Source organism: Lytechinus variegatus, chromosome 3, assembly GCF_018143015.1.
Source record: "Lytechinus variegatus isolate NC3 chromosome 3, Lvar_3.0, whole genome shotgun sequence".
Lineage (NCBI taxonomy): Eukaryota > Metazoa > Echinodermata > Echinoidea > Temnopleuroida > Toxopneustidae > Lytechinus > Lytechinus variegatus.
In genome coordinates, this window is record NC_054742.1 from 35,848,207 (window position 1) to 35,917,979 (window position 69,773).

The 69,773-nt window shown below is 34.8% G+C and overlaps 3 protein-coding genes across 6 annotated transcripts; all 3 read right to left on the minus strand.

Moving 5' to 3' along the window:
* Positions 1-5,086: 5,086 nt before the first annotated feature.
* Positions 5,087-22,254, minus strand: LOC121410887 (homeobox protein DLL homolog). The gene is made up of 3 exons (XM_041603245.1): positions 20,452-22,254; positions 13,584-13,783; positions 5,087-5,791 (listed from the first exon to the last, which is right to left on the minus strand). The coding sequence occupies exons 1-3, from the start codon at positions 20,804-20,806 to the stop codon at positions 5,111-5,113; spliced, it is 1,236 nt and encodes a 411-aa protein (XP_041459179.1). The 5' UTR covers positions 20,807-22,254; the 3' UTR covers positions 5,087-5,110.
* Positions 22,255-22,785: 531 nt separating this feature from the next.
* LOC121410888 lies at positions 22,786-34,152 on the minus strand. Of its 2 annotated transcripts, none has more exons than XM_041603246.1 (6): positions 34,086-34,152; positions 33,856-33,917; positions 27,808-27,892; positions 26,412-26,471; positions 24,813-24,890; positions 22,786-24,403 (listed from the first exon to the last, which is right to left on the minus strand). In XM_041603246.1, exons 1-6 carry the CDS (start codon positions 34,135-34,137, stop codon positions 23,337-23,339), a joined length of 1,404 nt encoding a protein of 467 aa, XP_041459180.1. In that variant the 5' UTR covers positions 34,138-34,152; the 3' UTR covers positions 22,786-23,336. The 2 variants fall into 2 exon arrangements, with proteins under 2 accessions (XP_041459180.1, XP_041459181.1); XM_041603247.1 differs by lacking the exon at positions 34,086-34,152 and having other exon boundaries at positions 22,786-23,730; positions 23,788-24,403; positions 33,856-34,063.
* Positions 34,153-43,048: 8,896 nt separating this feature from the next.
* LOC121410889 (low-density lipoprotein receptor-related protein 2-like) lies at positions 43,049-55,435 on the minus strand. 3 transcript variants are annotated; one of them, XM_041603250.1, is made up of 11 exons: positions 55,228-55,435; positions 53,401-53,452; positions 52,437-52,597; positions 50,475-50,636; positions 48,880-49,044; positions 47,937-48,138; positions 47,207-47,532; positions 45,394-46,240; positions 44,966-45,043; positions 44,670-44,758; positions 43,049-44,234 (listed from the first exon to the last, which is right to left on the minus strand). In XM_041603250.1, the coding sequence occupies exons 1-11, from the start codon at positions 55,339-55,341 to the stop codon at positions 43,566-43,568; spliced, it is 2,865 nt and encodes a 954-aa protein (XP_041459184.1). In that variant the 5' UTR covers positions 55,342-55,435; the 3' UTR covers positions 43,049-43,565. The 3 variants fall into 3 exon arrangements, with proteins under 3 accessions (XP_041459184.1, XP_041459183.1, XP_041459182.1); XM_041603249.1 differs by having other exon boundaries at positions 43,049-44,758; positions 45,394-46,219; XM_041603248.1 differs by having other exon boundaries at positions 43,049-44,758.
* Positions 55,436-69,773: the final 14,338 nt, after the last annotated feature.

The window sequence follows — 69,773 nt, forward strand, 5'->3', positions numbered from 1 at the left end:
TTTTATTTAATATCATCATTTAAGAACAAAGAACAAAAACTGCGCTTATTATTTTCATTACACAATATATATCTAATTTTCTGTTTTAAGTAAATTATCTTAATATTTGAGCGAGTTGATCACACTGTAATAACTATGTTATAATACATTTAACCAATTTTGTCTTTAAAGCTCACATTTGCATCTTTTGGCATTAATGATCCGATTTGTAATCAATATAGCTTTCGCATTCCCCTTAATGAAAACTTTCACTAAACATCATCGATGATTTATACACCCTTTTTGATGATATAGATTTTTAGCACCTCATTTAATGTCTTTATTGGCTATGGATCGAAACCTTGACTGAATCGAAAATGATAAACGGTGAAAAACCAACAAACTAATGCAGGGGTGTGAAATATGGCACTACTTCTCGTCCTACCATGGAGTGATCATCGCCTAAACCGTTTCATAGCATTGCATGGAGAGAACAACAATAAATATCGTTAATGTTTCAATAGATCGTCATTTCACGCTATTGTACCAGTTTGGCAAGAGCGCCTTCACTTCATTACACACTTTGAGCTGTGGTTATAATCTTATTATTCGAATACCGTCGATTGTACAGCTTCACTAATCCTGAGCGTGTTTTAGCGATTGGTGAAGACTATACCCATCATTGAAGAGTTTCTTTCCAATGCGGCTTTTGATTCGATCAAGAATGGGGCCAGAGTCACTTCAAAAGCGCCACACAAGTACTATTGGGCAGGTTAACAATGGCAAGAGTCCAGCTAATCAATGTAGTAATAGCCCCAGCGCGCCCCGTTACAAAGCACGCGAAACACTGCCTTTTTACAGTTCAGAGTATAGACCATCCAATGACGAATTCATAGATTCAATAACCTCCTTTTGAACGCACCATAGACATGATAGACGCCATGAATAAGAAAAAAAAGAACGAAGCATGAAAATAAAACTAGGAGTAGAATATCAACAACAACAGCAAAAAGGGGTAAGAGGGGGTGTGATTGGTCGGTTCTCCAAACAATATGATTGTTATGAGAAAAGTTTCTTTACTTAGTATGTATAGAATGAAGAGGGTTGAAGAAGCGCCTTGCTGTCTAGGACCTGTCGACCGCCATTGATATGATATCTCTTACATTCTGATACCGAGCCCAATCCTGCCGTTCGACCCGCAGTATAGGTGTCCCTGACTCTCTCTCTCCAATAATTCAACCTTTCACTTCCATCCACCAATCGTTCCATCAAATGGCGTCACCATCTTCAATTTACCTCACAAACATCTCACAAAATAATTCACCCAGACATTAAAAGCACCGTATCCACCGATTTACTTTCTTCACAAAACGTTTTCACTTTAAGCACACCCCTATTATGAGTAGACCTATATATTTTGGACGAGGCATGTTCTGAATTGAAATTCTGTCTGGTGTTCAGAAATAAATGTTTGGGAATCGGAAAACGTTTCATCAAAAAGGCAATAAATCGTGATTATTCGATTAAACCAAGTCCCTTTACTTTCATAATAGAGGAACATTTTATTTTGCAAAACGTATAAACTAAAAAGATGTATTGTAAAGGGACGTTTTATTTGGTAGACTGAGGCAATTATGTTCAAACTATTACGACGTTTTAGAATTTAAGAAACATCAACAAGAAAAGGCAACAACGGTGTGGCAGATTCTTGGTGCGTTATGGATTTTTCGGTATTATCTGAACGAAAATGAATATGACTCCATGCACATGACGAAGAAGAAAACTTTATTTTTCTTTTTAAAGACTGATTGATTATCAGTAACTTTTGGATATTTCATATTAAATACTTTTATACTTATTATTTATACCGACGAATATTTGTTGTGCTTATACTCTTGCTTTGATTGGGAGTGCGAAAATTTATTACAGTCACCAAAGAGAGAGAGGGGGGGGGGGGGAGAATAATCTGTATCAAAATAGTTAGCACTTGGAATTCATTTATTCTGCAGTTAGTTTGAATAAATTTAATACCAATTACAGTCATGAATGATAATATTTATACCCTCCCCAAAATTTCTCTAAGCGCTTAAGAAAATAGAAATTCAGCCACAAATTAATTTATACGTGGATAGTCGACAGTTGACTGTAGACAGATATAATCATCTCATAAAAATGAAACAATGAAAAAACATTATTCAAATTTCATTATTAATCTACAATTATAGACAGGGAATTCATTCCAAAAGACTTGTTTGTTACGAAAAGATGATTGAATTGATGTCTCTTTAATTGATGACAATAACATTCAATATCGTTTAGGGGAAAACAAATCTACTTTCATCGCTCCCTATATTCTCTTTCCGACCTCTTCTAATCTAAGCATTTTAGAGTGAATTTAGGAATATCCAAGATGCAATGAAACAAATAAGGCAATGCTAGAAAGGTGATGTTCATATATCGTCCAATTTTATTGTGCTCGTCATACCAAGTGGCACATTCTTGTCATTTAAGCTTACACAAAACAAACAAAACAAATAATAGTTACAATAATGTAACAAATATTTTTTCCCATAGTGTACACTCGAGTTTGTGAGGGGTGCACAAGTTCCACATGCTTCTCACATTATAACATCGGGCAGAACTCAAAATAAGGCAGTCAGTATATTTAGATAATTGACATGCTTTTCAACAAATGAATAAAGAATAATGAATAAAAAAAAATAAATGAATGAATGAATAAACAACATGTTTAATATATCTCACACTGTAGAAAATATTTGGCTTTTTTTACCACCACGAGGGCAATATGTGTCCAACCAATTTTGGGCAGTATTTTACCCGATGCTGGAAGCACATTAGGTTAAAGAATAAGCAGTAATTACTTTAGAATGGGCAAAATTTTCATCACAATGGATGAATGAAAATGCCCAAAAGAAATGCCCAATGTTGGTTGGACATGTATAAAAACCATCTTGGAGCACTTTTACCCAATATTTTCTAGAGTGTATTAAGAACTTGATAAATTAATGAAAAACAAATGAGTAAAACCAAATGTTAAAAAAAAATATCGAAATGAATGAACAAACAATCGATAAAATGATATAGGTAATAAATTGAGTTAAGTATTTACTTATAGTGTTAAACATCATATTTTATATATGACATATTTTGTTAAATCTTCATAATTTTTAGAAACATTTTAGACAGAGGATAGATGGTGATAACACCTACAACGACAGAGCTGAGTTTGCCATATGTATTGCATCCTGCACTTTTACAATATCAAATCTCAATCAAAGATTGCGTAGGGTGGTCATAGGTGTTCGTAATACTTGTGAAATAAGAATTGAAAAAGTATATCCGATAAAATAAAAAAGTATCCAATAACCTTTCGAATACAAAAGTGAGTAATGCAATGAATAGTAAAACACACCAATGAATCAAATTTATCTAGATTTGTTTTCGTATTTTATATTGGTTCTTTTTAAAAGAAATTAATAAAAAATAATTCTAGTTTGGTAATCAAATTTTCTCTCTGAATTTTCTCTTGATATTATGATCTACTCTTTTATTAGAATGTTCACATTGATGTAAGTATGTCCTATTGACAATGTCATTTAAAATATCGGTTTGAATGAATCTGATATTTTTACATTCTACATCATCATTTAAATAGTTGAACAATATTATTTTCATTAGTTTTGTGAACATTAATGATTTGAAATCATGTTTGTTTCCTATGTGTCGCATCTTCGACATATAAGTCTGTCTTCATCTTATTTTCGGGTAAATGTATCTTAAGACATTGGTGAAATTACGTAGGTACCTCTTATTAACATGTACTTTCATTGACTACTTTGGTTAACACCCTTATGATGTTGATCGTTGAGAATTGAAGATATCGCAATAACACCCCCTGGCACTAACTACCACGTGAGTCTTTTCTAAACTCTCATTGTTTTCATGATCTTCAATAACAAAGCAAGAGGTCTTCGAACCCTTTTTGGTTGTCTTAGTCGGTAGTTCGTCATAAATGATTAAACCATTCTGAAAAAAATATCCTTTTGCGGTGAATATTGAAAGATCCTTGGTATGAAAATGCGTGTAATTAAACTTCTACTCGATTGAATTATCATCAATATTAACATGATTAAAGATTGATGTCTTATGAAATGTGGCTATTTTTGTACTTCTTATCACCTGAAATAAGGCAATGCCATACTAAAACTTCAAGACTGTAAAATATAAGCCCATTTTCTGCAGAACTTTGTGTCAATAACGGGAGATATGTCAGAGAATCTGAGATAATTGTAACTTTATTTCGCTATTTATTGAATATATATATATTTTTAATTTTGATGAATGTTCTGTTTAACAGATTGTAAGTTATTATGGGACTTTACTGGATATTATTTCTTGTGACAAAAATAAAATGACTAAAGTTACATATTAGCATCTACTCTGGATGAATTGCAATAAATCAATGAACGGGTAAAATAAGATATTTGAACACATTTACAACAATATTTTTAGCGTGAAATGTAATAATTATTATACACAAGTCTGTAATGAAATCTTGATCATAAACATAATGAAGCACCTTTTTATTTGTTAAGTAACGAAATAACATTAAAACATAAGCATACAGTTATACATACAGGAACATCAGAGATATTTCTCTTTGAGAACAGTTCTATAAATCATAACAATAATTAAAAAAGTACAATACTTTCAGCCATTTCTAAAATATTCAGTACACAATAAAACAATGCATGTTTATCGCTATAATATAATAACGATATTTTGTTTTTATTCAAATTATGTTCACACATCCGTTATCAGCAATATTTTGCAACATTAAAACCAGGTTTTCAATCATGACATGTGCGTGCATATCGTTTCAAACACAAATTAATTTGTTGTCTGTCACGATGTGAGATAGCCTCTGTACAATACTTAGGTGATCGTGCGTCTCTTAGTATATCCAAATGTCCATTCTCAGTGTCAATACCGCATAAATTGCACAGCTTTAGATTTAAACTCGATTCCAAATGCTTATCATAACTGTGAAAAAGAATGTCTGAAACCACATATTTCCCTGATGGTTGTATATTATGTAGAGAAAATGGCGTTATATATGCGGCGCCATAGGGGCCACGCCCTGGTATTGCGAACGTGGATCCACGTCTTGACCATACCAGCTAGGGTATTGGGGGTGGGGATGGTGGTGGTGGTGGTGATGATGATGTGAATAAGGGTGGGGTGTAGACGAATGTTGCGATGCATGTGACGGATAATAATTATCTCTCGAATGGACAGACATGTCCATTCCCTGATGACCACTATTTCCGACGCTAATGGCATTTCCCGCGATGCTACCTCCGCTGCTGCGACCCGAGTCTGCGGCCTCCCACCGGACCGCTGAAGGCATGCTCGCCGACACACCGGGGGGACTGAGTGGATGATTCATGGTCATGTGATGCTGTTGATTGAGATGGTGCGTAGCATGCTGTGCCGCTTGGGCGAGCGGCGGGGAGGCTTTATGCATGTCAACATGCCCCATGGGTGTGGACGGTTGATGCTGGTGTGGTGGCGCATCTTGAGTCTGTTGAGGTGGCTGAGGTGGTAATTGTTGTTGTCTAGTATGTGGGGTTGTAGGTGGTGTCTGTATATCGTGTTGTGGCTGGCTTTGAGGAACCTGTTGGCTCATCTCGGGGTGCGACGTATTATTGTTATTGTTGTTGTTGGATTGGTTTTGCTGTTTCAATATCTTTTTATATTTCGAGCGTCGATTTTGAAACCATATCTTCACCTGAAATAAAAAAAAGAAAGAAAATGTATTAACGGAAAATATATTGAATTATGAAATCGAAAATACCATATTGGCCTTATTATGTGGAAAGTGACTGCCTAAAATAAGAACGAGAATTGAATCGAGTCATACAGGTAAAAAAAGAAAGAAAGATGATAAAGATTATTAATAAACTTCATTTACAATTATTTCAAAATGATTCCGGAAAATTGTTAAGAAAGTTTAGCCTGTCACCCTATCGTTGATAATATGATTAGGCACTCATTTGAAATACCCTAACAAAATTAATTATAGTATTTTATGAACATTACGAGATAATATAGTTTTTAAGAATTTTTTTCACTGGTACAAATTTTCATTAATTGAAATCTACTGTGAAACAAATATAATTGTTTAATGATACAAACTGTGCATCTCATCCAAACGGTAAAAATCTAGGTAGTTGTAAGTCATTTCTTAACGATTTGTATACAGGTCTACTAATTAAAATATAGTTAAGTTAATACAAACTATACCGAACTTCCCAAAACACCCTTTATCGGAAATTCGAACAAACTTTAAAATTAACATCGGAATTGATATTCAAAACTCGTGATGAGTCGAAATTAATTTTCCAATTAAAAGTAGTGACCTATTGCTAAACAAATATATCAAAAATACAGTGGTATGTAAACAAGAATATTATCTTGAATAAAATTGATTAACATTCCCATATAACATCATAGTAACTCAATATGTCAGCATATCACTTCATTGATAGAAAACACTAAAAAAAAATGTTGTTAAACGATGTCATAATGTTCATGCCGTTAAAAAAGGTTATATGGACTATGCTGTAAAACCATTCGTAGTATAAAAATACAATTTTAGGCATTAGTTAGACCAAACAACTGCTGAAGATTAATTTGCATGACCCATAACCAATATCTAAAGAAAATTATATATAAAATAACGTGTGTATACATATATATATATATATAATGCATGACATGATTTTTTTTTAATACATTTAATCAGAAAACAAATAACAGCAAAATGACCACTACATGACATATGACATAATTTATTTTGTGAACTGAAACAATGCACGTATACGGTATTACATGTATAGGAAATTTACACAATGGCCATGTGACTATTTGCAACATTTCTGATGGTGTGAAAAAAGTTGTATCCGTGGTAACCATTGAACTAATTTTCGCCATCGGTCGCATGCTTGATTGATAGGCCTACATATACTCTGCAGTTGTTAATTTTTAGATTCAATTGAATTTGATTAAATACCTCCCCTCCAAAAAATTAATATTGCCAAATAGGTCCTTTATGTATATATTATGAAAGTGCTGGATTACGGAAGCTCAAGCCGAACTGAGCATGAATATCCTTATACTACCAGAGTATGTGTTTATTTTGAACAGTTTTAGATTATTAACGATGAGTCTGCATGCCGGGAAAGATAGATCCACTCACCGTTTTACTAAAATTTGTACCAACATCAGATATTTCAGATTTAAAACAAAATCTACTCACAAACAATCAAAGGTAAAGATAACACCAACCTTCGACGATTATTGTATCGTGTTACAGAATTCAGATTTTGTGAAAACGGTCCCTGTTACTTTCAATCTTCATTAGCAAGGGTGGAGCAAACAAGAAGGATTAAGTTGGAAGAATTTGGGTGAAATGAGCAAATCTGCAGGAAACGATGAATAAGCTTTACAGATCTCAAAAGGCAACCATTTTCCAGAGAAATCCGACGTCTAATACTTTCTTTGATGTTAAACAGAGGAAACAAATAGAATGAGCCTCCTGAATCCCTATCAAACATTTTCGGTTAAGATATCTGGTTTTATGTCTCTTTGTGAACGCTTAACTGCAGTTTAAAGATACACGTAACCAACCATTAACCAAACTAAAAAAATGTCCAATATTAGCATTACTTTAAATCAATACTCCCAAAACATTATGGGAACTCAATGGGAATTATAAACTTGTTATTTTTGTCACGCTTTCGTCGAATCAAAGTAATATGAGTAGAATAATAAACATGATAAATAGGTGCACAAAGTACGTGTAGTCCATAAGTTGGCGCTCTCTCATGCATGATTTGCATCGTGATTTTTTTTAACCTACGTATTTCTAGCAGCATATTATGAAGTCGTTTAAGATAAATAAAGATAAATGATATTCTGTTTAAATATCTTAAATTTATATCTTGACTTAAACGATATTATGAAATAATACCTTTAATATACTGAACCCTGATGTCAAAGACCTCAGAAAGAAAAGAGCATGACGTATACTTTAAACACAACATCATGCAAGCACCCGTGCATGATTAATACGAAAATTAGCCTCATCACAAAACAAAAGAATGCTTCCTATCATTAACACTTGAATAGATCTATTGTCATTTGAACATTTCAAAAGAAGTTTGACTTTCTTGGGTTTTCTCTAGAAGTTAATTATAAGACTGCAACGATTAGGAACGAAGTCCGGTAAATGTACCCCAACTTTGGTCTGCAACCTTCTGATGAATCCCATAGTTGTAGGCCACATTATAACCTCATTACATGAACAAATCATCCGAGACTTTGATGGGCTTGATCAAAGCCTGATATGATCAAATCAATATTGTATTTGTGTAGGATCGTTGGTAAGTATGTAATGGCAGTAAGACAGAGACTAGAATGTTATTTATAAGAAGGTCCAAATTAAGTACAAACTCATTCTATTCTGCGATTAGTTATCTGGCTGAAGTAGACGCACATGCAACATGATGTTTTCTTACTACGGGAATATATTGTTCAAGGGAATATTTTTGGAACGCTTCTTTACAAGATTTGAATAATGGTAAGACTTTTAACAAAGTGTTAACAATTTATCAAATACACCAGTTTTTTTTATTAATAATACGCATGAAGAGTGCATATATAAAGCGTAACTCCATTCTTCGTAATGGTCGGAGAGGATATAAGACAGCAATGGTTGATCGAGCACAATGTTTTGAAATCTTGTTTTTCTTGCCCATTATGAAAACAATGATAATAGTTTCGCCGAATGAGTACACCTTAGTGGTAATGCGCTATTCAAATGAACTTAATGTTGCATAGCAACTATCAAACTATAGTTATTTCAATCTTCTCTAAAAAGCCAAAATAAATACATAGCAGTAACAAGTTAAACTTGCGTATTTAATTGTAATTTTTATTTGAAAATCTATCGATCAAAAGCGTTTCGAGTTAAAATGATATGAGGTTACATAGAATTTGACGAATCGTTGGGACAAGACAAAAAACAACAACAACAAACAAACACTAAGATGTTTGATGTGCTCCAAATATTGAATAAAATCCCTGGTGGTATCTAATCAAAGAAAATATACATACTTTGTTTTCATAGAAAAAAAATCGCCTATTTTGGTTTTGAGTATTGTTTTTATGTTTTGTAAATATTTTTGTTAGGTGCTGATTATCAGGAATATTTATAGTATGATAAAGCAAACCATTATTCTTGTAGTAAAGGGAAAGGAGCCTAAGGAGTTTAAATTGTGATGATTTAATCTTAACTGCTCTGTAATACATGTTAATTGCTTTATTAACAGAACTTTAACAATGGGTATAATATGGGAGTCAGTACCCTCTATCACCCTGCATACATTCGTAATTCCGAAGCTTCGTTATTCCGAAGGTTCGGATATTCCGAAGGTTGGTTATTCCGAAGGTTCGTAAGTCTGAAAACAAAGTGAGGTTCGTAATTCCGAAGGTTCGTTCATCCGAAATCGAAATGAGGTTCGTAATTCCGAAGGTTCGTTAGTCCGAAAACGTAATGATTAGCGAACCTTATTTTGTTTTCGGACAAACGAACCTTATTTCGTTTTGGACTAACGAACCTTCGGAACAACGAACCTTATTTCATTTTCGGAATATCGAACCTTCTGAATAACGCCACGAATGTTCGGATTAACGAACCCTTTTACGTTTTCGGATTAACGAACATCGAGGTACGGGCAATTTACGTGTTTCGGAATTACGAACCTTCGGAAATACGAAGTGTAACCCCTTTTTCATTCACAATCTCTTACAATCATTATCTATGACTGATACATTGCATTATACTATTCTAATTCTTGTTCTATCAATTACCTTAGCCTGGGGCGTGTTTGCTTTCAGAGTTGGAAGCGCAAACAGAAGTCAAGATGTCGACAAATAAAGGACTAACTTCTTGATGATAACGATTCGGAATATGCAACTTTTTAATTGGAGGCTAATTTCTTTCGACGATTAAGTAATGACAAAATATCACCATGGCAATTATTTTCAAAACTGTAACCAAGCTATCAATTGATAATCCAAATTTGTAAAGAAACTTGTATGTGTGGCAAATTCTAATTCTGGATTGCTGGAATGCATTAAGAAATAAAAGGAACGTCGGTTTGTGGATTATTCCCAACTCTTATAGGGGAGGGGGCATAAGGCCATTTATCATTCTATATTGGTGTAACTCATCTATCAAGTGCACCTTGCTATAAATGGGTGCATATTTTTCTACCGTCACCAAAGAAACCTTGATTCGTCGCAGCGTGAGGCTGGTGTCATCACTTTACAGAGGTCATCAGTTTGTTACCCCGTTCGTTGTCGAAAAAATGAGTAAATTAGCAGCACAAGAATATATTCCCTCAGGGCCCAACAACTCATAAGCCCGCGTTAAATACGATTAATTGGTCGGCAAGTGATTGTCAAATTGTAATGAGGATTGGTTTTATTAGCTTCCTTGTATTTATACACGGATGGATGAGGTTTGGATGCGGGTCATGAGGAACAACTATGGGACAATTTGGTGCAAGGTCAGGCTGCATTGTTGCCCACATAATAACCCAAAACCAATGTTGTTCCAAAGAGCGATTGCCAAAAGCAAGCTCTGCGCAAACAGGTCTATGGTTGTTTCTCTTGAAGGTAAAGAAACCATCGTTGAAGCAAAATGACTGCATTTGTCAATGCTGTAGCCACGAGGCATTGGTTTACCAGCGTCAAATTGGGAAAGTCTTGCGTGGCAATCCAAATCGAATACAAGTTCCATGTTTTAGTTTTGGGCAAGCTACAATATGAAGTGATAAGCCTTTTCCGTTGTAAAAACTAACTGGTAATAATGTATCAGCCTCTTTTCAGTTTGCAAATTGCCTGTAGTAATTCCCATCACAAAGGAGAAGGTCTAACAATTTGATAAGAATTTCATTTGCTGTTTTCAACACACAAAAACTGATTTCTTTTATATTCGTGTTGCCATTTGGAAGAAACCATTCACTTAACCAAATAAGAATACAGGTGAGAATAAAATAGAAAAGGATAAAAAAGTAAATGTTTTTAAAGTTTTTTCCGTGCCTATTCATATCTATTGCAGTTTCGACTCAGACACCTTTGCTATTCATGGCAATCTTTGGGTTCGCTAGGCTCCTTTCTTCGGCAACGGAGGATAATCGCTGCAGACTCTTCGAGCAAATCCTCGTTTAATTAATCCATCTGCAAATATATCAGATTTACAGGAATGAATAAAAGGTACAATTCATTCCCTTTGAAAACAAGATCAGTAATAACATGGTTTCCTCCCTCAAAATAAGAGGGGAATCATAATGGCGTCAAAATCTTGTAAGGTGTCGAAATAATGAAAAGGCAAATAAGGGCTAAGGACGTATTTTTTAGGGGTTGTTAGTATATTTACCCATCTAATTAGTTAAACATTGATAATGATCCTTTCTCCATTTTAGAAACTCACACAAGTCATGGATCAACTTCTAGAAATCGTTCAATGTGCGGCTTGACACAAAAATACTATCCTTTTGTAGAATCTTTTGAAAATTAAATCGTTAACTATGAAGTAATAATTTTTAATGGGCCTTTTAGAAATTCGGCGCAATTTAGGTGGCGTCTTGAAATTCATGTGTGAACTATGTTAATTCCATCAAAGGAGAAAACAAAATCGGTCGATAAGCTGCCTCGCTTAAGCAGGTGAGTCAGTATAAAACGTTAAGGTTGGCGAACATCACAGACCACTACCACGCTTAAGTTCCTTTCAAGCAGAACTGATATAAACTCCCTCTTAATAAACTTGCTATTCTCCTTGCTTGAAATAGCCATCAAGGATCAAGGGTATTGTAATTAACACCGAACTGGTGATATGGACTTAGTAAACTGGTATTATCTTCACCGGGACATCATGTCTCCTGCCATCCCAAACAACCTCCCCACCCACATGCATTCAATGTCAAATCGATGAATTTCTCCCTTCTTTTTTTTATTGTTATGTAGTATATACTCCACCATTATCATAGCAGGCTTGTATATAGGTATTGTCCGTGCAACTTGAATCTAAAACTTCCGCTCTAAAGACACATAAGGAAATCAATTACAAATGAGACCAGATCTTAATCTCGAAGGGTCAAAGTCAAACGAGGAGACTTTTAGATGTCGACACGAGTCAAGAGCAATAACTTAACGTGTCATTCATTGAAAAGGAAGCAAGTTTTACGTTGGCTGATTAACTATTCATTTGGTATCTAACAAGCTAAATAATGCGTTAAGATGATCCTTTTTTCACGGTGTAAGGTTTCGCCAATTTTTGTGTTTTCATTTACCCAATCAAGCCAGGTCGTTATATCCACTTGTTTGGATGCTTTATGGTCACACGCAAAGATAACTGAGAATATTTTATCGGATATTTCATGTATGGACATCCACTATTTAGCTATAGATATAACAGGTGAACGGTATAAATATATAAGGGAAACTGTGTGGGAATTATTTTACGGCATTGTATGTATATGGTAATACATATAGACGCATCAGGTGTTTTTCAAAATGTATCACAATGTATTGAAGGCTAGATTCTTAATTATACATGGACACGTTGTATGACCTGTGTAACCCACCGTATGGCAAGCCGTTTTATCATTTTAATCCCATTTCTTGATATCAAGAAATGAATTCTTGATATAAAAAATTCATTTCTTGATATCAAAAATAGGATTAAATGATAAAACGGCTTGCCATACCACCGTTATTTGTGCGCTTTATCTATAAACAACGTATATGATAATTATGAAAAGCTGTAAATCTGTTAGTACGAGAATATATTTTTAGGTAGAGAGCGCAATGCATAAATGGTCTCATTCTAGTTTTCAATTTCTTGAAACGATTTAAAAATGATTATAAAAAATGAAGTTTATAATTTGCAATATCAACATTTTCCATATCCATTTAATTTAAATATTAATAAAGTTGTATTATGATCATTATACTTGCTTTCCCTGAGTGATATGATTCCGATCTGTAGAATTTTCTTGAGATGAATCGATTTCTGGAATAGTTTTATCTTTCACGTTTTATTTCCTGAAGAATCTATGGTCAGAACTATCCGTTGCCATAATTATGTATTGGAATGGAATTCTATTTATATTTGATAGCTTAAAAACATTGTGTGCTTTGCATCAGCTTGCTATAGCCGTGTTAGCGGTATATCATCGTGGCTATATGTCGTTTAATGAATGGATAATTACCATTCAGTTCGATTTAGTTCAATTCAATATTGAATTTGGTAACAAAAAATTGCGATGAAGTGGTGCATAGGAGCAGCAGAAACATCTCTCCTCATACCATAGCAGATATACAGTGGGGTTAAAACTCAGGTGGTAATACAACATGATTTACTTCAGAAGGATTAGTTGATTAAAACTTTATTACACACTTGCTATAAATAATTAAGATAAAACATAAACATAATGTTTTTTAAAACTTACTTGAGTTTGAGTGAGACCAAGCGATGCAGCTAGCTCGGCTCGCTCCGGTAAGGCTAAGTATTGAGTCTGGTGGAACCTTTGATTGAGCTGTTGCAGTTGTAAGCTGGTATAGATCGTTCGAGGTTTTCTTAGTTTCTTTCCCCTTAAACTCAGTTTGGTCTCAATCGACGTTTCACTCTCATTCTTATGATCTAATAAACCTGGAATAAAATAAAAAGTACGAAAAAACCTTGATGTTGACAACTTCATGTTTACAAAAATCCATTTCTAGTCGTCAAATATGGATCTATGATTTTATAGGGAGCGCAAAAAGTGTGCCAATTTCTCTGAATATTCTACAAGATAAAAGAAGCAGAAAGAAATCATGATAAGAGATAATCTATTCTAAAATGTGGGCATATCTGAGAAGAAAGGCATGGGGGAGGGGATCATGTTCCTTGTGTCCCGTAGACAAGCCCCCCTGCCAAAAATTGTTTTGGGTACCGTATGTGTAGGTGCATGTGTTACCGGTATGACCAACAATATCCCTGTTACTATTTTCCACCTTTTGATTTAATCTCAATAAATCTGACTCACAACGGTATGATGTGCACTCAAAAATCAATATCTAGTTATGTAATGAATGTAAATTTCATACTTTATGTTCATTTTCTTCAAAATTAGCAATTTACTGTATAGTACTTCTTGAATACTATTATGAATAAAAAAAGAAAGAAGAAAAAAAATCACTGGTTCGATATATGATTTTTGTTTCAATGTGACGGCAAACATTTTATCTTGAAATATATTCGACCATCATGACCATTGGTATATATTAAAAAGAAATGAACGAAACAATTATGAAAATCATATCATACTATTTACCACAGACAAATCTTCTGTATTTGATTGGATATCTAAGAACTAATGTCCATATTATAATTCGCATACCATGACCAAAAACAACATAATTACCAACAACATCAACACCAGAAAATCATCGGTAAAGTTAGAAATCAAATTCACAGTAAAACTCGGCGACACATTCAAGGCAAGCATTCTCCTATTTCGATTCAAATCATTAAAAAGCATACAAAAACCCGTTAGCATCACTATTTTCTAAAGTCGAACAATATCTCAAAGATCCTGATCGATAAGATATTGGTTTGTTTTGTGAAAAATGACCGTGTTAGAAATATTGAATCAAGAACAACGGCGTAGCATCATTATAATTATGGCAGCAGAACGTTGCGGCAAACGAGACGAAATTGCTGACATAAAAGCAAAAAATAAAAAATAAAATAAAAGATACGGGAAATTAGAGATTGAAAATGATTGTCTTAGAGAGAGGGGGAGTGAGAGAGATCTTCGCTCGGGAAACAGACTAATTTGTATTGAAGAGGAGATAAGTGGGGAAGTAATTACTAAGCGAGTGCCATTTATTGTCTACCACAGCTCGTTTCTCGGTTCTTTTCGATCTTATCAGCTGTGTGACTTGATGCTATATAGCATGACACACAGGGTCAATAGCAATATTAAAACCATATCATATGTAATATTTTACTTTCTCACTTTTTACAGCATTTTCATGTTTGATTTGATGAACAATCGATATAGTTTCTTATCAGGGTTGTTGTAGGTGGTATGCACTTTGGATCGTCATCTGTAAAGCGTGTTAGGGTTATTGAAATACTTAACTGAGAGATACCATCGAGCTAGATTCTTAGTGAATCGAACAGAGGACAGACGATGGGTTGAGTATCCAGACAGGGTAATAATTGGAATGAAATAGCATGAAAAGGGTATCGGGTTACAAATAGAATCATAATTACTATTGAATCAATGCAATTATGCTATAGACACTGGTGCAACGACCTGGGATCTTGGCTCCTTACAAAAAAAACCCGATTGCAGGTTCGATAAGGCTGCGCGTCTCCAACATAAAACAGAGAAAACTGATCACAGGCTTTGTCTTGGCTGACGTCTGCCGGATGGAAGAGAAAGTTTCTTTTGAATAGATGACAACTGGTAAAGTTGGTCGAGGGACTCGATATCTTCATAAAGACGGAAAAGAAAGGTGGGAGACAGTAATCTCGTTAGAAGAGGATCAATGATTGTAGATGTATACCTAAGCTATTAGCAAGCCTATTTAACCCTCTATTTGCCAGATCTCTCTGTTTGTTCAATTTCAAAGACCAAGTTGCGCTCGAAGGAGATCAATGACGCTAATCTGGTTTTGTCGATACTTTTTCATGCGGTCGCCTCTTCCCTTTTTACCGATCACCACGGCATACGTAAAGTGAATTGCTAATGTAATTCAATTTATCTCTATTCCATTATATTGCTTATAGCTCTCCATTGAGATAAAATAAACACCATAGAATAGATCCATTGTACATTTAGTTTACAAGAATCTCGAAACTTCTTGTTTTTTTTTATCTGTGAATTGAATTACCCATACTCTATCATAAACATTGATTTCATTCTTTTTTAGATTTAATTGTCAAAAATAGATAAAATATAATCAAATACAACTTCAATCTCTTTCAGATATAGATATATTATAGTCGTCAATTGTGGTCATAATTTGAGTTTCTCGCCTTCTGTTGCAGACTGTATCATGAACATGATCAATGGTAGCATGATGATATTACATTTTTGTTTCCCTCTCTTTTATTTTGAATTTCTCATCTTTCCCTTTCTCATCATCATCATCATCATCATCATCATCATCATCATCATCATCATCATCATCATCATCATCTTCTTATTATTATTATTATTACTAATATTATTATCATTTAGATTATAATTATAATTTTATTGATATCAGTAATATTACTACTATCATTATTGTTGTCATCACCATCAGTGTTATTATCTTCTTCTTTCCTTCCTTCTCTTACCATTTCATCCCCGAAATTTTGTGGTTCGATTTCTAGGGATATAAGCACAAAGTTAGAATCAATATATAATATTATGTAACGCATGTTTTCTGGGAAAACGTATGTTTCAGCAACTTGACAAATTTATTAGGATCGATTCTAAAAATGATACCAACTATTTACGTCATTTCTTATAATGCAATTCATTTGTTTTGTCTGTTTAATTTTATTCTATGTGCGCATTAGTATTCTGTTAACATGGTTAATGAGGCATATTGTTCTGGAGGCAAAAATTGGAAATGCTGTGGAACTAATGATAATATTTTTCCCCTTGTCATTCATAAAAAAAATTAAGCTGTTGATTACGATGCGTACAGTACTAATTATAACCTGGGAGTTGGAAATATATCATGCGGATATTTGAGCTAATGAACACACGTCCTCGAATGGTAAACAAAGGTATTCTTACGAGTAATCAATTGATTAACGGTTACACGAGACAGTCAGATATATAGAGAGAAGGCGGGGGTGGTAGAGGGAGAGAGAGAGAGAGACGGGGGGGGGGGGGGGGGGGAGAGGGAATAGGTTTGATCAGCAAAAAACAAGTTGAGGGTGGGAGAGGGGTTCCATCGATGGAGGAATAAAACTGAGGTCGACACTGACAAAAAAAACATGTTTGAAACAAAATGTCAGTTAACGAGCTCAAAAAGTTCGAACCGAATCCTATCAAATTAACGCCATTCTTTGTACGTATGTGGATAATTATGATTCTGGTATAAATCGTGAAATTGCATATTTGCCGGGTACACTGGGCAATGAAGTCATATTCATTGAAAGGATGATGCTACCCCATGCCCCACCTATGCTTATTTGTGTTGTAGTTATTCAGTGTGATAATTTTCAGTTTAGATTTCATGATGTCGTTAAGTCAGTTTTATGGTACCAGATGTAGATCTACGATGAAATAGCGACGATTAATATTAAGAACTTTCTTAATTGCGTGTCATTATTTTAGTTTCTATACACTTAGAAAATTTCGTTACATTTCAATACAACGGTGCAACTTTACCGTTGTGAAAAGGAAAAAAATAATGATTGTTAAATTTGTAAAATTTAGAAAACATTTTAATGGTACATGTGAAATGATTATACTTCTATGAACTTGAAAAATGATATGAGTGAATGTGAATATTATATATGAACATTCATAATACATTCATGACAAACAAAGAATAGTTAAATTACATATAAAGTTGAAAAGGTGAACATGTCTCGAAAAAAAAGTATTTAATGACTAAGTATAATAAGTAAAAAAAAAAGTTTCTGTGAAAAACAATAGTGGTAGGAACTAAATTCAAAACAAAGCTTTTATTTCTTAGGTCCGTGAATACGTATGGTGTAATGAAAATGTTTTATTTTTCATGAAATAAAGTGCATTATTAGCCTAACACTGTTAAGACTGACTACATAAATAGACAATAATAAGGTAACGAATGTATTCATTAAAAACACGACCATAATGTGAACAGGGGAATAAAACTTCAGTTGAAGTTGTTATAGTCTACTACAGATTCTGTTTTTTATTCAAGTTCCCCGATTCGTCATCCATTCCTACAGTACATCTTCGAAGAAGTTAAAAGGTAAAATTTCATCAAACCCGGTTATGACAGTAAAACCATGACAAACACGACAAGGTATTCATCTCAACATCTGAATTTTTCAATTTTTACCTTTCTTGGTAATAATCTGTTATGGATGTAAAATCTTAAGGATTTCTTGTCAAAATATTATCGCACGTTACGTTTTTTGGTATCACTTAGGAAAAAATAGGACATTTACAATAAAATATTGATTCTTGAATTGTTAGTTTGCAGGCAGCCGGTTCATTTTTTCCGCTTTCAAACAATAAATATTGTATGTTTTCAAAATATTTGATGAAAAACATACTGAACTGTACAAATTGCGTAAAATTTAATGATATGAAATACAAATTTACCAACATATATCACAGGGAGAATATGTTATTGATATTTTTTCTCTGTTAATAAAACGTATGAATTTTATAGTTCATTAGTTTTTTTCCATTGTTACAAAAGAGGCAGATGTAAATGAATAAGAAAATGAGAATACAATAAATGCAATGGGAAATTATGGATAATTAAAGAAAATAAATTTTAAAAAATGTAATGAAGGAATAAAAGTAACTGATGATTCGGAGGCTTGGTGATCAACAGAGAGCAATTCTTATGATAATGAAGCAAATATAAATAAATTACCGAAAGTATGAAAATCACCATTTATATTAACGCATCTAATTATGAAACTCATAATATTTTTTTATTTACAAGTCAATTTATTTCTGCTGCCACTGAAGGAACGATTTATTGTGACCACTTTCTTTCTTAACAAAATAAACTTATCAGTGTTTTGTTGATCATCATTATGATTTCATTAAATTTCTTGGCAGAAATTTGACAAGACTTTGCATCAACTTGTTCGGACAAAGCAATGCAACAAAAAATAAACAATTAATATTTAGAATATATTCCGCAAAGTGTAAAGATCATCAGATTTCATTTTCATTTCATTTATTAAATTCAACCATTTTAGAAAACAAGATAAGTCTAGAGTAATATTCAAAGAACAATACAATACAAAGTAAAAAGATCAGGTACTCGATTTTTGCACACTTGACACTAATATTCGTGTTGTTGTATACACAATGGATATGTATTAAGGATTATTTCTTGGAATATACTTATTTTGAAGGCATATAGGTAAAAGTATTTTCAAAACTGCATCAATTGAATGATCAAAACTATTTTTTCATGACAAAATGATTAGAATATCTAATAAAGAGTAGTTGTAAGCTCAATTAATGACCGATATTGCATGATTCAACTTGTCACAACCATTACAATGGTTTTGACATTTACTTCATAAAAGGTTAAAAACAGAGAAAGAATGGTACACTCTTAAAAAGTTGGACAAAAAGGGCACAATTTTTAACCATCACTGGTAACTATTGGTTAAAATCTGTCCAAATTGGGTAATAAAAATAATAAATGGGTAAATTTGCTCAACTGGATAATATTTGCCCAGAAATATATATAAATATATATATACATGTATTACCAACATACACTATCCAAACACAATAGACAATTTTTTACCCAACATTTTAACTGTGTAATGATGTAAAATATTACTTAAGAATTTCATTTCTTAAACCCATATGCGCGTATTCTGAACCCGGGTCTAAATTAAACCCTTGTTTAAAGTTTTGGTTTAACTATGGATAGCTAATTGTTGCACAAATCTCTATTAGTACAATTTCAACTTATTAATTCACATGACACTCAAAAAATAATAAATGCTGGGAATGATAACTAAAGTATTTTTCTTCATTGTGCAAACAAATGGAAATGAAAATAACAAACATACGAAATATACAATGTAACCAGAATTTTTTAGTTTTCGGCTCCCCAAAATTTTAGCACAGAGTTAGACCGGAGTCTTAAGTTAAACCTGACTTCAGAATACGGGCCATAGGTTTTGGAATATATTTTTCTCATGTTGAGCACTAGAAGATAGTGACGTTCAAATTAAAGAGGATGGTGTTTTATTGGAATTGAATACTAATAGGAATATATTCATGTGAAAAGGGGTATTATTTAGACAGGGGAAATTAATGCTTAATGGAGAGATATTCGGTTGGATGAAGTCCTAACTTCGTAGTAAATTTACTCATGAGTATAGGGTTTAATTCAGGAAGAAAAAGGAACACATTTTGAGCAAAATAGAAATTGATGGTAGTTAACATTAGTTAAAATTACCTCTTATCTAGCTGAATGTATAGAATCGCCTGTTAATATTTTTGTAGAAGATATTTTAAAGGCTATATCGTTCGCCATAAAAATGGATATATTAATTTCACAGGATGACATTTACATAGGACGTGATCAAGACAGGTGGGGATAACTAGTGTAACATATATATCTCACCTTCTTTTGATGATAATGATGTGATTTGATCAGGATGATCGTATATTGGAGGATGTCCGGCGATAGGAGAGTTCATGAAATGATAGCCGTAATGCCTTGTCTGACCCATCGGACCCATCCCGCTCAGAGACGGATGAGTATCGGCAGCGCTAGAGTTCGTCATTGGTCTTCTTGTCGCTGCACCGTAAGGCATTGGACGGGGGTAGTGGGACGGCGCCCCCGTCCCGGTAGCGTGATGATAAGGCATTGCTGCCTGGTGCTGGATCTCTGTAAAGGCAGACCGAGATGATATATGCTGGTAGTCGCCATATCCATCTAGCATAGAATTCATCTTTCCAACGTCAAACGAATACATCAATGTAGGATAGAAAAACCGACTGGTTTTGTCAGGGAAAATACACTCACAACTTCCAAGAGTTATCAAAACAAACGTAGCATGACAAAGAAATATTAGAGTTTTATCAGCGATTTTTGAAGATCTAGAAGAAAAGTCTCCACATACTGTTCATCCTTGTTCTTCCAAACAATCCGATGTAATCAACTGTGCGAACGAACTGCTGTTGAGTCTAGTTCAAGACCAAACTTTGTGTGTGGTAGATTAATATTGACAATTCATATACAGTAACAAAAAAAAATCAAAATAGATTTGATGAAAAATAATTCAATTTCATAATAAAGGAGCGATTTAAAGTCAGTGTAACAGCGGGGCAAGAAATGAAAAAAGGCCCCGATATCGGAAAAATAATGTTAAGCTTCACACTTAATTCATCCAATCAGGTTATAATATCGAAAAAAAGTCATTCGGTTTTTTATCTACGTAAAGCAAACATTAATGGAATAAAATTATTCGCAGGTTTTCAGAGACATGAATTTTCTCGAAATGCTACACTTCGTCATGTTTCGATAGCTTTTGTCCAAAATGCTGCTGGTTACGTCATGGCGTTAGTTTACGTCCGTCGGGCGGAAAATGTGTTTTTTGTTTCTCAGACGAGAGAGGCTTCGTAGCCGTCGTTTGCAATGGTTTCAAACCAACGTGAGGCTTTGAAATACTGGTCGGCCACCCTCATCGCGTCACCCAACCCTCTCCACTATACAACCCAGTGACAAAAGATTGGTAGCAAGGGACTAAGCTGAGAATAGAAGTGGTCGAGGCCAGAGACAAAGCCGCGTGGACAACACTGACCACTGCAAGAAAATACCAGAGGCGCCAAAGATGGTCATTCGCCACCCTCGCAGTCTTTCATCACCCTTCTCCCAGACTATAGATGATATACACACGCTCTTCACAAAAATAACTTTTAACAACAACACAGTGATAAAAGCTACAGTTGAACTGACTTTCACTTTAGTTTGCCTTTTATTAAGTTAAAATAAAATCTACCACCATCATACATCAACCCTTGAGCGATAAAGCTCGTTTACTTTGTAAAGCGTTTAGCATGGATGCTTTTCAATCGTGTTATTGTGACCAGAATTTGAATTATTTGGTTGAATGACTACTATTATGTGTAAAATTAACGTTAAACGTAGATGAACAAAAGACCAAAGCCTTTGGATGTTTTCCCCAGCTTTTAGTAACTGTTTTTTTTTTATAATATAGTGAGTTTAACACAATCTTTAAACAGTTCACCTCGTTTAATCGTCCTATTATAATGAAGGGTATTGCAGTTTTTTTTTATCATTGTCATTACCATGTCATCATTATCATCCCCACGAGTTCTCAATTTTATACTTCCGATACGATAGTGATCCCAGTATCTCAATCCTTTAATGAAGCATAATATACATGTAGATAAAGGAGCCATCTTCTTTAATGATATATATATATATATATATATATATATATATGAGGAATGGGAGTGGGGAGATTGATATGTTAAACATAAAATTGTGAGAATCTGCAATAATCATCAGACTGACAATAGTTTTTAAAACTTTCTAGTGTGCAACTGCCTCTCTGCCCCTGCTGCGTCCTGTCATCATGGTCATGACCAAAACTGAACTTCCAAATAGATATGTTATGTAATGGGAGTCAGTCACCTACCAACCAACAGTCAGTCAGTCAGTCGACCGACCGACCAACCAACCAACCAGTCACTCACTCACTCAATCCATCAATCAATCCACCATCCATCCATCAGCCAATCAGCCAGCCAACCAACCAACCAACCAGCCAACCAGCCAGCCAGCCAACCAGCCAGCCAACCAACCAGCCAGCCAACCAACCAGCCAACCAACCAACCAACCAATTCAACCATCCACCGAGAACAGACCAATCGACCAATCAATCATTCAACCTAACCAATACGCACAATATGCAACTGAAAAGTTACATTAAGGTAAGTTATTTTTATTGTGCACTTCCTTTCACGACATGCAAGAAAAAAATACAATGAATTTACTTGGATGAGGCTCACAAACCAAGAATAAAGTTTTTATAAAGAATATGAGACATTGATAAAGTAGATGGGGTAAATGGAAGTGAAAGAGCATGATCGTCACTTTTTGTTAATAAAATGCTTTCTAGAAATCAAACAGTGCATCTTTTTGATCAAACCAAAAGTCTGCATACGCAGTGCATTATATGCATTGATTATAATCATATTTCATAAACATGATAAAAGACATAATTATGATTAACTTTTTAAGGTATTGCATTAGATGCTAAACACTCGTTTGAAATCATTTTTAAATGACTTTTTCAATTTCATTGTTAACACCTCAAAAATTGTAATTTTTGCAGTTGGTTTTATTTTGTATTTTTAAATTGTATTTTTATGTAATTATAACTTATAAACTAAATTAGGCCTGCTGATTGAGCTGTTGGGGAAATGATTTATGGTTGCAGAAGAGTTTAAAATCCATAATAGTAATAGGTTGGTGGGTTAATTCCTGTGTTGAAACTCCTTCGGGTACCATGTTTGATCCAGTCTTGCCCCTTTACGGAGTTTGACCGGTACTTGGTAGGACACTTGTCTGAGAGGAAGACCATTACGAAGCCTGCTGAGAACGCTACTACGACGATCACCAATAAAAGGATTATAGCCACGAAAAGAATACCGACGATGGTCACCGAGGTAGTTCCGTTTTTCATCGAGGACTTCTACTCCGTTAGCGTGGGTAGTAGTAGACTGCTGCGAGTCACCATTGCTTTGTGGTGGCAATGCACTGGTTTCTTGTTCTGTGTTAGCATGCGATTGTGCTGTGGTTGTGACCACGTTGGCATGTGGTGGCATTGCAGTTGGTTGTTGCCGTTGATCGCCATTGACATTTGTTGATGTATGCGATGGCATTGTAGTTACGTGTTGCTGTTGATCAGTACTGGCATTTGTTGATGTATGTGGTGGCATTGCAGTTGCATCTTGCTTTTGATCGCCTTTGACACTTGTGTTGTGTTGTGGCAATGTACTTGTCTCTTGCTGATGATCGCTGTTGGCACTTGTTGTTGTATGTGGTTGCACTGTACTTGCCTCTTGCTGATGATCGCCGTTGACATTTCTTGATGTATGTGGTTGTATTGTAGATGTTAGTTGCTGTTGATCGCCATTGACATTTCTTGATGTATGTGGTTGTATTGTAGATGTTAGTTGCTGTTGATCGCCGTTGACACTTGTTGATGTATGTGGTTGCACTGTACTTGCCTGTTGCTGATGATCGCCGTTGACACTTGTTGTTGTATGTGGTGGCATTGAAGTTGCTTGTGGACTCTCGTCGTGAGATTCCCCTGATTCTGCTACAATATATTGAGCGTCTTCAATTCTATCTACTGCAACATCAACGAGTTCATTAATGAGGCTAAGGTTTCCCTCCATATCATTCCCGTTTCTGTCGTCACCATGTTGATTGCCTTGGTCTGTTTGTTGGTGATGGTTGTGGATGCCTTCCACTACTGGAACAATGGCAATTTCATTTGCATCCTCTATGGCAGATAACCTCGCGTTAAACAAGAGTTCTGGTGAAAAAAAAAATAATGTCAAATAAAAATATTTTGTACTACATCTATATTTCTAAAGCTATTTCGAAGATCTAACAATTATCCTCTTAATGAATCTTTGAATGACGTGGTAGATCGCAAGAGACGAAGTTCGACTAATTGCCGATTCAACAAATTAAGACCTTATTTTAACATTAAAAATCGTATAAGGTGCATTGCTCCAAATAATTTATGACCTATTTTACCTGAAACTAGGCCGGATTTTGGTGTACAGGGGTTTGAAAACCTATTTTTTTTTACCAAAAATCATTTTGAACTGGATATGAAATACGTGAGCCATAGGCGATTTTTTTTTTAAACAGTTAATACAGTTTGAGTCTGACAAATTAATTTAAAAGTAAAGAAACTGTAGTAAAATAGTTCTTACGGTTTTGTGATAGCACTTTGATATTTTCGGCTAAGCTATATAGGCGATCATTGATGTCTTCGATGGTTTTTGCCAGAACTGCAGAGGAAAATATGATACAGAAATTTCAACATTAATTAAATCAAGAAAAAAAATCTTACACATAATAAAATTCGATATTACAGGTATTGATTCATACAAACTACACATGGCAGACCAAAGGCTTGATTACATGGAGCTGATAAAAATCCAAATTGCAATTTGATAATTTTGTGGAATAAGGATAGTTGAAAGGGATACAATTCAGCACATATTGTATATTTATAAGGATTATGTTCACCTTAAAACTAAATTAAGAGGCAGAAAGGAAGGAGCAAAGGAGAAAGGAAAATAAAGAAAGGGGGAAACAAAATCATGAAAATAGCTGAGAAGAAAAATGCAAATAAGGCAAGGGAAAGGAAATAAAGAAGTAATATACATTAGACTTAGCTGATCACTGAAAAGACAAAGTGTATGAAATTAAAGAAAGGGGATAAAGAAAGTATATTGCAGAAAAGGGAGGAAAACCTGAGATTAACGAAACGGTCATTGATTGCATTCTATATTTTGAAGAGAGATTATCATGATGCTGACAAGTTAAAAGTCATCTTAGAATCATTTATATAGTTTCGACTAAAATTCAAGCTGGTCATAAGCGTTTTAAAGGGGAAGTTCACCCTGACAAAAATAGAAGAAAAAAAGAAATATTGGCGAAGGTTAGAGGAAAATCCATCAAAGGATAACAAAGTTATTAGAATTTTAATTATTTGATTTTTGACGTCATATATATGCTAGCAGCTTTTTTACATGTCGTACGGTAAAAAAAATCAATGAAATGTAAATTTCTCAGAAAATTGATAATCGGTTTTATTGTACCTTTAGTATATCAATGCACAAATGCCATCCCACCCACTCCTAAAAAGAAAATAAAACAAGTCATCACGAAATATTAAAACTGAAATTTATGCATTTTATATTACATAACATATGGGGTAGCTGCTCATTTATGACGTCACAAATAAACAAAACTGAAATTCTAATAACTTTCTTATGGGGTGTTGCAAGGAACTTGCGATCAATTGCAAGTCAATTTTTGGTCCCTAAATCAATCATGTCACGCAGTTAATCGCAAATTAGTGCATGATTGATTGCTAATTTGCTCCTTGAAACAAGAAGTTCAATCTGATTTGCTACAGCTAACGTTGATCTATCAGTTGTAAAATTGCAAGAGAATATTTGCAATTGAACGCAAATATTTTCTTGCAACACCCCCTTAATCTTTAATGGATTTTCCTCAAACATTCACCAATTTTTTGTTCTGCTAGTTTTACAACAAATTCAGAGGAGCTCCAAGAGTTTCGTGAAATGCAATTTTTGTCAGCGCTGATAGTTGTCGCGCGACAATATTGATGAAACACCCCCAGTTCAATCCTAAGCATAGAGACCCCCCCCCCGCCTGCGATAACTTTCAATACGTTTTTGAATAAACATATATTTCTAGTCAACGCATGTATGTCTACATAATTATATTGTACACTCGTTTCCATAAAAACGGCATACATTTTAAACAATATTACTTACTTTCAGAGACTTCCAACCTGACCTGTGGATCTATCGGAGGAATCCGAGGGTAGTCCTGACCTGAAATAAAAAAGATACATTTTAAAACAATTGATTTTGGTGATTACAGTGACTACATGGGAGCGTTTCATCAATATTTTTATCCGACAAGTTGTCAGATCTGACATCTTTCTCTGATGTTGATTGGCTGAGAGGTACTGTTACTATGGTAACTGTCGGTTAAAATGGGACTTGTCGGATAAAACGTCCGACAAGTCCTTTCATGAAACGCCCCCTGGTGTCGCGTTCATTTCAATAACAAAGTGAATTATCGTAGCATTATTGAATTACAATACATTTCAGAAAACTATCAATTATTTCTTTCTTCAAAAACACAAGTAGACAAAATAGCATAGCTTCTGTCAGAATATAAATATATATGGTTTTGTTTCTCTATAGCCTTTGTCACTGAGATATACGATAGTAATATAATGTAAAAAAAAAACTTGTGAAAAGGAAACAATATATTGTGAATTTATGTTCTAAAACTAGTAACAGGAATAATAATTCTAGGACTATATCGCATTTCTTTGGTTTTCCAAAAATACATATTCAACCATCATGTATATCATACGTATATCAGTCAATTTGTTTATATGAAGTTATTAATTCAAAACGTCCATCCATGATGTAATAATAATGATAATGACAATGATAATAATGATAATAATAATCATGATAATATTAATAAATAATAATAAATATGAAATAAATAATAAGTAAATAATGATAATAATAACAATAATAATGATAATGATACTAATCATAATCATAATAATAATCATAATAATATTAATATTAATAAATAAATATGAATAGTAATAATAATGATAATAATAATAATGATGATAATGTAAAGCGCATAACACAATATAAATAACGTGTCTATGCGCTTCCAAAGGACTTGATCACCCCGGCTGTACCTCAAGCAGCTAGCTTCCTGCGCTCGGCATTTCATGGAATAAATTCCTGCCTGCAGGTACCCATTCACCTCACCTGGGTTGAGTGCAGCAGTGTGGATAATTTTCTTGCTGAAATAAACTACGCCATAGCTGGGATTTGAACCGACGACCTTCTGCTTCAAAGTCCGGAGACTAATCCACTGGGCCACAAATGTCCACATGATATTCATATTGAGCACCCTTTTACAAATTGGAGTAATCCAAATGTCTTTGGAATTTCAAAATCTGAATGTGAAAATTTGAAGAACGTCTACCCCCCACCCGAAGAAACATCACGCTCTAATACAATTATAGTTATCTGTCTCCCTCTCCCGTTTCCAAATATTCCAGTGTAATTTTGTCTTTACGTTACTAAAAGAATTCAGGCGTGCTTCATTTTCAGATCAATATCTTACCTTCGTTCGTATTGTCAGACCTTGTTTTTATTTCGTTTGCTTTCATCAAAATGTTGTAAGCGTTCTTGTAAGAAGACGGGACGGTCTGGCAAGTAAAATAATAAACATAATGAATCAGTAACAATTTTCTTTAAGATATTCAACAGCTACTCTCCTTAAAAATCATCTCGATTAGACAGGTAATATAAGAAAAAAAAATATCTGAACCTTTTGTCTGCGTTCAGGATAGGCATTGTAAAACATTCTAAAATAAGTCTTTAAACAATTAACATTGTTACAAAAAATACTTCGTTACTTTGTTGATCTGTCTTGTATAATTATCTTCTTTTTTTTACTAGATCGGTCATTATAGGTAGGCCTATATTCATGTCAGGCTCATAAGCCCTTTTTTTAATGAAAAGTAATGTAAAGATATTAAGTCAGTTTAGGACCATGGCATGCAATTAAATCCCTTTGTGCTGAATTATGTTTTGAGTTTTGGGGGGCTCATGCTTTTTCAATTCAAATAAACATTTATTTTCCTCCATTTCACACATTTCTTCACGTCTCTGATCTAATGGTCAACTGCATAATGATTTCATTAGACAATCGATTTGTAATAATTTCATCCATCATAGGCCTTGGCCCAAAACCTAATTGACTTCAATTATATTTTTCCAATAAAAAAAACGTATGTAGGCTGCATTTTGAATTACCACCAATACCACCTCACGAGAATAAGCTCTAAATTATAGTTTTTGAGCGCTCCAGTTAAATAAAAAAAAAATCACCAGGATTATAATGATATAGGACCATCAAAGATATCGTGTATTATTGCAGTTGAATATTTTTTTCTAAACAATAGTTTTAATTATCTTTTTTTCAATAATGTGTTGTATGTTGCATTGACTCAGCACAGACAGGATGGTTGCAAACTTAGTGGACAATGTTACGTTTATATCACTGGTTCACTGCTAAAGGCCAGGGGCGGTATTCTGAAAACGTTCTTATCTTAATTTTGTTCTTATCTACGTCACTTTCTTAAATTGGTATTCTGAAAACGTTCTTATCTTTTTCTTATCTTTTGTTCTTATCTTTGTTCTTATCTTGCTCTCCACCCAATGCTGAGCGCGTAAAGTTACAACTCGCGCATATAATACCAAAGCGCGCTAAAAGATAAGAACAGAATGTAGATAAGTGGTATTCTGAAAACGTTCTTATCTTTTTTCTTTCTTATCTTTCACGATATTTAAGATAATATTTAAGATAGCTAGAGGGTTATCACATCTCACGATGTCCGCGTTTTTTCTTGCTCAAAATCGATGGCCTCTAGTAGTAACAAGTACCCACAAGTATTCCTCCCACCATTTATTTCATTCACCCTTTATGTTGCCCGTCTCTTTTTTTATCCCTTCTTTCTTTTCCATTTTTTATTCCTTTCTATCTGTCTGTCTTTCTTCTATTAACTTTTTCTTTATTCTTTCCATTGATTTTTTTTCGTTTTTTTTCCCAACTTTTTATTTTCCCTTTCGTTTTCTTTCTTTCTTTCTTTTTTTTCTTTCTTTCCTTATTTCTTTTTTCTATGAATTTACCTTTCTTTCTTTATCTTTTTTGTAGTCTTCATATTTGCGTCAAATTTCCTTTCATTTTTTTCTCTCATCTTTATTTCTTTGTTTAATTTTCTTTTTTCTCTCTTCCTTCACTTTTTACATTTTTATTCCCTTTTTTCTCTTTCTTTTTATTTCTTTCTAACTTTCTTTCATTCGTTTTTTTTTAGACTTTTTTTCTTTTTCGGTTCCTTGTTTATTTATTTTATCTTATATTAGTTTGACCTTTTTCTATTTTTGTGTGTATTCCTTTTAGTTAATTTCTTTTTTTTTCTTCATTTTTGTTCCTTCACTTTATCATGGATAATTGTTCTATTTTTTTTCTTCCTTTTCCTTCTTTTATTCATTCTATTTTCTTTCTTTTTTATTTTTGAATTCTTTTTGCTTGTTTTCTTTCGTTTACTCTTTATTTTTTCATTATTTTCTGCTTGTCACTTTCATCTTTTTTTCTGCTTCATTCTGACCCTTTTCTGTCTTCTTTCTTTCATACCTACTTACTTTCTTTCTTCATATTTTGTTCTTTATTCGTACCTGCTTTATTTACTTTTCTTACTTTTTTTTGCACGTGGACGTCTCGAAATAATAAAATCAGTCATTGCGTATAAAATGCCTATTTCGCGCAATGCGCCAGAAACGGTGAACGCGCAGCGCCCATGATATTCTCTTCACATAAGGAACGCTTCTATTGGTTAAACTGCCAATATAAAGCACATTTTGATTGGTAAAATCTTAAAAATGGGCGTGTTGGAGATAAGAAGGGGGCAGTCCTTACAGAGATAAGAACGCGTTAAGAAGATTTTCAGAATACCGATTTGCAATGATTTTAGCGTCTTCTTATCTCAGTGAGATAAGATAAAAGATAAGAACAAAGATAAGAACGTTTTCAGAATACCACCCCTGGTCACACCGCCCGAGCGTTGTTGGAGCGGTCGTGGAGCGGTAAGGAGAGAAGGTCGAATTTCGCTCACAAAATTTTGGAAAAAATCGAAAACGAAAAAAAAAACACAATCGAAATCGAAAATGGTGAACGGTAGCGAGCGGTGATGATTTTTTCTCTCCGCACCACGACCGCTCCAACAACGCTCGGGCGGTGTGATCATGCCTTTAAGGCCTGGTCAGACCGCTCCAACAACGCTCGGGCGGTGTGATCATGCCTTTAAGGCCTGGTCACACCGCCCGAGCGTTGTTGAAGCGGTTGTGGAGCGGTAGGGAAAGAGGGTCGAATTCGCTCTCAAAATTGGGGGAAAAAATCAAACACAAAAATCGAAAAAAAGAAAGAAAAACAATCGAAATAAAAAATGGTGAACGGTAGCGAGCGGTGATATTTTTTTCTTTCCGCTCCACGACCGCTCCAACAACGCTAGGGCGGTATGACCATGAACATTCTGCCGTGGGGAATCTAGGTGTCACGCGCGTAAAACATTCCCCGTAGATTTGTGTGTTAAATTGGCACTTTTGAAAAATTCATAAAAAATAAATGTGAAATTAGAGGGTGGAATGTTTACTACCATTGGATAGGATATATATCTGGCATTCCATATCTGACCAGGAAAGGGTACCGTAGCCAGCTCATTCTAAAAATAAATCGCCATTTATGAAGATAACTATGAATGGATCAAATTCATCGACTGAAACAGTAAAATAGCCCTAATGAGTCCGCCAGTCAAAAATAGTTCCAAGTCCCTTTTTTATCTTCCCAATTTATGCGAAGTTCAGTAGTTACCATTTCTAGAATCAGTGTTAGATTTTGAATCATATTCATACATTTTTGTCAATCAGCAACATCAAATTGAGAAAAATTCGAATGGGTTGGGTCGAACGAATATCTTGAGCCCTCCTGATGTAATTAGGCTCGTAGTACCTCTACGGGTAGGATTATGGTATGCCAATGCTGTATAGAGCCCACCCATGACAGAAGGAAGTATGGGACATTACAGTGATTTCATTTTATGAAGCAAAATGTGTTTTTTCAACAGCCCCAAGAAGTGTGTGAATTTGATCCAAAGCTGTTGTACCAGTTTGGTAGTCAGTCCGGTATACTATTTGACCACTTATGAATTTTGTGGTTGCCCGGCATATTTTACGAAAAAATGTCCCATACTTCCTTTTGTACTGGGTTTCCTGAAGTTACTCCCACTCTTTAACCATGACAAAAGGAAGCAAATATTCAAAATGGGTCTTCTTTTTGTGGGAAATGCTCAAACAGCAATATATCTTAACCCCAAAACAAAAGACAACAAAATTAACATGTTTTTAAAATATCAATGGTAACTGTTGGCTACCCTCAATCATAAATATGTAAATATGTATTTTGAGTCCATGTTCATGGACACATGTATATATCGTGTATTTGGTCTGCTGTATTTCTCACTCTTATTCAAGCAGAGAACTAAACAATAGTGTAATTATTGAAAACTCTTGATATAGAAATAGGGGGTTGGTAGTTTAATAATTGCCATGGAAACGAGAGACGCCAATTTCCAAATCATAATGTATGATGAAGTCGATTGGTACTGCATAGTGCAAGTACCACATAGAACCGTCTTCATAAAATCCAGTATGATAGAGATTTTAAAATTATATATTAATTGTATCAACCTATTATAATTAATATGCACTGCATACAAGTCATGGTATAGGAAAAAGCTAAATAATCAAGCAATGCATAAAGTAGCATTGAACTCAAGCTCTGCTTCCTTCTGTCATGGGTTTTTTCTTTGCAAACAAGACAACGAAGCTCTCCATTACAAGTATCTAAAGATGACATGGTATTGTGTCTGTGCATTCAGGCTTCCTACTCTTGTTTGTTCAGGGGATAAGCTGAGATTGTAAAGCCACTGTTAACTCGCTCTTGTCCCATACTCCCTTCTGTGGTGGGTTTCACTATGAAAACCCAAGATACTTCCTTTTTAATATCTTAATTACTCATTAATTATGGTATCAAGAGAGTTGCAATATGGTGCAGGTTGTGTAACATGACTATTACAACAGTTTGGGATGAAAAAGTGAATTTTGAAAAAATTGTCCCATACTCCCTTTTGTCACGGGCGGGCAGTATAGAGCACACACTTTAAAAAATCATTAAAATATTTTTGTGGCCAAAATTATTAATTTCTATACAGTTGTAATTCAATTTTCATTAGTAACTTAGAATAATTTTTGTATTGACCAGAGCGCTCAAAAACGAATTTTGGGCATATTTTTGTGTACGCCCTCTATTGGTGGAAAGTAATATGGCAATAAAATTTTCATTTTTCAAGCACTATTTTTCAGAAAGCAAAAAAAAAATAATTCAAAGAATCATATTTACTTAAGAGCCAAGTTATATAATGAAAAGCTGTAATGGAAACTGACACTGTTAAAAATTTAAGCATTTGTCCAAAAGAAAAAGAGGAAATAAGCCAACCATTGTCAACCTTATTTTGCCACACATGGAGATGTAACTGAGAACAAGGTTATATCATAACCTTGTTCATTGAATGAGTGGTTTATATCATAAACTTGTGCATTTTATATGAACAGCCAAGTGGATTGAGTAATAATTGAGAAAATAAATAGTTCATGATTAAAAAATACCATTGTGACAAGGTTAAAATAAGTTATGCTTTAATCTAATTTCAGATTCATTCCACAGGCTTACAGTAGCATATTTTGTATTTAGTTTAACTTAAAGGGCAAGTCCACCCCAACAAAAACTTGATTTGAATATAAAGACAAAATCCAGCAAGCAGAACACTGAGTATTTCATAAAAATCTGATTTAAAATAAGAGAGTAATGACATTTTAAAGTTTCGCTTTATTTCACAAAACAATATGCACAACCTGGTCGGTGTGCAAATGAGAGTAGTGATGACGTCATCTACTCACTATTTCTTTTATATTTTATTATGAAAAACAATCTATCGTTCTGTCAAGTTTGTCTATATAGTGAATTCTGTTAAAAAATGATTCAATCATTCATTTGAATGTCACTGAGTTGTGCATGTAACTGTTCTGTGAAAAAGTTTTATTTTACATCCGAGTTTGATAAAAATTTTCAGCGTTATGCTTGTTCAAATTTTCTCTATTGATTTACACCAACATTTTTCTGCGGTTGACTTGAACTTTAAAGAGAAATGAAAAAAATAACCCAAAACAATCTTAGTGACTATCACTTCTTAACTTAGCAAATATAGGTCCAACACCCAAGCTCATGCAAGAAAAGCTTCTACACCCGTGTCGACATGGTGATTATTGCAAAATTCTTGCCTATCACTCTTTTATCGAAGACAAGATACCGGTCACGTTAACTACTGTAAACAATTTGGACATGATTATCAAAGAAGATGTCAATTATTTATGTTTCAAGTTAAGCACATTACGACGAGTAAATGAATCCCAACCTTTCTTTGAAGATGTATGATAAACAGACATTCATGTTTTTTTTTTAGTTTGACGACCCCGAAATAGATTCTTAACTTACCTTTTCAACGATCCGGTGTAAGTCATTTTCATTCTCGTTGTCTACAGACACTGCAACTATTGCTGGAAGAAGACAAACGATCGTAATCAGTGCAACATATTTCATCATGAACATAGACAAAATTATCACGCCTCGTAAGAAAATGCCTTAGAGGTAACTAGAGCTCCCGCCCAACCTTTCACTAATTGATATGGAGTCACGCTGGCCCACAAAATGATGTGTAAAATTACCCAAAATGCAGCAATTCTGTATAATGCAGGACTCGACTGGATGCCCTGACATCGAAATGTGAGTGATCTGGTAATGGACATTTGAAATACCTGCATTTAAATTCACTTGCAACTCCTATTATAATGGTGCATAGTCAGGTGCTTAATTTGGCAAGAATGAATTGAGGAATGATAATGAAGGCTTTCCAATGACCTGTTCTGTTAGTTCAGGAATGTGTAAACAAAAGATATTTTTTGCACCGAAAATGCAACGAAGATTGCAAACAAATTTGATCACGCCTAATTCCTTTGTGAACCTTACAGGTGCCTGTCCAATCTGAGGCTATCGGTGACCTTATTCTGTAATTCATGCATCAACGACACTTTCTCAGTATAACAATGGGATGCGTGCTTGCAATGTGGCGAACCATTCTTCAACCATTTAAACAAATATCATGGGTACGTAATCCAGGTGTGAGTGTGTGAAGGAAATCGGGTTCCCTTTTCCCAGCAAAATTTGTGAGAAAATGTCATTTCATGATAAATTTATTGAATGTTATTGGACTGCCGGCTTTCGTGATTACAATCCAACAATTCGTGGCATAGGCGGATCCAGGAGAGCGAGGGCCCCCCTCCCTCTCATTGGCGGAGCAAAAAAAAAAACAAGGGGAAAGAAAGAAAAAAAGGGAAAAGAGAGGGGGAAAAAAGAAAGGGAAACATAAGAGGAAGAAGACAAGTGAACAAAATAAGATGAGAGAAAGACTTGGAAAACGATTTGAAAAACATTTTTAATGTCACTATATAAATTTTTGCTCGCGCTTCGCGCTCGCATTGCCTTTTTGGTGATTTACATAATCTTGCTCAATATGGGTTTAAAATATGAAGTCAATATACAAAACATATGTCAGCTCGGAAATCGAACTTTCATTATTTTGTTTGATTTACATTTTTTTAAGTGCTCTGTAAAAAAAACTTGTTTTATGGTCTGAATAATGCATTTTCTGCTCGCTCGCAAAATTTGATTTGTCAGGTAGGCGAAGGCGGTGTAAGTTGTACACTTTTTTGCATTATGCATGTTAGAATTGATATGACTAATAATATTGTACTAGTAAGATTCATTGCCTTTAAATTTGATTCTTGGGGAATAAGTTTCACCTTTATATAACTTTCTACCCCCACACTGAAAGTCAACGTGACCTTTGGAAAAAACGATGTCAAATGGATCAACTTGCCCCATCTGTGGGGTTAGTTGTGCCACCTTCTGGGGTAAGTTGAGCCACAAAAACTATGATGTACAAAATGTATGCGGGAAGAACCAGCATCATGTCAATTCTTTATTTAAAGTCTTTCACTTGCTAATTCTCTATAAATACTCACATCCTCTAAAAGTAAAAGATCTGTCTTGTGAATTTGCTCCTTTCTGCCTGCATATCGATGGCTTTTTAAGGTTTTTTTTCTTCTTTTTATTATACATTACCATCGGAATTACCATGGCTCAACTTGCCCCATGTTGGCTGGCTCAAATTACCCCAGTCCGAGCTTCATGCAGTATTTTCACATCCACACATTTCTTATGCATCCGTCATGTAAAAGACTATGACAAGAATGTGAATCCATACCTGGACTAATAATATTGTTCTTATTTCTTTATTATATTTAAAAAAGCACTGATCTTTTTCACACCCTTTTTTACTTTTTTGCTGAAATTTGTATTTTCCCTCTAAAGAAGTACTTTTTGTTTCAAAGTTGAAAACAATGTGGTGGGGTTAAGGGTTATGTAATGGGTCATCAATACATGACACCACCATAATGTCTGACTCATTCTTCATTGGCCTGGGGGTGGTGGCTCAACTTGCCCCTATGCTCAACTTACTCCCGCCTTTCCCTACCTATTATTTTCCTGTATTGCATAAAGTTCTCAAAAATATCCACATTCAGGTCAGATTATCAAAACGTATCATCTAGCACTGCACGCTCGTATTTTGATTGAATGAGTTATGTATATCTCAATATATATTATGTAACAAGCTACTTAAAATCCCCAATTCAGGACAGTTTATCAACCATTCTGGCTCGGGATTTGCGCTCGCATTGATTGTTGAAAATATATTAACTCATTCATTTTATTCATAATTACAAACTCGCTTCAAATGCCAGCTGGTGAGTTGGCTCAGTTGGTAGAGCGTTCGTCTAACAACCGCGAGGTCGGGGGTTCAAACCCCGGCCACGTCAGACCAAAAGACGTTAAAAGATGGGAGTTGCTGCTACCCTGTTTGGCGTTTAACGATTAAAGGGATAGGGCCTCGTCAATCTGGCGCTGCACAGCGGCTGCCGGGCCCACGATCAATTGGGCAAAGCAAATTTTCGGAGTATTTCATTTCATGTCTATTTCGAACAATGAGTTATGGATTTATCATTTATCATTTTTTTTACTAAGTTTTCATGCCATAATATTAACAGATTTCGCGCTCTCATTAGGCTTGTTAGATTAATAAGATACTGATTTAATAATAAAATTGTCGCTTTTTTCATAAAGCAATATCTACAATTTCATCTCGCGCTTAGGAAGAGAAAAATAGGGAGATTCTTGTTTTTCCTCATCAGAGGTATTCATTACTGTTAAAATCAATACACAAACACAATAAATACAATATACAATTAGTTTCACATTTCACAAGCCTTTGATTTCATTGTATTGTTTTTATGTTATTTTGATCTTATTACTTTTTTCAAGAAATCACAAATTAGTGACTAATTATCTTTTAAATTCCTGAAAACAAAGAAAAATAACTGAATTTCTTTTAGGTAAAATGAACCAGCATGTAAACTCTATAAATCGTATATCGTGCGAAAACCAAAATTACGTTCAGAAAGGCCAAGTATTCATTTTCAAAGTCGTGGCCAATCAATGTTTTATCATTAGATTGAATGTTTTAATTAAACTAGATCTTAGTGAAATAGCTTTGTTTCTGCCAAAATAATTTCACTTGTGGACAATGCAACAAAACATGATCTCGAGTTTCAATTAGTTGACAATGGTTACATGCCGTGTCTGATGTGATCTTACATCGATCTAACTAAATTTTCTTTATACGGCAATTCCGATGCAGTAATTTCAAATTATATATCTTTACTCTGTTATTAAATAATTTACCAAACTGAAATTAAAAAAAATTGCTCCAATCATATTCTTCTGCAAGTGACAGCCTATCTTGCTAAAAATATAACATGGTTGGGTGTAATTTTTTTTAAATCTACAACATGTGTGTATAATTGTTTTGTTTTTGATATTGTAATGTCAATCAAGTCACCGGTTTTAATTTGAATAAATTTATCGTTTTGCATTCGTTGATCACCGTGATTTGCAAACTGAGCAATGTTTAGCTTATCGAACCAATATTTTGGAAAAGCGGTTTTAATTTTAGAAGGAGATATATAAAGATAATCATTTTCATGTGATAGCATAATGCTCTTAGGATGTCTGGTCCTATATGTCAAAACTCAAAGTAATAATAATGAAACATAACAGTTAAAAAAATCCTACAACGTGCTAGAAATACAGACCCTTTTTCAGATCGGAATAACAAATATTTTAAGCTCGCGCTTCGCACACATTATTGATTTTCGAGATAAAAAAGGAACTTAAAATGTCCAGATTCTAGGTCGAAATTTGAAACACACACGCGCATGTACATTTAAGATACGCAGCTTGTTCTTTATGTAAATCATTATCCAGTTTCAGATCACAATATCAAAAAATTTCTACTCGCATTATTAATGTAGAAAGATTTCCAATTTCTCATCCTTTTCAAGATTACAAGAAGTGCTTAGAATTTCCATTCTTCAGCTAGAAATGTCAAATTTACTGCTCGCGCTTCGCGCTCACATGATTTGATTGTTGATATATGTTACGTCTTCATGGCTAACTGCATGCAGCCGTTAATTGGTCCCATTTTATCAGATCAAAACGTATCTCGCAGTAATTGTTAAGTTGGATACTACATCTCATTTAGGATCACAAATATTGCCAAGAATGTTTACATTTTAGGAAAAAAATAATTGAAAAAAAAATACCTCGCGTTTTGCACTCGCATAATTTAAATAAGGGCTATGAGAGTATTATATATTAATGCTGATTTATGAGAATAAAGCTTAAAATTGACGATTAGATCTATCCCTTTAAAGAAACAAACGAAAATCAACTTCGAGCGGCCGATCGGGAAATATGAGGCTAAAAAAATTCCGCACGTCCCCCCTACTGGCGAAGGCTGGGTCCACCCCTGATAGAATTCGAGGTAGCAATTCTTAACCTTTCAGATCAGCTCCCATTTAATGATTTACCCAAGGCTTTTTGATTGGGGTGGGGAATTTTACAGAGTTTTTTTTATAGAGGTATATAGTTTGGAGACCTTTACTACCTCTTTTAGATATGATATTCTTCTATCTTCATTATTTCATTCCTTTCTTGATTTTTTTCGATGTATTACTTGAAATATAGAACGGAGGGCTGGTCCAAACTGTTCCATATGGCGTCATTCTTTAAGTTAGGATGATACATAGCGAGGATGTATACAATTGGGAAAAAAGTGAGAGAGAAGAAGATGGAGAGCGTGAAAGAGAGGAAATATAAGAGAGATTATGTAGGACTAGAGGGGGAGAGATGGAGGGGGAGGGGGGATAGAGGTTGTTAGTTCGAATCCCACTCTGTCGTCTCCACTTTGAAAAAGGCCCGAGAGTAATCTGTCGTCTATAAGGTCAGCCACTACGACTGCTTAAACTAGACGTAAAATGTTCATGTTAATTGATTATATACCAGCTTGGTGTTTACCAGAAAAAAACTGTCCTTCCGAGTTCCTACAGTAGTTATCATAAACAGAAACAAAAACGGATAAAGAGTATGTTAGAGAGAGGGAAAGCTAGAGGGGAGGGGAGGGGTAGGGAGAGAGAAGAAAATCTCAGAAGATTCATCGGATAGAAGGGAGGCAAACGTAACACTAATATTTAAATATGATGGATGGATGGGTAAGATTAGATCAGATTAGATTAATAGATAGATAGACAGATAGATCTAATTGGTTCATTGATTTAAAAAATAAAAATATTGCGGCACATAGCCGAATTGCGACGAGAGCGCCAAACACATCTTATAGATTATATACAAGAGTTATCTTTTGCAATGTATTCAGAAAATCAGGAAAATGATATAACATCTCCTTTTCTTTCTCTTTCTCTTTCTCCCCTTTTCTCCCTTTTTGTTCCTTGTCTTGAAACTTTTTGGGTGCCTTGGCTCCCAACCTCCCATCTATACTTTAAATTATTGGTTGAATTATCTTTACGTGATCGAGTGTAAGAATAAAAGTTCACCATAAGGGATAAGGCATTTTTCAATCTTCATCCAAACAACTGTTTACGAAATGACACCAGAGCCATCTTAAAAAAGAAAGATTAAGTCCATATGCATACAGAGTTATCAGAAATGCATGTAGCGTTTCTATTTATTTTAATGCAGGATAAAACAGCACCGTCGCTTAAATGCCTTGCTCATGGGCATAGGTACCGTGCCCGGGATCGAACCCTGGACTTTCAAATGTCTAGTGAGCGCCTTAGATCCCTCGGCCACGGTATCCTCCATATCCATCTCTATATGGAAACGATAACGCTAACGATAAAACAGATTCGGAAGGCTATAATTTTGTCAAATTTTTTATCTGGAATAGAAGGAATAAGCATAGCGCCATCTTTCGATGTCAAAGATTGCGTTATTACATATTAAAATAAGGTTAACAAAGAATGATTTCTCCAGCATGTAATGAATATTTTACCTTTTTAGTGGGCTGAGAAAAAAAAAACACTTCTGGAGTAGAGAGACTTTAAATTGACTGCCTTTATTAGGTTCGGATGTTTAAAAGGACTCTTTACTGAAAATAATATGTTATAAAAAGAGAGCTTTATCGCACTAACAAAAATCTTCAATAATAAAAAATAAATGACCTTTTAAATGTTCGCATTATTTGGTGAAACGGTTCCATGCATGTCAAATGGGAAGTTGGAATGATATCATCTTCCCATTTGTTCTTTCCTATTCCATGATACTTTGTTTCAAAAATTTTTCTCTCTCCAAGAATGGAACAGAAGGAATGAATTCTGATCATTGCTGAAACTGATTTTGTTACACCGGAGACATGTTTTACCATATTTTAAATCTGAGATAATCATGGTTTTGATTATGTTCATCTCAAAGGATAATTGGGACAGTATATCTTCATCCCACCGATTACATATTCATAAGGGCAATGCATTCAACCGTTTTAACAGAATATCGCTTATCTTTAAATTGTTTTCATTGCTGAAATCTTTGAAATTTGAGGTTAAATCATATAGGTAAGCTATAATTCGATCTACAGTGCGTATCAAAAAAAAGTTTACACTTAGAAAAAATCCTGTAAAATTATACATTTGTAATATCCTGAATATTTTTCCACATTTTAACATTGGTACAGGTCCATTTAAGCAAATGACGTTAAAACCGTCGAAAAATATTTCCGCTTGAGTGAGCACCACTTATGAAAAGTTAGTGAAAAATGATTTGCGCAGAACTTTGAAATAGTTATGCAAATAAAAGTAGACCTTAATCATGAATAATACGTGGAATTTAGCTAGTAAAATTGATTTGAAGATATCTTTTACCTATTTAACTTGTTTCTCTTCCCAAACCACTTCGAGGAGTGCAATGCGCCCCACCCCACTCCCCTACACACCGAGGCCATCGGGACGATATTATTTTGCTTTACACTGAGCTGTGATTTACATGAAATGGATTAGGCTTGATTTTCATTTTGTTAATCATTGTCAAGCTTGGAAAAAGTGTGGAGAAACAAGTATTAAATAAAAAATGAATTGCAAACCCACTTTAAATGATAAAAACTTAGTGAAAAAATGCTAGAGATGTCTGATATAAACTTTGGTTCAGAAATTCAGATTCAATTATGTCCTCAGATCCAGCAGGCACAAAAAGGGTAAAACTTGTGTATACTAAGTATTAAGATTTCAATTTGGGTGGCAAAATTGTTAGACAATGCTTGAATGTATCCGTTTTATTTCAATTGACTAAAAGTACAAGGGGAATGTATGAGAAATGTTTCGCAGGGTAAGTTTGATTTCACCCTTTCCCCTTGACACAACGTACAAACGGGCATTTCTGCGCAAACAGATTTCTGCGAGCTTTACAAAAATGGACAGTGCTCACTCAAGTGTAACATTCTGTCAAAACTTTCGCAAGAGCTATATATATATATATATATATATATATATATATATATATATATATATATTGTGTAAAGAAATGGATGAAGAGAACAATGGTAGGCGTATCTTAAAGCAAGGTTCCCCAGAGCTATCTACCCTTTGGAAAAATTGGTGATGCCGAAAAAATGCCTCTGCCGGGAATCGAACCCGGGCCCCCACCTTTGAACGCCGGTGCCTTAACCACTAGACCACAGAGACGGGTTAGTGGTTAGGCCGACCCTGATCCAATTGACCGTCAGATTTTCGACACCATACCAAATATAATTTCCTTTGTCGGGTGAAGTTGGGTTTTGAACAATGACAAGCCGCCATGCCTCAGCTGGATCACTAACCACTAGACCACAGAGACGGGTAAGTGGTTAGGCCGATATATATATATATATATATATATATTCATATATATAAATGTAAACAGGCATCCACTCTTTAATATAAATAGAGAAAACGGATATATATATATATATATATGTATATATATATATATATATATATAAATATATATATATATATCATCCGTTTTCTCTATTTTTAAATCAATTAGACCAAAGCCCCATAGTTGTAATCTGTTTACACGAAAAAAATAACTCTTGAAAAAGGTCATTGCCTGATCGAGGGGAAGTGCAGAAACTTCCAAAAGAAATAAGACAGTTTTGCTTGCTTATAATATTGTTTTCTCTTGAAACAAATAATTTTGGCCGAACACAATGCATTTTTTCCTGTTTCCTTCAACATGTTCAATATCCTGATCCATCCCTATACTGGCTTTGTATAGATATTCCTTTTGGAGTTGTGGAGTTGTTTCCAAAACAAGGGGGGGGGGAATAGGAAAAACGTTCTTTTCCTAATGATATTTTGCTACTGTCTTTTTTGTATCCACTGTTCATCGTTTTCTCCTACCTCCCCTCTTTCATTTATCTTTCACTCTTTCTTTGTTTCCCTCCCTCTTTCTGCCGTCTTTATACCTCTTCATCTATCCCTTCCTCATCCGCTCTCCCTCCCTTCTCTTGTATAGGCGTACTACAACAGTTCCACAGTAGCAGTGTAATTACATTAGCATCATTTTCATTGTCATTTCGTGACATTTGCTTTGCACCTTGCCTTCTTTGTAACAACGTTAAATACTATCCGTCTGTTTTATCTCCTAAATTATTAATCCAGATCAATATTACGGTGCACAGCCTTTAAATTGGAAGAGATAATGGTTCAATTTTCATTGCATTCTAGTTTCATTTAAACAAATCGTACATCATATACTAGTATACCAATGCTTACTTTAATCATATAACGATAATATGGGACTTTGTTCATGACAGGGGAATTCCTGTTTGCATGAGGTTTTTTTATCATTCTGTAATTTCGACTTTTCAGAACCATTACTTTCACCGTATTTACCATAAATATGAAACGAGTAGTTTGTACAATTTTCCCCTGAAAATCTTTAATTTCTCCTCGAGTTTACTTTTATTTATTTTGTTTTCCTAGTATTGAAAGTATATTCGCTCCGTTCTATTATGGATTAATAATTTATTAACATGCAGTAATACTAACATGAAACACAATGACATCTTAAACATTCTTCGCCTAAGGCCAATTTTAATGATTGGTTTACAAGATATCTAGGAAGTAATCACTCAACGTGATACACTTTTTGAATTTGACAATAGAATATAACAAAAAAATCTTTAAAAAAAGTAAAATGCACAATCAAAGTGAAAACTACAAATGAACGAATAAGATATGTTAGAATAATACTGAATTGTGAGCATCCGTTAAGAAAATTTTGTTGAATATTACAACATGCTTGACGTTTTTGTCAAATTATTTAAAACAAAATAACATTGATAACAAATGACATGTGTACTTCAGAAAACGGTTTTATCAATAAGTCATCAACTTTTTTTACCAATGGCTGAGAAATTGTGCAGATGAGGTTCAATTTATATTGCATAGGCTGTGACTCAAGCAAATATATTTTCATTTGAAATTTCAAAATCCATTTTGTACCATACAAAACATGGTACTTGGAAGGACCAATACGAAGCTGAAACCTTCTAGAAAACAATGCCCTTACTGTTGATCAAGAAAATATAATCCGTGTGCATTGGATACTATAAAATTTAATTGCTTGAATTTCCGTATTCATTTTGTGCAGTTTTATGGGAAACCTACTTTGTCGTTTTAAACTATCGTTTTAAACTATGTAGATTCATTGACCGTCGATGGCGTAGAGGCAGTAACAGATGATGACGCAGAGGGTGAAGGGGTTGTCGACGCAACATCAGTATTGACTGTCGATGATGCAGTTGACGAAGTGAATGTCGACGCACCATCAGTATTGACTGCCGATGATGGAGTTGACGAAGTGGATGTCGACGCATCGTGAATACCTCCTTCCACTACGCCCACATGTTGAGTAGCCACGAGATCCTCCTCTTCTTCATCCGAATGTGCATAGTGTAAAGAATTTGAAGTTGGTTTTGACGCAACATAATTATTGGCCACCGATGATGCAGTTAACGAAGTGGGTGTCGACGCAACATCATTATTGGTCGCCGATGATGCAGTTGACGAAGTGGGTGTCGACGCAACATTATTTTTGGCTGCCGATGATGCAGTTGACGAAGTAGGTGTCGACGCAACATCAGCATTGGCTGATGATGATGCAGATGATGAAGTTGGTGTCGATGCAACATCATTATCGGCTGCCGATAATGCAGTTGATGAAATCGGTGTCGACGCAACATTATCGGCTGCCGATGACGTAGTTGAAGTTTTTGTTGATGCTAAATTCGTCTTCGACGTCGTATCAGGAATACCTCCTTCCACTGTGCCCACTGTGGCAGGTTGAGTAGTCATTAGATCCTCCTCTTCTTCATCCGAATGTGCATAGTGTAAAGAATTTGAAGTTGGTTTTGACGCAACATAATTATTGGCCACCGATGATGCAGTTAACGAAGCGGGTGTCGACGCAACATCATTATTGGTCGCCGATGATGCAGTTGACGAAGTGGGTGTCGACGCAACATTATTTTTGGCTGCCGATGATGCAGTTGACGAAGTAGGTGTCGACGCAACATCAGCATTGGCTGATGATGATGCAGATGATGAAGTTGGTGTCGATGCAACATCATTATCGGCTGCCGATAATGCAGTTGATGAAATCGGTGTCGACGCAACATTATCGGCTGCCGATGATGTAGTTGAAGTTTTTGTTGATGCTAAATTCGTCTTCGACGTCGTATCAGGAATACCTCCTTCCACTGTGCCCACTGTGGCAGGTTGAGTAGTCATTAGATCCTCCTCTTCTTCATCTGAATGTGCATAATACTGCTGCGAAGCAAAGATATAATCGATCTGGTCTTGAAGGTAAAGCAAAGTATTCTGTAAGTCTGTGGAAAAAATGAAAAGAACAATCACGAATCTTGAAGCCTACCTATAACCTATGATAAATTATACTATTTTTTATTTTTAGTCAGGACTATTTGTTAAGATATGCATTTTTTTCATCGCATACATGATTATCGATTGATATGTCAATTTATTGTTGAGTAGATTCTATATTCATTATTTATGTTTGAAGTTGACTTCTTGCGTACCTAATTGCTCCAAATTTGTCACTCGTTGCTCAAGAGATTCCACAGCCTCAACCAAAGACCTCACAGTCCCTTCAAGATCTATTATAATGAGAAAGAGATTAAGGGAAAGAGAGAAAGAGAGAGAGAGAGAAAGAGATAAAGAAAGAGAGAGAGAGAAGGGGAAGGGCAGAAAATAGAGAAACCGAGGGGAGTAAATTATTCTCAGAACGATGATAAACTTATAATAATTATGAAAGTGTAAGTATGAATCAATATTTGTTAAATCATCCCGACAATGAATTAGTGGTATCATATTCTGTAAGAAGATATTCGAATAAAAAAAGGTCAATGATGATTATCTTGGAAGAAAGTTTCACTCCTGAAATGGAAAGCTTTTAATGAGGATTTTGTTATGATTTGGCCTGCCAACCACACCCTCCCTTACTTACCTATAAATGGAAGAATACAGCCATCTTCATCACTCCCATTGCTGCAGTCGGTCTTGCCATCGCATCTTGTGCCATAGACGCAATAGTTGTTGCCACAGTCAACCTGTCCGGCTGGACATGTAGTTGTTGTAGATGGACAACCACTTTCATCTTGTCTGTTGCTGCAGTCAAACGTACCATCGCATCTTCCACCAACAACACAATAGTTGTTGCCACAGTCAACTTTTCCTGCTGGACATGTAGTTGTTGTAGATGGGCAACCACTTTCATCTTGTCTGTTGCTGCAGTCAAACGTACCATCACATCTTCCACCAACAACACAATAGTTGTTGCCACAGTCAACCTGCCCAGCTGGACATGTAGTTGTTGTAGATGGACAACCACTTTCATCTTGTCTGTTGCTGCAGTCAAACGTGCCATCACATCTTCCACCAACAACACAATAGTTGTTACCACAGTCAACCTGCCCAGCTGGACATGTAGTTGTTGTAGATGGACAACCACTTTCATCTTGTCTGTTGCTGCAGTCAAACGTGCCATCACATCTTCCACCAACAACACAATAGTTGTTACCACAGTCAACCTGCCCAGCTGGACATGTAGTTGTTGTAGATGGACAACCACTTTCATCTTGTCTGTTGCTGCAGTCAAACGTGCCATCACATCTTCCACCAACAACACAATAGTTGTTACCACAGTCGACTTGTCCTACAGGACATGTAACTAGGTTACAACTTTCTTCATCCAGTCCATTGTTGCAGTCATTGTAGCCATTGCATTTATGTCTTTCAGAGATGCAGTGACCGTCACCACAGCTAAACTCTCCCTGAACACAAGCTGAAACGATCTAAGAGAGGGAGACAGAATACATTCTCATGAGAATGGTCCCTCATCAGGTTTTCGTCAATTGAGGAAAATTACACAAAAATATTTGTACGTTCGATACCGAAACCGACTCCCCCATTTTCCTCAGTTCTGACTTCACTACACATACTGCTCAATTCATGATATACATTTTTGTTTAGAACATTTCATCCTTTCAAATGAAACTAGAAAACAAAGCTTCAGGAAGGTCGAATGTACATGTAGTTTCAGAGCATTGCTCAGTAGTAAAAATGGTACCTGATTTATACGGAACCAAAACTATGGTAACTTTTCCATCCTGACAAACTACCATGGTAACATGATTTAATAGTTTAGATACAAAATAATGGAAAAGTTGCCATAATAGTAAGTCTCTATGAAGCGGGTCCCTTAACCATGTCTAACATATACATGCAATTACTTGAAATCAGTCATAACAATGGAGCGTCGATAATGCTGGACAGCGTTATGATATCAATGGCTTTCCATCTAGGAAACCGAATCTTAAAGAGACCCGACATCCCTGGTTACTAAATGTGAATTTCGTGGCGATTCATTCTTTGTGGATAAAATGATTTTATACAACGTAAAGAAGGGATTTGTGATTTTTCAATTTTGTCTCCGGACATTGTCTGATTATGTATCCCATTCCCCAGAGCTTAATACGTCATTGGCAACCCTGGTAAAGAACTTTTTTTGATGTCTGCCCAAACATTATCTAACATAGAATTAAGATCCTGAGGATCAAATATTTGGTCGAGAAAGTGAAATTTAGATTTAAACCTGCACTGTGTCTAACAACTAGGTTAGGTTTCCTTTTTGTCACAAATAATTTATCTATTCATTCCACATGTTTCTCTTTTCTCCCGTGAAAGCATTATCTTAATATTTTGTGTTACAAGATGAAAAAAGAAAGCATATATGTCGTGTCAAATTACGTCGATCCTACCGTTTGTCCGCAGTTGGTCTCGTCCTCACCAAAGCTGCAATCTGGTTCTCGATCGCACCTCCAGTTTTCAGGTAGGCACCGACCATTGAAGCAAGAATACCAGTGCTGCGGACATCTTCTCTGACCACACCCGTCTTCATCCTCTCCGTAGTAGGATTTGCAGTCGAATGCAAATCCATCGCAGGCCCGGTAGAGAGGGATGCACTCACCATCAAGGCATTCAAACTCCTCCTCATTGCATTCTCGATTACAGCCGATTTCATCGTCTCCGGGCAATGGACAATCAACCACCCTGTCACACCGTTTTTCTCTTCCGATACACTTTCCTATATAATAATATAATACCGAATTGTGCTTAATAGAAAGAAATCACCTGCTCCTGAATGTCACAAAGCAGAAAGAACGATTCCCGATTATTAATGATATCGTCAAATATGAGAGTATATGACTTTGTGTACATAATCAGCTGCCTGATTCATAATCGAATTGAGTGCACGTGTATGTGAACATTTTTGTACATTGCATTTAGTGGATTTTTCAACAGCATGATAAATATGACATATCTTAAAATATTACTTTATTTGTCAAATGTACAAAACTGAATTTGTTTTAATATATACATATATATATATAAGTGTACCACAGTGATATTGTAGGATTGTAAACAAATACAAATTTAAGTTTTGTTTGTTGAAAGACTAATGAACCCTAACAAACAAATCGGACCTACCGCTAGCGCATCTGAACTCTTCACTGAAACAAGTGGTGAAACCGCATGCTTTCTCGTCATTCCCATTGGGGCAGTCTAGCGCACCATCGCACCGCCTGTCGCGATGAAGGCAACGATAGTTTGCCTCGCAGTAAAATTCTTGTCGAATGTGGCATCCATGATCATCTGTACAACCTTCTTCATCTTCACCCGAAGGGCAATTCTGACCGAATTGTAATGGTAAAATATGAATCCATAAAGATGCTGAATCTTAACGTTCAAATCAAACATGAGCAAAATTTGATTTCCAGTTAAAATTAACATGCAATGGTTCTCATTTTGTATACAGCACTTTCTATGATAAAAATAGGAATTAACATAAAATGCTTGGTCAAGGGCATCGAATCCCTGACCTAACCTAACATCTTAGGCAAGCGACATTCAGGAGCGCGAATTTATATTCCTACGAGCTTCCTTCCAGTTTTTATCCTATTTTGCATCCTTTGAAGCAGATTATAGTCTTTTATTTTTATTTGTTCGAAGTATCCCTCAAACGAAAACAAAGAAAATAAAGTACGTGTTTATATTGAGATTCGAACCTACAATCTTGACATTGATAGTGCAAGGACTACGCCATAAAGCTACGCTGGTTGGTTATACTATTACTATTACAACTACTACTACTACTACTACTACTACTACTGCTGCCACCACTATACTACTACCACTCCTGCTACTACTAATGCTATTACCACCACCAACACCACCACCACTACTACTACTACTACTACTACTACTACTACTACTACTACTACTACTACTACTACTACTACTACTACTACTACTACTACTTCTACTACTACAACTTCTACTTCTACTACTACTACTTCCACTACTACTACTACTTCTACTACTGCTACCCTATTCTGCTCCTTCTCCACCTCCTACTATATGTCACACTAACCTTCTTTCCATCACACAATTGATCATCAAGAATACAAGTACCATCATCACATCTGAACTGCTTATTGTCATCACATGGATAAGTATGCTCTGCACAACCGACTTCGTCATCGCATTCGTAACAATCACAAAGGAGGTCGCAGATCAGGGATCGTGTGATGCAAACCTATAGATGATTATGAGGTACAATGTGTTTGTCATAATGGACCATTATCCTACATTCGACACCTTAGGCCTCCTATCCGTGTTCATCATTACTACTTAAAGATCAGGGTCTTTTAGAATTACACGTTCCCTCGTGGACTGCTACGGGAACACACCATTACAGTATGTTCTACGTTAAGGGATATGAAGTTGGTTGAGTGAAGCGCCGCGATACACACCCGCGTGCACTGCCTGTCCACTATCCTGATTTGAGGGAAAATCCACCTCTTGTCACTAACAGTTGATATGTCAGGCAGGACATATCAACTATAAGTCTGGATACCCTCAGTGTTTCATTTCTTCATCCTTGTCGGCCATCGACACAAAGTATACCATTATCAATAATTATTACGTATTACGTAGGGGTCCATTAAATAAATGACGTAGAACTTTGGTATAACTTATTTCACTAAACAACTTGTACTGTCATACATAAAGGTCAAGTACACCTCATATTTTTTTATTTGAATCAATAGAGAAAAATCAGATCAGCATAATACTGAATATTTCATCAAAACTGGATATAAACAAGAAAGATATGACATTCTAAAATTTTGCTTATTTTTCACAAAATAGTTGCATGCACAATTTAGTCACATGCATATGAGATAATCAATGATGCCCCTCTCTCACTAAGTTTGTTTTTTATCATTTGAATTATACAATATTGAAATGTTTACAAATTTGACAATAAGAACCCACTTGACTGAACCATAAGATGTTGGACAATGGTAATTCCAGTGTTCAGGGAGGACAATGAGAAAATTAGAATATTTCATATTTCATATAAAAACACAAACTAAATAGTTAGTGATGTCATCAGTTCCCTCATTTGCATAACTAAAGGGATGTGCGTATAACTATTTTGTGAAACTAAACGAAAAAAAGTCTTTAACTTTCTTATTTATATCCGATTTTGATGAAATTCTTAGGGTTATGCTAGTTGGATTGTTCAAATTTTTTTCATCTAAATCAACTTTTGTTGGGGTAGACTTGTCCTTAAATAATAAAAAATATCTCGCTCCCCAACCAAACTTTGCTTGCTTCTCTTTTCACCATTTTTTTTTCTCAATTCCATTCTCTTCGCACTCCCTTTACTGTTTCGTCGGTTTATTTTTTTAATCCCAGCCATGGCGCAATTTCATTCAGCAATAAATTTATCCACATTGTGCTGCACTCGACCCAGGTGAGGTGAATGGGTACTCGGTAGGAAGAAATTCCTCGAATGCTCGAGCGCCCGATCAAGGTAGCCGTGCTAAAGCCGGGGTAATAATAGCAGGGCCCGCTGGGAGAACAGTTTTCGGAACTGAAGTGGCTACCCTGGGTGAATATGCCGCTATTATTATTATTAATGCCTATTTATATTATTTTCTCTTCAATAATCAAACTTACCGAATTATTACAGTGGAACCTTCGGACGTCACCAGGACATGTAACTCCACAAAGTGCCTCAGTCTCATCCTCTCCAGTATATTCACAGTCTACTGGATCACCATCACACGTTGAATCCCAGGGGATACACTGCCCTCCTGAACATTGATAGGTGCTACATGGCTGGGTTCAAGATACAAAATAATTTCTGTATTGAATTCATTCTTGTATTCCCTTTAAGAAAGCAATGTAGCGTAATGAAAAAAAGTATAATTGTTTTTTATCGGATGAGAGAGCTGGTAAGAACTATAATTGAAAACTAAAAATTAAAATTAAAAATACTTTACACACAAGGGTAAAACCAATACTTATACCCTGCTTCTGTAATGAGCTTAAATATCACTTGAAACAGAGCAAGGAATGAAGTGTGAATATGAGGCCCGTCTTACAAAGAGTTGCGCTTGATCCGATTAATCGTAACTATGGAAAGCCAGCAAAGTCAACATAATGACATGCACGATTGTTAAAAAAAATCCAGATATAGAATGTATATCCATAAAGTCATTAATTTTTTGACAATTTGGTCTTTTTCTTTGTTTACAAAGGACATTTTGCAAATTTCCTGTAGAAAAAAATTAGGACACTGATGGATTTCCATAGAGTTACGATTGATTGGATCAATCGTAACTAATTGTAAGACGGGGTCCCGATGTCACAGAAACCGTACATAGATGCAAAGGTAATCTTTTTCATGAAAAAGGTCAGATATCATGAAATTGCACAAATCAAGGACAAACTGTTCTTTTCACACGATCTTATTTTTGTTTGAGGCTCGTGTTTTGATCCCTCAAAATTACCTTTATCTACTCATATTCAAGTTGTATCTTTGAACCGGCTTATTATGCCCTTTTAAGAGAATTCGATTAGATTCTATGTTTTCGTAATAAAAAAGCCGCAATGAATCACAACTCATTGTAGTAATGAGTTCGCAAATGTTGAATCCCGTTTTCACAGATCATGAGATCAGGGGCGTCGATCCATTTTTAGATTGGGGGGGCAAAATCATGAATCAACGTTCCAAGGGGGCTCGATCACACAAAACAAACAGAACTCATACACATACACACCCTCACACATAGGTCTCTCTCTCTCTCTCTCTCTATATATATATGAGATAGAGACACATATCTCACCAACATTAATGCGAGCGCGAAGCTCAAGCTGATTTGTTTTATTATACTGACATGAAAATATGAAAAAGGTACCTGTTTAGGACTGTCGTGAGGAGGATACATAAATAATGCGAGTGCCGAGAGCGAGCTAAAATTTCTTTATATTCTCACCTGAAAGCTTGATATTCTAATCATTTTTTGTACCAATGTTTAAGATGGGTATTCAAAAGAACATTGGATGCGAGCGCGAAGCGCGAGCTGAAATTTTTGATATTTTGACCTGACAGCTAGTTTAAAGGATGTTTTTAATAAAGAAGATATATATCCAACAAAAGATTATTGCAAATCGAAGCGGGAGATCTTCTGAGGCTTAGAACTGAAAACAGGACATTCTATTCACCCATTTAATCATGAAAAGTGTGGGTTTTGCTACAGTAATGATGCGAGCGCGAAGCGCGAGCTAAAATTTTTTATATTCCAATCTGAAAAGCGGGCATTTTGAGCACGGTTTTGAATAAGGAACGAGTTGTGTATCTCAATCTCGCTTGCTGATTTCTTTGTAACATTACAATCTTATTTTATTTTTGCACATGTGGAATTATTGGGGGGGGGGCAAAACGATATGTTTGCCCCCCTAATATTTTCATCGCCCCCGTGGCCCCAGGATCGACGCCTCTGATGAGATGACATACAGGTAACTGCTCCCATGTGACACCCCCGATACTTTTTAATGGATTCTCGCTGGAACTTTCTATATTTTATGCTTTCTCTGTATCAGGTGAGACGTAGTATTTTTCGAACGGGTCTATACCTCTTCAAGGTTGTTTGCAGAGCAATACATGGCATCCTCGTCATCTGCTGTTTGGGCATCATCTGTACAGTCAGGTTCACCATCACAGACTTCTCTCAGTCGTACACAACCACCGTCACTGCAACGGAACCCCCGAGACCCGTCATATCGCTGGCAGAAAGCTAGTAAAATAAGGATATAGTCAAAATACAAATACAAATTAATATCATCAATTAGTGCAATTCTACCAAGATAGTCTTTTCCTTACCCGGCATATGCAACATTTTGATAGGTTCCCTTTTTTCTTCTGTATTCATGAATACAAAATCTAGCCTATTTATACATAGGGTATCCATTTCAGTATTGAATTATGCAGTGAAACTCATATTTTCAGTTAAAAATTAAAATAACACATAAGGTAGAATCAAATGAAATATGTACCGATTAGGTCCTACCCATGGTGCGTATGAAAAACCATTGAAAATGGACAGGTGGCAGAATATCACTGGCGGTCCTTCCCCTTTCTTGGCGCCGCATTTTCAAAAAGTGCAATCCCGGTTAGAAACTCAACTGGACCTATGCCTTTGCCGATGTGTCTCACGCAATTAAAGAAATATAAATCAATGGTCTTTCAAGGGTACATTAAATGCCGCCGCTCACAGAAAAATCAGGTCATAGAAGTCGTGTGTTGTGGACGCCAGAACTGGCGTCGCACACATGCGACCCACCAGTTAGAAATCCACTGCCAAACGCGGTTCTTTGTACTAGGTTAGTTTACTAATACTAAACTCGCACTAGTGTGAGTGATCAATGGTAATCGTTCAGAGTTTTGTTATATTTAACTACCAAAAAATTAGATGTTGAGAATAACCCATATTGAGACTCGAGTCGCAAATATATTGCGTATGATCAATGAAATAATATAAAAACTTTTCAAGAGCGCCATCTTAAGCAAAGCAACGAGTAGATTGCATATTTTACTTACGGAGTTTCGAAATGACATCTGGTTTGATTTGTCGCTTGAATTTTTCAATAATCTGTTTAGAGGAATTTAGAAAATTGTGAAATCATTATGAACTGATGATGTACTGACTTGATTGAAATCCACTTTGTACCTTTTCTACAATATATCCGTCGATGTCACATTGAAAAAAAATCATTAGATTGAGAGACATTTGTTAAACCTGCGTGAAGCTTACATTCATTCATAAGAATCCACGCACATTGGCTAACGAAAAAAAAATCACCATAAGTGCACATCTATATACGGTATATCTATACAATAAATATTTGTTATGTATCCACAACCCGAGAGCCGATCGATGCTGCAAATATATTAATATGATATCGTATTTGAGTAAGCAAACTGCCAGAATTTTATACAGAAATGTTAGATGTATGGTTCAATAAGAAATTGTTTTTACTTAAAGAAGAGAAGAATAAAAGAAATGAGATCATTTTCAATAATAGGTTCATCCGTTTGAAAGGGCAAACATATTATAATGAAAAGCTGTTTTTAAAGAAAATTTATAAACTCCATCATATTGTAGATAAAGATGGGAAGATTAAGTCTATCTCGACCTTTCAAAAAATGGGTTTGGATCGTTTTGAAATAGAAAAGATACTCGAAATTTTTAATAACATTCCATACTTTTGGAAGGACTCGCTGAAAAAAGGGGGTCAAAGTTCCATAGATAGTGAGTTAATTTTGGATTTTCAATTAAAAGGCAGGACTTTTGACTTTCAAGACATCACATCAAAAAGAATATATGATATTCTTGTAAGTATGATATCGGATATACCCCAAGCATTTAAAAAACTTGAGGAAAAATATAAAATAACAAAAAAAGATATATCTGATATTTTTCTAAGACCACGAAAATCGACTCTGAACAGCAGACTCAGAGAATTTCAATTTAAAATATTACACAATATGCTATACACAAAAAAATATTTATATTTATTTAAAATTACAACAGATGATTTATGTTCATTCTGCAGTAAAGAAGAAGAAACATATGATCATATATTCTTTTCATGTGATAAAATAAAAACTATATGGAAAGAATGTGGGAACATGTTTCAACTCCCTATCATTACAAATATAGATTAAAAAAAAAGGTGTACACGTAGGCGTGGAAGGGTCAACTAAAGGAGAGGCTCAATTATTAAATTACATAATAATCCTCATAAAGTATATGATTTTAAAAAATAGTAGAAACACAAAAGATCCACCGACCCTTAACCATATTAAGGAAAAAAATACAAGAAGATGGACTTGAAGAAAGAAAACTAGCTGAACAGAGAGGTCTATTAACAAACCATTTCAGACACTGGGACAAGTTTATTTTCTAGGGATGCTGAGGCTAAGAAAGTTCAAGCATACAGTTAGACTGAAATGGAGGGTAGGGTTGAGGGGAGGGAAGCAGGTCGCGCTTCCTGGGCTTGGATGGGATGTGGGGGGGGGGGGCAGTTGGGATGGGAGGGCTTTACTTTGTTTACTCATTCAGTTCAATTGCGTCACTATAGATTAATTTGTTATAACTATTTTGTTCCTGATGACTCGAATGTTATATTCTGTATTTTTTTTTGTACAATTCTTTTTTGTATTATGAATAATTGTTTATTTGACTTTGTGAACAATGTTTTGTTAATATACTATTGTATGTATAATTTTGAACTGAATGTTTTTATAAATATTACTTCAAAAAAAAAAAACTTTAAGTGAATGGCATTACAAACACCAGTGCAACGTGGTTAGCAAGAAGGTTATCTACTCGTTTTTACAATCGTCATGTTCGTATTTACTTACCGTTGTTGCATCGCTTTGATCTAAATTCTTAAGACTGGCTGCAGATGAAAGGTGAACGAAGGAGACGACGACGACGGCCAAGCATGGTATGAATACGGCTTCCACAACGCCCATAATGAATGGAAGCTGAACCGGTAAATGCGACTTGGACGAAGATGTGGCTTATCCAAGGATTCAATAGCGACACACCCTAATACTGCTAAGGTTGTCGTGCTTCAACTTCGCAAATTACAAGGTGTGGTGAAACCGGTTTTCCGCTCAAGTGGAAAAGAATGGGGTGGAAGTAGGTCAAGCGAAAAGGTCAGCGAAATTCTTTAAAGCCTCAAAGAAATTTCATGGAAGAATTATCAAAGTTGATAATGATTATGTATGTAATCCTAAGGACAGTGATTCCAAAGTGAAGATGACAATTTAACGTGAAACGAAATCATTACCTTACTTTTTGCTTGAAAAGAATGTAGCCATTTTTTCATTTAATGATGTAACGCTAGAATGCACAAACAATTACCATCACTAACGTATTCACATTGTGTGAATATTTTCAGAACAAAGGTTTCCTTTAACTACCTAAAGCAAACTTGGGATTTCCCAGACATAGCAACAAACAATACTTATGACTGGATTCCATGTGATATTAACTGGCTAATTGAATGCCCCTTTCTGTTCAATAGATCCCAATTAAACAAACATTCCTTGATTAACAAAAGCACAGTATAACTGTATCGCATTGCTTGCAATCGGGGGGGGGGGGAGGGCGTGCCCCCTAATTTTTTAATGTGTGTCTAATTGATTAAGGTCTCGTCCCTCTAGATGGGCCAAATCTCATGAAATTGCCGCCGCTTTTGATTTTCCGAAAGAACAAAACATATACATGGATGAACCAAGAATTCTAGATCGGCCCCTGGATAAAACACTTGATAGAATACGTGAGACGATCGTTTGTAATATAGCATTTTATTTGAACATTTTCACGATTCTCATAATTGTCACGAGAAAGCGAAACCTATTTTTCTGAGTGATATAAAAACTGTTAAATTTAATTTAGTGCGTTATGATGGACTTATGTCTCTTTTTAGCTTATGATGTATATCATTAGCCAAGCAATAATCCTTGAGCGGCATCTCATATACCAACTTTTCCATATAACACGTATCATACGTATTGTGCATTTTTTTTCTCCATATAGCAAAAAGGCAGACAGGTATTAAAAATGTTTCTTAAGGTAAACAATATTTTGGATAAAAAATCCCCTTCTGAATATTTGTTATTTTCTTATTTTGAATGTGTATGCTTGGATCATCACGGGGCCTCAACCATTTCGTCTGACTTGGAATAAATTATGGTGTACTATGGTGGCATATGACATTCATCTGTGAAGGAATGAGCAACCATATTTCTCATACAGGGCTCATTGATGTGTGTGTGTTTCAACGAAATACTTATTCCTTAATTTTCCTCGCTATCTTATTCCTTTTTTGTGCATTTGTTGAAAAATCTAATTGCTTTCACGCAATTATCATCTGGGAGGAGTGACATGTCCTTTGAACCTGTAGCTACTCGGCTATGCAAAGAACCTGCATGATACCAAAGTTTAATGACAAACACGATGAAATAGAACGTCCTGTCATTAAAACACCCCACGCATCTAATCACAACTGACTGCTCTAATATACTCACTTTATCATACACGCCAGCTGTTGGGTAGACAAACCAAAATGTCATCAGCTTAATAGCGAGAAGGATCGAGTTTAGGAAATAGGTCAAAGCGTGGCAAAATATCTGATGATTAAGCATCATAAAAGTAAATAAAGTTATTGAACAAGGCGGATGAGAAATTCATATTTAAAGTGAACAGATATGAAAGAGAATTCATTGATTCGATGTAAAGTATACATAAAACAATTAGGCTTACAGTTTATCTTCTACAAGTTCTCGAGAGGTCTCGTATTTGCTTAAAAGGTGAAAGAAACATCTGTAACTAAACGAATAATACTAATAATCATAATCACATGAATAAAACGGGGTACTTCTAAAACGCCAAATCCACATGGATTATTTGCTCCTTGCGCTATGTCTAATGGTCAGATACCTAATTAATTCCAACATTTTTTAACCTCTGATTTCATGACAAAAGGTATCTAAATTTTCTCTCAATTAGCCCCCCTCTCTCTTCTCATACTTTTTTATCGTAATTATGGTAACACATGAATGAGTGGCTGTATTTTTGTGTTAAGTTGCTATTCATTGAATTCACATTAATACAAAATCATTTTTTAAAATTTCATAATACATATGAAATATATCCGAGCATGGACCAATGAAAGCTGGACATTCATCGGTGAGTTAGTGAATTCACTAACATCTGATTGTTATTGTCATGTGAATAACATTCTCTTCATATTTTATCTCCTGTGATATCATCATGGTCGCCGTCAACCATGAGTTACAGAAGCTTTCGGTGATTAGACATTTAACGTTAGACAAATTGTATGCGCAGAAGGTAATAAATTACCCAAATTCTCTGAAATTAATGTGCAGTTCTGGTTTACAAATAAGTATCTTAGTTCCATGTTTTTTTTATTTGGGAAAATGTATGAATATTTCGAGATACAAGCTGAAATGAAATTGAAATTGTAATTTATAATTATATTTTAAAGATTTCCTCATGACATTCCAGAGATACATGGTGGGTTTCTTGTAGGGGTCGTCTCCCTCTCATTGTTAGTAAGGTCATTATGAGTGTGCAGAAGTGTGCAAATCGATGATAATATATTTGATATCACAAAAATCGTCTGCTTCTCAATTTGCTGTTCCAAAACTGAACCATCATAATTGAAAGGTAATTGTTACAGGACATCAGCCAACAAGCGCTCAGAAGAGGAAAAGGATTCCTTTGTAAAGATCAGATTCGCCTCGGTAGCCGCTATTGTCAAAACACCTGTATGTTCTCATTAATATGCACATAATCAGGATACGGCGACTATGATTGCATCAAAAGAATGCTCGCGTTAATCGTCCATTTCTTATAGGTCCATGGAACAGCAAACCTGGCACCACCCTCCCTTCCACATTCTTATTAAAATAACAAATGAAATGATAATAATAATATTTTTGATTATCTATTTTTAACAAAAAAACTATGGTCCGTCAGTGGCCCCGAACATTTGGGGGTAAAGGACGCATTTGTCCCTCCCATCTAATTTAAGATATCCCCATTTTTTTTAATGCCGTGCTTATTTGTATTTCGCTGGATCGCAATCTTCTTTTTAACTTTGTTTCTTTTCAGCAAACTATCTTGTATTTCCAACGCATTTGGAAGTTTAAATTTTCCTCTGGCATGGAATATAGAATATTTCATTGATAGAACAATAAGTGCTCGTCATCAGTTATCTCCTCTACACCAACATAATCTGCTTTCCAACTTAAGTTATCAAGAATTAGGAGATTAAACAGATTACTACCTTGATTCCACAATATTTTCACTTTTTCACATTCGAAAAATATAGGTTTATAGGTTTCTTTATCTTTTACACCAGAGTGAGCATTTATTACTTGTTCCAAAATGAAATCTGGATAAATGGTGGTTCACGTAAATAATGTTATATACTAGTAGTAACTCAAATTGAAATTCTCTTAATTTTGTTATCTAATGTACTAATTCTGGGATGATATCTAAAATGTCTTTTAAATTTCCTATACGGACATTTTTTTATGTTATTTCTAAATTATGAAAAGGTACTGGAACCTCGGTCATCTTTTTCATACACCCCTGGACAATTGTTTAGAAGAAACCGATTCAAATTGGAAAACTTTTTTGTCTGAAATAAATTCAATTTTTAGATCTTCAATTCTAGTATGGTTTCTTAATCTAACTTTCCATTCTATGGGAGTGTCTGAAATTAGTTAATTACTAATATTTCATTTTTATATAGTCCCATACACTTCAAATAAGACTCTGACTTAAGTACACCCTCTCCATCGATAATATGGTGCAGTTTAAAAGTATTTTCAGGAAAAGGTTTTCATGAATATGCTTTCCTTTTTTCTTTAATAACTTGTTATTGAAAAAAGGTTTCATTATTTAAATTACTCATGTCTTTTTTTCATAAATACATTCATATTAGGCCAAATACTTTCTGATAATATCTTGGTAATTTAATGTTAATCATTTCAGGCGAAATGCAGAAAAAATCGGATTACCACTAAAAGGTCTAAGCAGATATTTTAATTATTTTTTCCCATTTCACAGTCTGACCACCTGTTAAGAGCATTTTGATCCACATTTTAAAATTGAGCATTTAAACCCGCCCCCCTCTTTCCATAATCAAGATACAAAGAGCTGTTTATTTTGTCCTTTCCTCACCATAAAAATAGAAAGAAATAACATTATTTTTTTTAATACCCATTCAAGTATATGGTGGGGGTAAAGTGCTCACATTAATCAATTTTGAATATAAATGTATATAAGTTTTTACCAAGTGGATATTTCCAATTAATGTGAGGTTTCTTTGTTTCCACCAATCTAATATAATTCTAATTTTGCTCAAAATTTCTTTGTAATTTATTTCTTCAGCCACCTTATAGGATTTAATGAATATGTATACCTATATTTCCCCCACAATATCAACTTGCTTTCAAAAATGGGAAAGAGTTTGTACCGGAGGCAGTAGGCGCTAACGGCAAATATTTTTTTATTCCTGTTAAATTTGGGATAAGATATTTTATTACAATTCTCTAAGATTACCTCCAAATATCAAGTCTTAGTCTAGGACAAAAATAGTCATATCATCAGTGTAAAGAATTTGCTTTCCATCTGATTCACCAAAGTGGATACCTTGTTAGTTCGAATACAGAGAGCATAGTGAGTAAGGCATTATATGCATATTATAAAGAGATATGGGGACAAAAGATCTCTCTGTCTTTATATTTTGTGACGTGGCATCATTACCACAACACAATTAAATTTATTTTTTTATTGTTTCTCATTTGAATATAAATTTCCTTTTCCTTCTCTCTATTTTGTTAGTCATTTCTCAGAAAGAAAGAAAGAAAGAAGTATAAGGGGATATATCCCTCCACTATGGCTACAACCTAATGAAAGAGGTTCCTTCTAAAAAAAGAGACTCAATAAATATATCTAAATATATCAATTTTCTTTGACCTTAGCTAGAGGTACTGTATGATTACGTCATCCAAAAGCATTTTCTATAAAATCGATTTAGAATATCACTGCGTTCATATCCCCATTATCATACTAGCTTGATCGGATTATGAAATTCACTTTCTTTAAGTAGTTACTGTCAACAGGTCGTTTGCCATCCACAGTTGGAACTTCATAATGATTTCGGGTGTGGTTTATTTGTAAATCTCTTCCAAAGTACAAAAGCTTCCAATGAAGATTATTGGTAAGTAGCTCGGTATCTTTGACGCACTTTGACGGGATCAGAACTATCGGTCATGGATTTAAGGGATAGGGAGATTGAGACCCGCTTTCTCCGCGGCGCCACATTCAACCGAAGCGAGGAATCTCTCTCCGTCACTATTATTCAAGGTAGGACGAAGATCAACAACGAATTGAGGGTGAAGATAAAGATAGAGAAGTTAACTGAGAGAAACGTCGAATGAAGAAAAAAGATGAAGAAGGAGAAGCAGAAGAAGAAGAAAAAAAGGGATAGTAACATAAGAATAAGAAGAAAAGAATGCGAAGAAGGAAAGTGTTCTAAAGGGAAAGAATGATTGAAAAAGAATTGGAGGCAGTAAAAGGAAAATACAGAGTAGATTGAATTCAAATAAATCGAAATTCGGGTCATGATGGATCAAAAGCAGGATTATTTGGAATTGTATTTAAAAATATAAAAATATTCAGATTGCAAAATATACGTAGGTTGGCAAGCCTAGTTATTACAGTTCATTCGAATGACTGAGGAAAGGGTTAAACTCATTTTCAATCTCGTGTTTACTCATTTAAGACAGAAAAAGAACAGTTCAACAATATAGTTTCGAAATAAAAACAGATGAAGTGTACAAAGTTTCTCTATTGCTTTATAGAAATAAGTTTTTAGTATATAACATTAAAACCTAAAAAGAAAGAGAAAAAACCCCATGGAGTCAATATGGGGAAAGGATGCTCGAATAATAGCATTGCTTGTTTTTTAATCTTTGTTGGGCAACATACTGTCCTTTCAACATTTGGTTAAAAATTTATCAAATTCTTGGTAGTTTTAAACCAATAATGCGTGTTTTGGGTGAAAACTACACAGTATTTGTTAAAAACTACCCAGAGTTCGATAATTAGTTAAATAAGTTGTGTGGACAGTATGTTGCCCAACATTTTAAGAGTGCAGATGTGAAGTTCGGGGATCTCCATTAATGGGGGCAAATATAAATCATTTAGTATACGTCCAAAAAGTTAGACAAAGAGGTCAAGGGGGGGGGGGGCTAGAATACAAGCACTGTGTGCGTGTTATCTTCATTAGATGTGAAGTCCTACATTTGTTGTGTTTGGTTTGGTAATACATATGAAATATAAAGAATGCATGCATGTATGTACGTAAATATAAATACACACACACACATACACCATATCACTCACACAGGCGCACACTTTTTCTAACATGTTTTTATTTGAGATTTCATCCAAACGTGATTATATAATTTCAAGGTAAATATTGACAACAAAATTTGTACATCATCATTTTTGTTAACAACATAGTGTAAAATAATTATTTGAAAACCACTAACGTGAATCATGGTGGATAATCCCCCCGCCCCCCCCCAAAAAAAAAAAGAAGATAAGAGATAAACTAAGCCACGATCCTTTACGTAGAGTGCACTGTGAAAAAAAAGAGTAAATTTACGTTGGTCATTTTTTTGTTGGGTAATATATACGTTGGTTATTGTTTTGTTGGGCATTATGTGCCCAATACTTAGGCAAATTTTTACTCTGCCGCTGCCAAAATACAGATGTCCAATTGTTGGGCTAGTAATTGCCCTGCTGAGTGGTAAATGTTGCGAAACTTTACGATCACGAGTTGCGCTTGCAGCATGCTACACACGGTCGATAAGATATGGAGGAGCTTCTAGATGACTGGGGGCTGGGGAGCCTCGCTGAATCTTTCATAGATGAGTTGCTTAAACGTTTTTTTAATTTTTTTATTTTGGACTTTACGTTAAGCATAATTTGTAAGGAATTTGTCAGAATAGGCCTACATACATGACATATATCTGACGCTGTTTTGTTTTTGCTTCACTCACTTGAGATATGCACTTGCACTTGTATGCAGCGTTATTGTGCATGCAAAGCACTTTCGGATAAGGTCTCCGGATCGACACGGACCAGGTACACGAAGTGAGTGTAGGCCTTGCCCAGATGTTGGGTTAATAACTTTATTAAAAAGTTGGGCAAATTAATGTCCCCCAAAATGTAGTTCAAAATATTACCCAACAGTTGGGCACATTAATGCCCCAACAACGTTGGGTAAAATATTGCCCAGTAGTTGGTAGGGTTGACTATCGGCCCAACGTTGGGCAAAATATTGGGTAAAATATTGCCCAATTTTTTCACAGTGTGTGCAATACATAATTATATTTATATACATAATGATTTGCTGACAACAAATTCAAAATGAACAAAATTGTTCCTCGTTTTTTATTTTGCTCAAAGCTCCCACATACAAAAAATATATCCATCTGAACACACCATCATTTTCTATCACGTACACGTATGTCTATCTACATATACATACCAGAATAGCAGCGACAATAATGCAGAATTGTGGCAAGTAAATACTTTATTTAACTCAAATCTTCGATGGTATTTTTCGTCTTCTTCAAAAGACCACAGTATGTGTTAGTGTAGGAGGTTGTGTGTATCCGACCAGTGCCCCTCCCTGGATCTGCCCCCGATCACCTGTTGTATGAGCTTGTAGTGACCGTCTTCTAAGGATATTTTTTTACAATTTACTTATCAACGGGGAAGTCCCGGTCCAGATGATCCTGCATGCCTATTAATTCCTCATCTTTCTTCAAACAGCTACATATCGTAATCTCATGATTTGTAAAAAGTTCCCGGTAGGCTAATTAAACTCAAGTTGTGTGTGTAGTGCGGCACGAAGTGTCCTCGCTTAGCAAACTAATCTCACGTACATGTCCGAAAATTAGTGGATTAATTGCAAATTTATGAGCGTATGACACCGAAAACACGCCCCCCTCCCCACTTTGGTGATTATTGATACATGAGTCTCCGATTGTCAAATTAAAAGACTGCGTTGTGTGGGTGCGTGTGTGTGTGTGTGTGTGTGGGGGGGGTGTTATGATCAAAGAAACCTTTATTGTTATGTTCATTAAATTCACGATTAATTGTATTTGGGTACATTAAAATTTGGTTAAATATAATGTTAATTAATGTATTTCAGGTTTGACGAACCTTTAGGCAAATTCGCATTGTCCAAAAGAAATCATCAAATAAAGTCTATTTTCTATTGCGTCTACTACTATTATTACTACTTCTTCTTCTCTTATACTTCTACCAATGTGTCAGCAACCAATAATGACTAATATATTTCTAGGATATTATAATTTGATTAAATTGCCTTTAAACGATTTTAACCAAGTGATTATTTGAAAGAAAGAGGATACTCGGATCGCTTCATTACACAAACCAGACAAAATATGGAATCTTGACAATTTATGGCCAGGGTTCCGTTACACAAAGGGTGGCGATAAATCGTACACTTGATTTTCACCATTAATAATAATTGTAATCGATGCCATCAATCATTAAAAAAATCTTGTACGATTTCTTATAAGTTATGTGTTACGGGGCCGAGATTAATAAAGAATCACATTGGAGGAAATAAAATTATTTTTTATCCATAAATCAAAATGATTTCGGCAGCCTAAAGAAAAATCTTGAGGTATGTAGAAAGATTTGAAATGAAGCTACTGATTTCTTTCTGTATTATTATTATTAGAATTATTATTATCAGCCTTTTGCAAGTGTCTGTCGTAATCATTGTGGTTAAATCTCTCATTATTGTCTTCTGTTTGGTTACACGTCGCAATTTATTTTTATAGATTAACCAAATTCAGCATGAAATGTTACAGAAGAACTTTCCTCAGATAAATGGTACAAGTCAATAAATATAGATAAAAACCTTTTTAATACTTATGATAAGCGCTAAGTATTATTCCGCGCTTCATAAAATTCATAGGAGAGTATATACTTTACAACGTTGATTGAAATTCTACAATAAAAATACGGTAAAAGATAACAAAAATAAAATAGGTGTCATAAAAACTATGTTGACTATCATTAATCAAATATCATGAATAATTATATACAGTTAGATTTTGTCATAGTGTTCTTATGTCAAATGTAAAATTGATAAAGCAACTGATACATCGATTGGTTGAAAAATTCATATCATATTTTGGTTCGTTACTTTGTTATACCTATACCTAAGATTAATATGTATACAACTCAAAATGCACTGATGCACGCTCCGACATACTTCACGCCTCACCCTTTTACATATCTCTATATAAATGTTTAAATACACTTATCCACGAATATACGTGACTTGCTTATTCATACTCTGTTAATAAATTTGACAAAATCTCCAACAAGTTTATTTTGCATTCCTTCCATGACATGCATTCACCAAAAGAATTCGACAAAATATCAACCTTCTTCTCTGTTTTGAATAGAGAATATATTAATTCACTATCACGGCACTGTTTTTTTTCTCAATCTTCCTTTTTTGTTTGGAAAAAATCAGACATTGCTTACTGATGTATTGCTTATTGTCTACTTATCAGATTGAATGATAATGATGTACTTAATCTTTTATTGGACATGTTCACTTGGCGGGCCATCGAAACGTCCATTAAAGCGTGTTCTGTCCTGAATAATTCATCGGGTTGGCGTGTTCAGAGAAGCGCAAAGATCCTGAGGGAGAATGCGCTCAGGCCTGGTGATAATCAGTGTAATACAACTGCCTTCAAATGATGAAACATCCCACTGCTCCAGGAATCAAAACAATTCCTAAAATGAAAAAAAAGACACCACACCTCTGCCATGAAAGGAATAAAGCCAAAATCACAGGAAAGGAAAGTAGGCCTGTTGCAGAAATAAGAGTGGAAGTTGCAATCAGGAAAGTAGTAGTTACACACAAATAAAAGAAAATTACATTTGAACTATGTCATATCGAGTAAGAAATTCATTGTTTTTATAGAGGTAACCATGGTAAAGTATGCTCAATTCTGAAGAATAAATAATAACTAACTTTAATTTCCTAAGTCACAATTAGTTTCTGCCTTCTCAGATAAAAGATTATTGAAAATATTAATTTAAATGAAATATGTGAATATTAAGAACTGAAGTATGCACTGATGCACTTTTTCAGGAAAAATCAATGTGGTATGAAAGCAGCTCTTGTTATTTCAGTTTTCATTTAAAAAATGAATAGATTATGTATCACTATGCGGCATTTTGTTCCCCCTTTATTCTCTTATTGTTGGTTTGATTGTTATCACTATTATACTTACTATTTATTTCCTCTTGCTCTTTTTCTTCTCCCTCTTCTTCTTCTCCTCGTTGTTGTTCCTGGATATCTTTCATTTTCATCTTTCATTTTCATATTCGTTCTCTTCTCCTTCTCCTTGTGGCTGCTCTTTTATCTTTATCATTTTTCATTTTAATCTTCCTTTTCATTATTCTCCTTATTGCTGATGGCGTCGTTGTTGTTCTTCTCCGTTGTTTTCTTTGACTTTTCTCTCTCTCTCTCTCCCTTATACTTCTCTCTTCTTTCTATTCCTTGTCTTTTTTCCTTCTCCTATACCCGTACTTATATTTTAGAATTCTTCATTCTCCCCTTTAATCTCCCCCATCCCGTATCGAAAATTAAGAAAATTCATAATTTTCTGTCCAAAACTAGTTATTTCTTTTTATCTTGTTTTTTCCTAATAGTAATACAAAATGTAAATTGTCTTTATTTCTATTTTGGGGGGTCAACTTAAGTTATTAATGTCAAAATATAAAGAATTAATATAAATTGATACAAAGCCTTATAGGATAACAAGGACCATTTCTATGTTCATCTTTGCTTATATTAAGGATTGAATGCTATGCTATGCATTCGATCATGGTTAAAGTATCTTTACTTTGTATTGGGTTCTGATCTACTAATTATAAACATGTCAAAAATGTGTCTGTACAGCCTGATTAAATTTTGATAAAACTAACACATTATTACGCTACCGTTTATATGGAAAGGCCAATGTTCATAGACTTGAATGAGCGACAGCAATCCATAATTATGAAACAAAAACCTTTGCCAAATTGAAGCCGTATCGCGGATCATGTGACATAGAATAAACGCGTGAGGGATTAGTTGAAATAATGTAGGTATACGTATGTCTTGTTTAAACATATATAAATATATATTTCTGGAGGAACGAAGATGATGATGAATAGTGTAAAGATGGCGATTCGATTTGATTTATGGTTTCAGGCAATTTATTTATCCGGGTTTGGGCCTAATGCTCTCTCTCTCTCTCTCTAGTTCGCCCACTCCAACCCGTTGTCTATATACCATAAGGTTAGCATCAGATTACCAGTATATAGCCCCAGTGCCAAAAACACTACGTTCTTTTGCAAAATGTGAGTTTCATTATTGCCCGCATGAATTTCGAAGAGATTATCATAATATTTCGAGGACGTAAAAATAACTGTCATATCTGTGAGTTGTGCGGAAAGAAAATGTTATTTTACTTCGTCCGCTATTCTGGTTTAGTGGTACAAACAGAAAAGCAATATAGGAAGTAGTGTTGAATTACACCGTGTTGTTACGATATGATATTAACAGGCCTGAGGAGCATTTGTAATGAAATTACTCGTTCAATTTTTGACAAAGACGGATAATAATAAGGCCCGGATTTGAAATAAAGGCACGACGAATAATAAAAAAAGAGTTTACAGAAAAGAAGAATGAGGCTTAATCTTTTTAAAGAAACTGATAATCACTTAATTTTATTCACTTTGATCATCCAAATCTTAACTATTGGCGTACACACGTGGAAGCGGAAACAGAAAATAAAATGTTATTCTTTTCATTTGAAATATGAAACATTTCGCTAATCCAATAGATACATGAAATAAATGTGTGCATACATAAATATAGTTCGATAATCATTTTTATAAAGGTATAGAGAGAGACTGCATGGTTAACTTCCTTCTTACCAATCAAATGACTTCAAAATATGCATGTAAATATCAGTTTCCTTTTTCAAACCAACCCTCCTATAATATCACCATACGTGCTTTGGGGTTCTGTATTTTCAAATTTACTCTTTTGCTTATTCATTCGTTTATTTAATTTAGATATTAAAAAAAATCATATGTGAATTATTGTTTTTTGTGTCATGTATCGAACCGACGAATAAAATAATGTTCATTTTCAGACAGAATGCTAACTTATGTTATTATGAATATGATAAGGGATAATGGATATATATGATAAATATAGAAAAATATAAAGATGAAGGAGATAAAGAAGAGAAAAGGGCAAAAACAAGAAAAAGAAAAGAAAGAAAAGTTCTAAAAGAGAACAGGGAAAGCATTTTGAAGGTATAGAAGAGACCAGGAGGAGACTCTAACTGTGTTCAAGCAATATATGTCAAAATTTTCTAATTAAAAGACGTCGAGACGTATCTACTATTTTATAATTCGAACGGATGTTCCCTCAATTTCCTGTCGCCCCTTTTAACCTGTAAATCCCGATGTCGCCTCGTGCCAGAGGGAACTCAACCGCGGTTTCATGTTCTTTCTCGTTGGACGATTTCGTCCTCGGTAGTTTGCGGGATATTTGAGACGACGAAACGGACCTTTGGGACGATGGATCTCGGAGAAATAGGTTCAACATCAGTCTCGGTTGAATTCGACTGGTGTATTACAATTAACACTAGATCTGTGAAGCTCTTATCCTTCTTTTAGCATGGATCGCGTTTTTAGTTGTCGAGATGAAAACGAGGAGGACGGGAAAGGGGGGGGGGGGTGGGTGGGGATGAGAATATAAGGGAGAATATGTGAATGAGACAGGGAGAAAGCAAGATAGGGATAGGGGGAAGTCAAGAGGATAAAGAGAGAGAGAGAGAGAAGGAGAGGGAGGGGTGGGAAAATGGGGGAGAATTAGTACAAGTGCAGGTGAGTCACCACGTTAGCGAAGCTTATTGCAACTCATTTATCATTTAATAAATTGTGATTATAAATAATCATGAGCTCTCGGAAGGCAAATGGAAACATAATCTTGTCTGCTTAAAATGTCAGCGGATTACCATTTTATGAGGGATTACACGACACAAAATGTAAAAAATCATTCTTTAATCCCTATTAAATATGATTTATAATATAAAACAACGAATGCAAGTGATTAGAAATATTTAAAAAAATCAATGGCAGTTGTTAATTTTTACTTATTTAGGAGTAGCTTAACTTTAGGCATTTTGTATTTCAATATCAAAATTCGATTTTTATTTGATGAAAATTGAGACATGAAGAAATGTATGTTAGAAGGGGGTGATGGATAGAGAGTAAAACAGAGAAATGGATGCACAGCGCACGCTAGATGGGACGTTTAATTGAAATCCCGTTCAGTAAAAAAAAAAAAACCCACTGGCAAAAGAGGGGGAAATCATGTTTCCCGGCAAAATCCATTAATCCTGATTACACCTATTACAAAGATTAATAATTATTTTTAGGGGATGGAATCATTTTGAAATGAACGAAATTTTCATTCCTTTTATCACTTTTTTTTTAGTGGTGATTCATGAATTATAAACTTAACATCATTATGACTTTCGAGCAGTAAATGTCGCTGGGGTATATACATGATTGTAAAATATATCAAATCAAAAACTTTGTTTAAGATGTGTACTAAACCATTCCAAATCATAAGATATATTTCAGAATAAATAACCAAGTTAATTTGATATGTTTCAACAAGCATCCCTATAATTAGATTTTGATATGAGGTGGTAATTCTACGAATGAATCTTAATGATGATGCTAATCACACGCTTAACGTTTTTTTACCTTAATTACTACTATCTATACCCGTTTTTCTTTCCATTGAATTTATTGGCGCATTTTATTATCGCTTGTTTGTTTTACTTAGATATTTCCCATAATTTCATCTCTGGATTCCATTCCACCACTCATTTTTCATTTTAGATATTTCCTGACTGTAATTGTTGTAACAAGCTCATCGAACATGTCAGATTATTCGTGTTATTAGTTATGTCGCAAAGATATACATGTGAGTGGTCGCTTTCAAATATTATATTTTTTAATTGTGATGTATGGTCCATTGTTTAAAAAAAAACAGTCATTGAAATAAAATCAACACATCAAATTGATTTTTGCAAGCGGTGTCGCTCCTGGCACAATTAGATACCAAGCCGACTCCATTGTTTTTATGTTTACATGTAAAGTCATGTGTACTGAGCTTGTTTTTATGTCGTTGAATCGGAAAATAATCAACCTACTT

What these genes read in the sequence shown, in the direction of transcription:
- LOC121410887 (XM_041603245.1), bottom strand. Translation starts at nt 20,806, where the DNA reads ATGTATTCGTTTGACGTTGGAAAGATGAATTCTATGCTAGATGGATAT. An exon ending in ATCATTATCATCAAAAGAAG is followed by an intron (nt 13,784 to 20,451) that starts GTGAGATATATA and finishes ATTTTATTCCAG; the next exon opens with GTTTATTAGATCATAAGAAT. An exon ending in TTGGTCTCACTCAAACTCAA is followed by an intron (nt 5,792 to 13,583) that starts GTAAGTTTTAAA and finishes TTTTTATTTCAG; the next exon opens with GTGAAGATATGGTTTCAAAA.
- LOC121410889 (XM_041603248.1), bottom strand. Translation starts at nt 55,341, where the DNA reads ATGGGCGTTGTGGAAGCCGTATTCATACCATGCTTGGCCGTCGTCGTC. An exon ending in AGACCAACTGCGGACAAACG is followed by an intron (nt 46,241 to 47,206) that starts GTAGGATCGACG and finishes TCCCTCTCTTAG; the next exon opens with ATCGTTTCAGCTTGTGTTCA. An exon ending in GACAAATTTGGAGCAATTAG is followed by an intron (nt 44,759 to 44,965) that starts GTACGCAAGAAG and finishes TTTTTTCCACAG; the next exon opens with ACTTACAGAATACTTTGCTT.
- LOC121410888 (XM_041603246.1), bottom strand. Translation starts at nt 34,137, where the DNA reads ATGTCAGGGCATCCAGTCGAGTCCTGCATTATACAGAATTGCTGCATT. An exon ending in TACACCGGATCGTTGAAAAG is followed by an intron (nt 27,893 to 33,855) that starts GTAAGTTAAGAA and finishes TTTACTTGCCAG; the next exon opens with ACCGTCCCGTCTTCTTACAA. An exon ending in CAGGTTGGAAGTCTCTGAAA is followed by an intron (nt 24,891 to 26,411) that starts GTAAGTAATATT and finishes TTTCCTCTGCAG; the next exon opens with TTCTGGCAAAAACCATCGAA.